We start from the raw sequence: 72,089 nt of genomic DNA on the forward strand, positions 1-72,089 counted from the left end.
TGAAAGATTTCCAGATGGGGCAGTCTCTGGGTGGCCTTTCTTTCAGTCTCTGTTCCACATTTTGCCTCTGTATGTTCTTCCATGGGTATTTTGTTCCCCCTTCTAAGAAGGACCGAAGCATTCACACTTTGGTCTTCCTTCTTGAGCTTCATTTGGTCTGTGAATTATATCTTGGGTAATCCAAGCTTCTCGGGTAATATCCACTTATCAGTGGGTGCATTCCATGTATGTTCTTTTGTGATTGGGTTACCTCAGATAGGATGATATTTTCTAGTTCCATCCATTTAGAATTGCATGAAATCGTTCTTTCTAATAGCTGAATAATGCTCCATTGTGTAAATGTACCACAGTTTCTGTATCCATTCCTCTGTTGAGGAACATCTGTGTTCTTTCCAGCTTCTGGCTATTATAAATAAGTCTGCTATGAACATAGTGAAGCATGTGTCATTATTATATGTTGGAACATCTTCTGGGTATATACCCAGGACTTGGGTCCTCAGGTAGTACTATGCCCCATTTTCTGAGGAACCACTAAACTGATTTCCAGAGTGGTTGTACCAATTTGCAATTCCACCAGTTGAAAGTTTTAACATAAGTATTGAGGAATTGTTGTAGACCAGTACCCTATATTTGCTACTTCAGTCTCTATGAGTTCACGTGAGCTCTGTTCAGTTGATTTAGAGGGCCCTGTTCTCTTTGTTTTCTCCATGCCATGGATATACTTTAATGCCATTCCCTAAACTCTGCAGGGAGAGAGTTGATGTAATCCATTTAGATCTGTGTGTTCTAAGCTCTCTCTCTCTCTCTCTCTCTCTCTCTCTCTCTCTCTCTCTCTCTCTCTCTCTCTCTCTCTCTCTTTCTCTCTCCATAATATCTGGCTGTGGGACTGTATTTCTTCCCACCTTCTGAAAGAAGAAGCTTCTGAGATGATCTCTGTATATGAGTATAACAACCTATTGTTACAAGTCATTTTTTTTTCTGTTTTCTGGTTTTCTTTTTTTTTTTCTTCATTCTTTTTTTTTATTCGATATAATTTATTTACATTTCAAATGATTTCCCCTTTTCTAGCCCCCCCCCACTCCCCGAAAGTCCCGTAAGCCCCCTTCTCTTCCCCTGTCCTCCCTCCCACCCCTTCCCAGTTCCCCGTTCTGGTTTTGCCAAATACTGTTTCACTGAGTCTTTCCAGAACCAGGGACCACTCCTGCTTTCTTCTTGTATCTCATTTGATGTGTGGATTATGTTTTGGGTATTCCAGTTTTCTAGGTTAATAACCACTTATTAGTGAGTGCATACCATGATTCACCTTTTGAGTCTGGGTTACCTCACTTAGTATGATGTTTTCTAGCTCCATCCATTTGCCTAAGAATTTCATGAATTCATTGTTTCTAATGGCTGAAGAGTACTCCATTGTGTAGATATACCACATTTTTTGCATCCACTCTTCTGTTGAGGGATACCTGGGTTCTTTCCAGCATCTGGCAATTATAAATAGGGCTGCTATGAACATAGTAGAGCATGTATCCTTATTACATGGTGGGGAATCCTCTGGGTATATGCCCAGGAGTGGTATAGCAGGATCTTCTGGAAGTGAGGTGCCCAGTTTTCGGAGGAACCGCCAGACTGATTTCCAGAGTGGTTGTACCAATTTGCAACCCCACCAGCAGTGGAGGAGTGTTCCTCTTTCTCCGCACCCTCTCCAACACCTGCTGTCTCCTGAATTTTTAATCTTAGCCATTCTGACTGGTGTAAGATGAAATCTTAGGGTTGTTTTGATTTGCATTTCCCTAATGACTAATGAAGTTGAGCATTTTTTAAGATGCTTCTCCGCCATCCGAAGTTCTTCAGGTGAGAATTCTTTGTTTAACTCTGTACCCCATTTTTTAATAGGGTTGTTCGGTTTTCTGGAGTCTAACTTCTTGAGTTCTTTATATATATTGGATATTAGCCCTCTATCTGATGTAGGATTGGTGAAGATCTTTTCCCAATTTGTTGGTTGCCGATCTCTCCTCTTGATGGTGTCCTTTGCCTTACAGAAACTCTGTAATCTTATGAGGTCCCATTTGTCAATTCTTGCTCTTAGAGCATACGCTATTGGTGTTCTGTTCAGAAACTTTCTCCCTGTACCGATGTCCTCAAGAGTCTTCCCCAGTTTCTTTTCTATTAGCTTCAGAGTGTCTGGCTTTATGTGGAGGTCCTTGATCCATTTGGATTTGAGCTTAGTACAAGGAGACAAGGATGGATCAATTCGCAATCTTCTGCATGCTGACCTCCAGTTGAACCAGCACCATTTGTTGAAAAGGCTATCTTTTTTCCATTGGATGTTTTCAGCCTCTTTGTCGAGGATCAAGTGGCCATAGGTGTGTGGGTTCATTTCTGGATCTTCAATCCTGTTCCATTGATCCTCCTGCCTGTCACTGTACCAATACCATGCAGTTTTTAACACTATTGCTCTGTAGTATTGCTTGAGGTCAGGGATACTGATTCCCCCAGATTTTCTTTTGTTGCTGAGAATAGTTTTAGCTATCCAGGGTTTTTTGTTGTTCCAGATGAATTTGATAATTGCTCTTTCTAACTCTGTGAAGAATTGAGTTGGGATTTTGATGGGTATTGCATTGAATCTGTATAGTGCTTTAGGCAAAATGGCCATTTTAACTATATTGATTCTACCGATCCATGAGCATGGGAGGTTTTCCCATTTTTTGAGGTCTTCTTCCATTTCCTTCTTCAGAGTCTTGAAGTTTTTGTCGTACAGATCTTTCGCATGTTTGGTAAGAGTCACCCCAAGATACTTTATACTGTTTGTGGCTCTTGTGAAGGGGGTCATTTCCCTAATTTCTTTCTCAGCCTGCTTATCCTTTGAGTATAGGAAGGCCACTGATTTGCTTGAGTTGATTTTATAACCTACCACTTTGCTGAAGTTGTTTATCAGCTGTAGGAGCTCTCTAGTGGAGTTCTTTGGGTCACTTAGGTAGACGATCATGTCGTCTGCAAATAATGATAGTTTGACTTCCTCCTTTCCAATTTGTATCCCTTTGACCTCCTTATGTTGTCGAATTGCCCGAGCTAGTACCTCAAGTACAATATTGAAAAGATAAGGAGAAAGGGGGCAGCCTTGTCTGGTCCCTGATTTCAGTGGGATTGCTTCAAGTTTCTCTCCGTTTAGTTTGATGCTGGCTACCGGTTTGCTGTATATTGCTTTTACTATGTTTAGGTATGGGCCTTGAATTCCTGTTCTCTCCAAGACTTTAAGCATGAAAGGATGCTGAATTTTGTCAAATGCTTTTTCAGCATCCAATGAAATGACCATGTAGTTTTGTTCTTTGAGTTTGTTTATGTAGTGGATTGTATTGATGGATTTCCGTATATTGAACCAACCCTGCATTCCCGGGATAAAGCCTACTTGATCATGGTGGATGATCGTTTTGATGTGTTCTTGGATTCGGTTGGCAAGAATTTTATTGAGTATTTTTGCATCGCTGTTCATAAGGGAAATTGGTCTGAAGTTCTCTTTCTTTGTTGGATCTTTGTGTGGCTTTGGTATCAGCGTAATTGTGGCTTCGTAGAAGGAATTGGGTAGTGTTCCTTCTGTTTCTATTTTGTGGAATAGTTTGAAGAGTATTGGTGTTAACTCTTCTTTGAAGGTCTGGTAGAATTCTGCACTGAAACCATCTGGTCCTGTGCTTTTTTTGGTTGGAAGACTTTCTATGACTCCTTCTATTTCTTTAGGCTTTATGGGACTGTTCAGATGGTCTAGTTGGTCCTGATTTAATTTTGGTATTTGGTATCTGTCAAGGAAATTGTCCATTTCCTCCAGATTCTCCAGTTGTGTTGAGTACAGGCTCTTGTAGTAGGATCTGATGATTTTTTGGATTTCCTCAGTTTCCGTTGTTATGTCTCCCTTTTCATTTCTAAGTTTGTTAATTTGGATACTTTCTCTGTGCCCTTTGGTCAGTCTGGCTAAGGGTTTATCTATCTTGTTGATTTTCTCAAAGAACCAGCTCCTGGTTTTGTTGATTTTTTGTATGGTTCTCTTTGTTTCTACTTGATTGATTTCGGCCCTGAGTTTGATGATTTCCTGCCTTCTACTCCTCCTGGGTGAAATAGCTTCTTTTTGTTCTAGGGCTTTCAGGTGTGTCATTAAGTTGGTAATGTATGCTCTCTCCATTTTCTTTTTGGAGCCACTCAGGGCTATGAGTTTTCCTCTTAGCACTGCTTTCATTGTGTCCCATAGATTTGGGTATGTTGTGTTTTCATTTTCATTGTGTTCTGAAAAGTCTTTAATTTCTTTCTTTATTTCTTCCTTGACCAAGGTATCATTGAGTAGAGTATTGTTCAATTTCCACGTGTATGTGGGTTTTCTGTTGTTTCTGTTGCTATTGAAGACCACTTTTATTCCATAGTGATCGGATAGGAGGCATGGGATTAGTTATATCTTCTTATATTTGTTGAGGTCTGTCTTGTGACCAATTATATGGTCGATTTTGGAGAAGGTACCATGAGGTGCTGAAAAAAAGGTATATTCTTTTGTTTTAGGATAGAATGTTCTATATATATCAGTTAAATCTAATTGGTCCAAAGCTTCAATTAGTTTCATTGTGTCCTTGTTTAGTTTCTGTTTTCCTGATCGGTCCATTGAGGAAAGTGCAGTGTTGAAGTCACCCACAATTATTGTGTTAGGTGCAATGTGTGCTTTGAGTTTTAATAAAGTTTCTTTTATGAAAGAGGGTGCCCTTGCATTTGGAGCATAGATGTTCAGGATTGCGAGTTCTTCTTGTTGTATTTTTCCTTTGACCAGCAAGAAGTGTCCCTCAGAGTCTCTTTTGATGACTTTGGGTTGAAAGTCAATTTTATCTGATATTAAAATGGCTACTCCAGCTTGTTTCCTGAGACCATTTGCTTGTAAAATTGTCTTCCAGCCTTTTACTCTAAGGTAGTGTTTGTCTTTGACCCTGAGGTGTGTTTCCTGTAAGCAGCAAAATGTAGGGTCCTGTTTACGTATCCAGTCAGTTAGTCTGTGTCTTTTTATTGGGGCATTGAGTCCATTGATGTTAAGAGATATTATGGAATAGTGATTGTTACTTCCTATCATTTTTGACGTTATTTTTTAAATTTGATTGCTTAACTTCTTTTGGGTTTGATGAAAGGTTTCTATCTTGCTTTTTTCAGGGTGAAGTTTCCCTCCTTGTATTGGTGTTGTCCTCCTATTATCCTTTTTAGGGCTGGGTTTGTGGATAGATATTGGGTGAACTTGGTTTTGTTGTGAAATATCTTAGTTTCTCCATCTATGGTGATTGAGAGTTTTGCTGGATATAGTAGTTTTGTTTGGCATTTGTGTTCTCTTAGAGTCTGCATGAGATCTGCCCAGGACCTTCTAGCCTTCATAGTCTCAGGTGAAAAGTCTGCTGTGATTCTGATAGTTCTTCCTTTATATGTTACTTGGCCTTTTTCTCTTACTGCCTTTAATATTCTTTCTTTGTTTAGAACATTTGGTGTTTTGATTATTATGTGACGGGAAGTATTTCTGTTCTGGTCCAGTCTGTTTGGAGTTCTGTAGGCTTCTTGTATATTCATGGGCATCTCTCTCTTTAGGTTAGGGAAGTTTTCTTCCATAATTTTATTGAAGATATTTGCTGGCCCTTTAAGTTGTAAATCTTCACTCTCATCTATGCCTATAATCCTTAGGTTTGGTCTTCTCATTGTGTCCTGGATTTCCTGGATATTTTGGGTTACAAGCTTTTTGCATTTTGCATTTTCTTTAACTGTTGAGTCCATGGTTTCTATGGAATCTTCAGCATCTGAGATTCTTTCTTCTATTTCTTGTATTCTGTTGTTGATATTTGCATCTCTGTCCCCTGATTTCTTCCCAAGGCTTTCTATCTCCAAAGTTGTCTCCTTTTGAGTTTTCTTAGTTGTTTCTACTTCTGATTTTAGATCCTGGATGGTTTTGCTTAGCTCCTTCACTTGCTTGTTTGTGCTTTCCTGTAATTCTTTAAGAGATTTTTGTGTTTTTTCTTTCATGACCTCAGCCTGTTGACCAAAGTTCTCCTGTATTTCTTTAAGAGATTTTTGTGTTTCGTCTTTCATGACCTCAGCCTGTTGACCAAAGTTCTCCTGTATTTCTTTAAGTGTTTTTTGCATTTCCTCCTTGTTGGCTTTTGTATTCTCCTGGATTTCTTTCAATGATTTTTGTGTTTCCCTTGCAAAGGCTTCTAACTTTTGATCCATTTTCTCCTGAATGTCCTTCATATGTTCCTGTACCAGCATCATGACCAGTGATTTTAAATCCAAATCTTGTTTTACTGGTGTGATGGGGTATCCAGGACTTGCTGGTAGAGGAGAATTTGGTTCAGATGTTGCCATATTGCCTTGATTTCTGTTAGTGACGTTCCTGCGTTTGCCTTTTGCCATCTAGCTCTCACTGGTGTTACTTGGTCTTGTCAGTGCTGGACTCACCAGTGCAAGCTGCCCCTTCCCCGTTGGCCTCTGGTGCACAGCTTACACTCTGCACTGCCTGTAGACAGGGTGCTGTTGTCCAGGCTGTTCAGATCCCGAAGCAGGCACCTGAAGGCTCCCGCTGGGGCCTGCAGGATTTATTGGAGCACACCGACTTCTCCCAGCTGGCCGCCCGGAAGCCCCCACTAGCCTCTTGATGGACCTGGAGATGTGGCGGCCACCCAGGCTGATCTGAAGCGGAAAGAGTTGACCTGAGGGCTTCTGCCTGAGGCCTTGCCCCAGATTGTGTCTGTGGGCCAGATGGAACCCGTGTGCACCCCCAGGGAGCTCCGAAGGTGTATGTTGCTGTGACCTCCCCTGTGTTCCGCTCACTCCGCTGGGCAGCCGATTTCCCCAACCGGGCTGGCGCACACTAGGTTAGCCTTGTTGCCCGGGCCCTGAGTCCAGGCAAACGCCTGGGAGGCCAAGGTCCGAGCAAAGTTCCCCTAGGGCTATGACTGTTATTTGGGTCCGCCAGGTGACCCGGATGGCGGGCGTGCGCGTCCGCGCTCCCCGAAAGCACCGGGAGAGTCTGTTGTGCTAATAACCTCCTGGGCGGGTTGACACACAGATGGCCCACCAAACCGCCCAGTTCTTGGGGTCAGTCCTGTGCCTTTTGGGGCCTAGACCCCCATTTTGTTAGCCTCAGGCTACGCTTGTTAGCAGTCTCTGCCCTCCCGAGCACTCTGGCTCCTGTAGGCAAAATGGCGGCGCGTGCGCAGGCCAGGGCAAAAAAAAACTCCTGGCTGGGTTGGCGCCCCGATGGCCACTCGAACAGCCCAGGGCCTGGGTGCAGGCCAACGCCCGTCTGGCTCAGACCCCTGCGGTGTTGGGCCTAGGATTATGTTTGTGTACCTCAGTCTGACCGATCTCTGGAGCCCGGGATCAAGATGGAGGTGAGTCTCTCCTGACTGGCGGGAAGCCGAGTTCTGAAGTGGCTTCCGTGCAGTGAAAGGCTCCGCAGAACCGCAGCTGCTTGCTGCCCGGCTGGTCAGCGAAGGTCAGTGGTCGTGGGCGCAGGGCCTAACTGGACCCTGTGTCGCCTTGGTTCCACCGCTGATGGCCCTTCAGCTGGAGCAGCCACTGCTACCACCGCCGCCGCAGTCGCCGCCCTCACCGATGCTGGTCTCTTCTTAATCACCACTAATTTCTTAGCTCCAGCTAACCATCAATAGTCCCTGTAACACAAAGGTTTGCTTTAGTGGTTCTGGTATCTTGTTAATCACAGGTGATTCTTCAGCTAGAGCTAACCAAAACTTCAGAATCTTCACAATAAAAACATGGCCCTGATGAGAGTCTTGAATCTTCCCTCTGCAATTTCACAAGACAGGCCTCCATCTTCTACACTGTTCTCAACATTATCTTCAAGCTCCTATACAGAGCTCTTAACACCAAATAGATTGTCTAGCCCAAAGTTCCAAAGTCTTTCCACTGTCCTCCCCAAAATATGGTCTGGTTGTCACTGGAATACCTCACTATGCTGCTAACAATTTGTCATAGTTTCTATTCCTGCAGAAATATGACAAAGAAACATGTTGGGGAGGAAAGGGTTTATTCAGCTTGTACCTTCCACATTGCTGTTGATCACTGCCTTAATCAGGGTTCCTATTCCTGCATCATGACCATGAAGCAAGTTGAGGAGGAAAGGGTTTATTGAGCTTACACTTCCATGCTGCTGTTCATCACTAAAGGAAGTCAGGACTGGAAATCAAGCAGGTAAGGAAGCAGGAGCTGATGCAGAGGCCCTGGAGGGAGGATGTTTCTTTCTGGCTTGCTTACCCTGGCTTGCTCAGTCTGCCCTTTTATAGAACCCAAGAATACCAGCCCAGAGATTGTACCACCCACAAGGGGCTGTCCCACCTTGATCACTAATTGAGAAAATGCCCCACAGTTGGATCTCATGGAAGCATTTCCCCTGCTGAAACTCCATTTTCTGTGATAACTCCAGCCTGTGTCAAGTTGACACACAAAAACAGCTAGTACAATCACCAAAGAAAGTCAGGACTGGAACTCAAGCAGGTCAGGAAGCAGAAGATGATACAGAGGCCATGGAGGGATGTTTCTTACTGGCTTGCTTCCCCTGGCTTGCTCATCCTGCTCCCTTATAGAACCCCAAAACTACTAGCCCAGGGATAGCACCACCCACAAGGGGCCCTCCCCCTTGATCACTAATTGAGAAAATGCCCACAACTAGATCTCATGGAAGCACTTCCCCATCTGACGCTCCTTTCTCTGTGATAACTCCAGCCTGTGTCAAGTTGACACACAAAACCAGCCAGTACAGAGGAACTCAGAGCTATGAATTTTCCTCTTATGACTGCTTTCATTGTGTCCACAGGATTGTGTATGCTGTGGCTTCATTTTCATTTAATTCTAAAAAGTCTTTAATTTTTTTGTTTATTTCTTCCTTCCTTTATTTAAAAGTATTTAATTTATTTCTTTATTTCTTTCTTCCAAGTTATCATTGAGTAGAGTGTTGTTCACCTTCCACATGTATGTGGACTTTCTATTGTTTTTGATGTTATTGAAGACCAGCCTTAATCCTTGATGATCTGATAGGATGCATGGATTTTAATCGTCTTGTACATGTTGAGGTCTGTTTTGTGACCCATTATATGGTCAATTTTGGAGAAGGTACTATGAAGTGCTTAGAAAGAAGGTATATTCTTGTGTTTTAGGATAAACTGTTGTATATATATAAACTGTTATATATATATATATACGTATATATATATATATATACGTATATATATATATATATATAAACGATTTAGTTCATTGCTTCTGTCAGTTTCACTGTTTCTCTGTTTAGTTTCTGTTTCCATGATCTGTCCCTTGATGAGAGTGGGGTATTTAAGTCTTCCACTATTATTGTATAAGGTGCAATGTATTCTTTGGACTTCATTAAATTTCCTTTTTGAAAGTGGTTGCCCTTGCATTTGGAGCATAGATATTCAGGATTGAGAATTCTTCTTGGCATAATTTTTCTTTGAGTATTAAATGTCATTTCTTATCCTTTTTGATAACTTTAGTTTGAAAGTCAATTTTATTCAATATTAAAATGGCTACTCCAGCTTGTTTCTGGGAACAATTTTTTATTTTTTATTTTTGGGAAAATTGTTTTCCAGCCTTTTACTTTGAGGTAATGTCTGTCTTTGACACTGAGGTGGGTTTCATTTATTCAACAAAAGGTTGGGTCCTGTTTATGTATCCAGTCTGTTGACCTATGTCTTTTTATTGGGGAACTGAGTCCATTGATATTAAGAGATATTAAGGAAAAGTGATGGTTGCTTCTGGTTTTATTGCTGTTCAAGGGGGAGTTATGTTTATGTGGCTGTCTTCTTATTGATTTTGTAATAAAGGATTACTTTCTTAGTTTTTCTAGGGTGTAGTTTCCCTCCTTGTGATGTACTTTTCCATTTATTATCTTTTGAAGGGAATTTGTGGAAAGATATTGTATAAATTTGGTTTTGTCATGTAATGTCTTGGTGATGTCTTGGTTTCTCGATCAATGGTGATTGAGAGTTTTGCTGGGTATAGTAGCCTGGGCTGGCATTTGTGTTCTCTTATGGTCTATATGAGATCTTCCAAGGATCTTCTAGCTTTCATAGTCTCTGGTGAGAAGTCTGGTATAATTCTGATAAGTCTGCCTTTATATGTTACTTGACCTTTTCCCTTATTGCTTTTAGTGTTCTTTCTTTGTTTTGTGCATTTGGTGTTTTGATTATTATGTGGTGGGAGGAATTTCTTTTCTGGTCCAATCTATTTGGACTTCTGTAGGCTTCTTGTATGTCCATGGATATCTCTTTCTTTAGGTTATGGAAGTTTTCTTCTATAATATTTTGAAATTATTTACTGGCCCTTTAAGTTAGGAGTTTTCACTTCCTTCTATCCCTATAATCCTTAGGTTTGATCTACTTTTTGTGTCCTGGATTTCCTGGATGTTTTGGGACAGAAGCTTTTTGTATTTTGCATTTTCTTTGACTGTTGTATCAATGGTATCTTCTGAACCTGAGATTCTCTTTTCTATCTCTTGTATTGTATTGGTGATACTTGCTTCTATGACTCCTGATTTATTTCCTAGGTTTTCTATCTTCAGTGTTGTCTCCCTTTGTGATTTCATTATTGTTTCAACTTCCATTTTTAGATCCTGGATGGTTTATCAGTTCCCTCACCTCTTTGATTGTGTTTTCCTATAATTCTTTAAGGGATTTTTGTGTTTCTACTTTAAGGGCTTCTACCTGTTTACCTGTGTTCTGTATTTCTTTAAGGGAGTTATTTATGTTCTTTTAAAAGTCCTCTATCAGCATCATGAGATGAGATTTTATATCCAAATCTTGCTTTTCTTGTGTGTTGGGGTATCCAGGACTTAGTGTGGTGGGAGAACTGGGTTCTGATGTTGCCAGCGTAGCCTTGGTTTCTGTTGGTAGGGTTCATGCACTTGCCTTTGCCATCTGGTTATCTCTGATGTTAGCTCATCTTGCTGTCTCTGGCTGGAGCTTATCCCTCCTGTAGGTCTATAAGCCTGTCTCAGCACTCCCGGGAGATCAACTCTCCTGGCAGGCTATGCACAGAAGGCTGTGGAGCTGCCTGGCTCCTTAGTGCAATTGGCAACCAGAAGGATCCTGTTCTAGCTGCTCCACTAATCTTATGCTCTGGTGCTCCTAGCCATTCACCTCTGGACAGTTATTGGAGGGAAAGTGGAGATCTAACCTCTGCTCCCAGAACTGAAGATGTTGCTGAGAGATCACTCTCTCTTGGCAGGCTGTGCACAGAAGGCTGTTGAGCCTCTAACTCCCTGGTGCTACAAGTCTTCTAATTGCATGATTTGCTTAATGATTCAGCCTTCTGGTCCTCACATCATCAATTGGTAAACCATAATTACAGAGAGTGGGTAACTGTAGGAAGTAAAAGAGACAGAAAACATCCTTTGCTCAATATTACCAGATAAAAGGAGACCAAGTTTTCTGCTGTGGTGGTAATGATGGTGGTTTGTTTTGTTTTGCTTTGTTTTTCTTGTTTTGAAACAATTTAAAAGGAGTTTCTTAGCCTGGCACTCATGTCTTCTGTGAACACTTGTGGGAGTCTCTCTCTCTCTCTCTCTCTCTCTCTCTCTCTCTCTCTCTCTCTCTCTCTCTGGGTGTGTGTGTGTGTGTCCATTGTTGAGGCAATAATGATTGTAGCTATGTATAATGATTATGTCTCTGAATGTCCTTCTTGTCTATATTTACAGAAGTTATATTATTTGTTTCTTTCGATTGTATAGATATGATTGATCTCATGAGACACAACTTACTATAAACATTGGTACAAGCATTGTAGATAAGTTTACTATGCTATACCTATTGTACATTTACAGAGATATTTTGATTGAGGCTGAGAATGTGACTCTGGATCTTGAAAAAAATAGGATGCTGTTGTGCTCAGAATTCAGAAGGACTGCAAGGTCATCTCAATTAATGAGTTTCTAGTGTGTTCTCAGATATATAGAGAAAGAAGTGGCCAGGGACAAGTATTAAGATGAGAGAGCTGTCACAAATTAGGACATTAGAGCACCCAAAAAGAGTAATTTAAAATAAGTCCCGAGTAATATCTATATCTATCTATCTATCTATCTATCTATCTATCTATCTATCTATCTATCTATATCTATATCTACATCTACATCTACATCTACATCTACATCTACATCTACATCTATATCTATATCTATATCTATATCTATATATCACTATGTGATATATAATGTGGAAAGGGATACCATTTGAAATGTAAATGAAGCAAATATCTAATAAAAACAAATCACAAAAGTATAACAGGAGTTCAGGTAAATAGGTAATTTTGCTTGAAGACAAAGAATGAAATTATATTTACTGCTTATTTTAAATTTCTCAAAATGTATGAGAACATTTACCAATAAGGTTGAGGAATAAGAAAAGGGTCAGCTGGGCAGTGGTGATGCAAGCCTTTAATCCCAGAACTTGGGAGGCAGAAGCAGGCAGATTTCTGAGTTCGAGGCCAGCCTGAACTACAGAATGAGTTTCAGGACAGCCAGGGCTACACAGAGAAACCCTGTCTCAAAAGAACAAAAAAGGAAAAAAGAAAAAAGAAAAGAAAAGGGTCATGCCAGTCCAAGAAGGAATTATATATATATATATATCACTTGGCTGATCAAAAGATGGAAAAATGATTAGTGCTTAAAATAATTGAATACTAATTTTATAAAGAATAGAGAGAGAGTATATCAGCATAAGGCAAAGAGGTTTGGAAACTTCTGATAACTTTGACAAGTGTTTGGTTAAGTGATCACAAAAAATTCATATCGGAACTGTTCATAAGTATTAATATAAGTCAACAGTGACATCACATTACTGTTTCAGAAAGCTTTGTAACAAGCATCTTCAAAAACATTGGGTGACATCAAATAGAGTTCATATGGACAAGGAATAGGTTTTTTCCTAAAGAAAATAATGGATAATATTCACACATATACTCATTAATAACTTCTATAATAGGGCAAAGATGAAATTGCAGAACAATGAGGTAAATATTTAAGAAAAACTTGAAATTTCCAATATAGAAATGCACCAGAAAACAAGTATGGGATGCTTATAATTGGCCTAGTGACATTTCTTCTGAATAAGGAAATGCAAGTCAGGAAATTAGGGTGCAGGGCATATGCAGGGGGAGCTGGGATGGGATGGGTGTTTTTCAGAGGGGTAATGTGGAAAGGGAATACCATTTGAAATGTAAATGAAGCAAATATCAAATAAAAAATCAAATCACAAAAATACAACAGAAGTCTAGGTGAATAGGTAATTTTGCTTGTAGACAAAGTGTATTAGTTTGGGTTCTCTAGAGCCACAGAATGTATGGGTAGTTAGGGAATTTGTCGATGACTTACAGTGTATAGTCCAACTCCCCAAATATGGGCAGCAGCAGCTGTGGATGGAAGTCCAAGGATCTAACAGTTGCTCAGTCCCACGAGGCAAGCAAGCAAGGAAGAATGAGTTAATCTTCCTTCTTCCAATGTCCTTATATATCTTCAGCAGAGGGTGTAGCCCAGATTAAAGGTTGTAGGTCTCCAACAGAGGGTATGGCCCAGATTACAGGCATGTAGGTCTACAGAAGAGGGTGTGGCCAATATTAAAGGCGTGTGCCTCCATGCCTTTAATCCCAGATGATCTTGAACTTGGAGATCTCCTTGTCTTAATCTTCTGAAATTCATATCCACTATGCTTCAAGATCTCCATGCCAAGATCCAGGTCAGAAACTTATATCTCTGAGCCTCCAGATTAGGATCATAGGTGAGCCTTCTAATTCTAGATTGTAGTTTATTCCAGATATAGTCAAGTTTATAACCAGGAATAGCCACTACACAAAGAATGAGGTTATATTTCCTGCTTATTTTAAATTTCTCAAAATGTACGAGAACATTTACCAACAAGGTTGAGGAATAAGAAAAGGATCATGCCATTCCAAGAAGGAAACATGTGAAAGAATAGTTTGGAAAATAATAGACTGTGAGTTCTAGCTAAGACTTCTAGGAAGACACACTTTAGGGAAGCCACATGCAATTAGGAGGAACTTGTAAATAAGGTTGTGTGGTTCTTCTCTTAGTTTCAGATATCTGTATATAAAAGACAGCCCCCAAGGCTCCAATACAAATACTTCCCACAAGTCCTACACCCCTCAGTTTTGACAGATAACTCTTCAAATTTAAAATGTACTTTGTCTTTTCTTTCACTGCCTCTCCATCTAATAATTGATGTAAAATTCTTGGGTGTTGACTTGTTGACGTTCCTTGTTATATCACATGGGTAGGTGCAAAAGAACTTTGTTTACATGGAGGAGATAAATGTTGATCAGCATTTTATAAAAGTTGGAATAAAATGGAGCATGAAACCAAAGGCCTCTTACTATCTGCTGATCAGGCTAAATTCATCTCCTCCCAGCTTTGTGTGAACTTAACTTTCTTTTAAAACACACTTACCTTCAAATTATTTTGTTAACACAACAAGTTCAATCTAGCATCATTGCCTAATTTTTTTTGCTCTTACATTTACCCAAAATGCACTGTCCCTATAATCTATTCTCTCTCTACTTCAACCAAAATTCTGTACAAAAAGAATCTTCCCACATAAGTCTTTGATACAATTAAATAAGAAATCCTTATCAAACCCATATCCTCTGTCCTACTTTAATTCCTATTCACTTCATTTTAATATTCAAGATTGGTATTGTGTTTTTAATAAAAATTCAATGTCTCCTACAGAAATGTAACACTTATTTTCAAAGTTCTTTTTCTTCACTTCCTTCACATTCACAAACAATTTCATAGAAAAAAAACTTCATATGTTCTTTTCTTTGTTTGATACAGAGTGTTACTAGTGACTAAACTAGAATAAAATCTAAAATTTACTCATTGTCTCTGATTCCATTGACTGGGTAGACTGTTACAGTTTGTAATTACCACGGCAGTTTTTATCAGTGTTATGTTTGTGAAATGAAGAAGGGCAAGAGACTTCTATTTCATTTACTGAAGATCATCTTCAGACCCACAGTTCCTGAGAATAGTATGTGCTTCATAAGTATTTTTGGAATGTATGAAGGAATAAGTAAAAGAAAATATACACAGGGAAATATTACATTTTTCAGTTTAGAGGTAATAGGAAAACTGGATTAGAATAAGTTCCCTAACCTGTAAATAGGTGGCCTGACTCTAAGCAAGCTAGGAAAATACTGCCCTCTCATGGTCCAATGAAGACTCAATTAAGAAAGGCAGAGTGCAACCACTACATTATTATGTAAATTTGATCCAAAGGGATCGGTACTCAACAATAACTAAGCAACCAAACATTAGTAATAGAGGCTTTTTAGGCATGGGGATCCAATCCCCTTTGCAATATATCAAGTAATAAGACTACACATGACAGGACAATTGTCACGGAGTCTATTGTGTACATTGTTCAGCCTCTGAGTTTTTAAATGCTTTCAGGATTAAAAATAAAGACACCTTGACCGTGGAGTTTCAATATTGAAGATGGTCCGGACAATAGAATAAATCCTGAGGCACTTGACTATTAGCACAACTCCCTGCTTGTTTGAAATAATTTTGCTGGCTTTGCACACCATCAGTGTAACTGGAGAGAATCAAATAATCAATTCTCCAAAGGTGACTTTTTTATTTTTTAAGAACGTGACACTGAGACTGGAGGTGAAGGATGAGGGCCTAAGATCTTTGTTCTTTTTGAATATTGTACTTCTTACCCAGGGGAAAGTGGTATGCTATTTCCTTATTTCACAGTCCAAAAATGTGACCTGCATTAATAGTGCTCTCAGAAGACAAGGGAAAGAAAGACAATGGTAGCAGAAGCTAATTTAGTAATCCAGCCATTTGCATTTGTATGGCACTGTTTCTCCCTAAATAACTAAGGTTTCCCAGCTAAAGAATTCTGCATAGAAAAAGGTCATCTTGCCCTTCACATCACAGGCATCTTCTCTACATCTGCCATCCCAAGGGAGATCCTGCCCTGCTGTGCCTTCTGCTCCCTGAAGATCTCCCCTCTTCTTTCCACACAGCAGTCCAGAGTAAGGACAAAGAAGTACACTGTAGAAGTTTTCAATGTGAGACAGGTTTTGCAGCTCAGGCTTGCAATCCCAGGGTCTCTAGATGCTGATGTAGGAGGAATATCAAAGTTGCATGGAGTCCAGAGTGAATTCAGCCTGGGCAATTTCACAAAACTGTTTTTCAAAATTGAAAGAGGACTAAGGATATAATCCTGTTGTAGAGCATTTTCCTAAGATGGTCCTTATGTCCAGATGCTGAAATTGTTAAACAAAATACTAGGGTCTATGGAGATGGCTGAATCAGGAAAGTGCCTCCCAAATAAACATGCAACTATGAGTTTTGGGTCAGATCCTTAGGATATACCCACATAAAACTCAAAAAATGGGGCTCACATTTGCAACTAAGAGTTCACAAACCAGGGGCAGCAGCAGCAGCAGCAGTTGCAGCAGCGGAAGGGCTATCAGCAGTGGAAACAAGGTGAAGGTCCAGGCAGGCCTTGCGCTCGCTACCACTGACATTGGCTGGCCAGCCGGGATGCAAGCAGTGGCAGATTTACAGTGCCTTTCACCCCACAGAAGCCACATCATAACTCTGCTTCCTGCCAGTCAGTTACGAGAGTCTCCCCGCCATCTTGGATCTCGGGCACCAGAGAAATCAGACAGACTGAGGTACGCAAATATAACCCAAGGCCAAGATCGCAGGGGTCTAAGACCGATGGGCTTCGGCCTGCATCCGGGGGCCATCGGTGGCCGCCATTTTGACTACGGGATGCCAGAGAGTTCTAGCAGGAAAAGTCAGCTAAGAGTCATAGCCTGAGGCTAGCATAGTGGGGGTCTAAGATGGACAGGCCTTGGACTGACCCCAGGCCCTGGCCTGCTCAGTGGGCCATTTGTGTGCTAACCCAGCCAGGAGGTTGTTAGCCTAGCAGACTCTCCCGGGACTTTTAGGGAGCATGCACACCAACATCCTAGCCACCTGACAGAACCAATTAACAGTCATAGCCTGAGGGGAAATTTGCTCAGGCCTTGGCCTGCCAGGCTTTTGCCTAGACTCAGGGCCTCAGCAGCTAGGCTAGCCTTGTGTGCACCAACCTGGTTGGGAGATAGGCTTCCCAGCAGAGTAACCAGCACTCGGAAAAGGTCCTGCAGCATAGGCCATCAGCACTCACTGAAGGAGCAAACGGGCACCACCTGGTTCACACAGACAACCTGGGGCAAGGCACACTGGGGCTGCAAGGGCACCCAAGAGGAGGGCAGTGCATTAGCAATCAGTAACAAGGGAAACCCAGCCATCCAGTATTGCAGAAATAGCCATATAGCCTCACAGGAGGCACAAATACCAGCCAGAGACAAGTCCAACTAATGCCAGAAATAACAAGATGGCAAAGGGCAAACGCAGGAACGCTACTAACAGAAACCTAGGCAATATGGCAACATCTGAACCAAACTCTCCAACATCAGCAAGTCCTGATTATACAAACACACCAGAAAAAGAAGATTTGGATTTAAAAATCACTGTTCATGATGCTGCTTGAAGAACACAGAAAGGACTTAAATGAATCTCTTAAAGAAATACAGGGGAATATGAATAAGCTAGAAATTCATATGATGGAAACACAAAAAACAGTTAAAGAAATTCAGGAGAATAAGGCTCAAGAGATAGAAGCCAATAAAGAAGAAACACAAAAGAAACATAAAGAAATGCAGGAGAAAGTGAGTCAAACAGCAGAAGTAATGAAAGAGGAAACACAAAAATCTCTTAAAGAATTACAGGAAAACACAAACAAGCAAGTGAAGGAGCTAAGCAAAACCATCCAGGATCTAAAATCAGAAGTAGAAACAACTAAGAAATCATAAAGGGAGACAACTTTGGAAATAGGAGACCTTGAGAAGAAATCAGGGGCCATAGATGCAAATATCAACAACAGAATACAAGAGATGGAAGAAAGAATCTCAGATGCCAAAGATACCATAGAAACCATTGACTCAACAGATGCAAAATGCAAAAAGCTTGTATCCCAGAACATCCAGGAAATCCAGGACACAATGAAAAGACAAAACCTAAGGATTATAGGTATAGATGAGTGTCGCGACCACCCTCGCCAGCAAGGAAGGATGCAACACCGAGGATCTTCTTCAAGCAGTTTATTCAGGAGACCTTTACAGACTTGTAGCTAATGGCTGAAGACCCCAGGGAGAGCTGGGGCAGCCCCTATATACTAACCCCAACCTAATCAATCTTTGTTGCATGGGTAGTGTGGGTAGGTCATTGTTATGTGGAAGGCACAAAACTCAGCAAGCTACTACAAATAAGGAGCTATTTTTCTCAGGGAGCACTTGCCATCAGGAAGGCGGAAGGATGAAGTCAGTGCCATCTTTAGGGCACAGCATGTCACAGCTCCCAACAGATGAGAGTGAAGATTTACAGCTGAAAGGGCCAGCAAATATCTTCAACAAAATTATGGAAGAAAACTTTCCCAACTTAAAGAGAGAGATACTCATGAATATACAAGAAGCCTACAGAACCCCAGACAGACTGGACCTGAGCAGAAATACCTCTCGTCACATAATAATCAAAACCCCATATGTACTAAACGAAGAAAGAATATTAAAGGCAGCAAGAGAAAAAGGGCAAGTAACATATAAAGGAAGACCTATCAGAATCACACCAGACTTCTCACCAGAGACCATGAAAGCTAGAAGATCCTGGGCAGATCTCATGCAGACTCTAAGAGAACACAAATGTCAGCCAAGACTACTATACCCAGCAAAACTCTCAATCACAATAGATGGAGAAAACAAGATACTCCATGACAAAACCAAATTTACACAATATCTTTCTACAAAGCCAGCTCTACAAAAAATAATAGGAGGAAAACTCCAATACAAGAAGGGAAACGACACCCAGGAAAAAGCAAGATAGTTACCTTCTTTCATCAAACCCAAAAGAAGATAAGCACTCAAATATAAAAATAACATCGAAAATGACCGGAAGTAATAATCATTATTCCTTAATATCTCTTAACATCAATGGACTCAACTCCTCAATAAAAAGACACAGACCAACAGACTGGATAAGGAAACAGAACCCTACATTTTTCTGCATACAGGAAACACAACTCAATGTCAAAGACAAAAACTACTTTAGAGCAAAAGGCTGGAAGACAATTTTACAAGCCAATGGTCTCAGGAAATGAGCCGGAGTAGCCATTCTAATATCGGATTAATTTGACTTTCAACCTAAAGTCATCAAAAGACAAATTGGAAAGGAAGAAGTCAAACTATCATTATTTGCAGATGACATGACAGTCTAACTAAGTGACCCAAAAAACTCCACTAGAGAACTCCTACAGCTGATAAACAACTTCAGCAAAGTAGCAGGTTATAAAATCAACTCAAGCAAATCAGTGGCCTTCCTATACTCAAAGTATAAGCAGGCTGAGAAAGAAATTAGGGAAATGACCCCCTTCACCATATCCACAAACAGTATAAAGTACCTTGGGGTGACTCTTACCAAACATGTGAAAGATCTGTATGACAAGAACTTCAAGACTGTGAAGAAGGAAATGGAAGAAGACCTCAAAAAATGGGAAAATCTCCCATGCTCATGGATCAGCAGGATCAATATAGTTAAAATGGCCATTTTGCCAAAAGCAATATACAGATTCAATGCAATACCCATCAAAATCCCAACTCAATTCTTCACAGAGTTAGAAAGAGCAATTTTCAAATTCATCTGGAATAACAAAAAACCCAGGATAGCTAAAACTATTCTCAGCAACAAAAGAAATTCTGGGGGAATCAGTATCCCTGACCTCAAGCAATACTACAGAGCAATAGTGTTAAAAACTGCATGGTATTGGTACAGTGACAGGCAGGCAGATCAATAGAACAGGACTGAAGATTCAGAAATGAACCCACACACCTATGGCCACTTGATCCTCGACAAAGGGGCTGAAAACATCCAATGGAAAAAAGATAGCCTTTTCAACAAATGGTGCTGGTTCAACTGGAGGTCAGCATGCAGAAGAATGCGAATTGATCCATCCTTGTCTCCTTGTACTAAGCTCAAATCCAAATGGATCAAGGACCCCCACATAAAGCCAGACACTCTGAAGGTAATAGAAAAGAAACTGGGGAAGACCCTTGAGGACATCGGTACAGGGAGAAAGTTTCTGAACAGAACACCAATAGCATATGCTCTAAGATCAAGAATTGACAAAAGGGACCTCATAAAATTACAAAGTTTCTGTACGGCAAAGGACACCATCAAAAGGACAAATCGGCAACAAACAAATTGGGAAAAGATCTTCATCAATCCTACATCAGATAGAAGGCTAATATCCAATATATATAAAGAACTCAAGAAGTTAGACTCCAGAAAACCAAACAACCCTATTAAAAATGGGGTACAGAGTTAAACAAAGAATTCTCACCTGAAGAACTTCGGATGGCAGAGAAACACCTTAAAAAATGCTCAACTTCATTAGTCATTAGGGAAATGCAAATCAAAACAACCCTGAGATTTCACCTTACACCAGTCAGAATGGCTAAGATTAAAAATTCAGGAGACAGCAGGTGTTGGTGAGGATATGGAGAAAGAGGAACACTCCTCCACTGCTGATGGGGTTGCAAATTGGTACAACCATTCTGGAAAGCAGTCTGGCGGTTCTTCCGAAACTGGGCACCTCACTTCCAGAAGATCCTGCTATACCACTCCTGGGCATATACCCAGAGGATTCCCCACAATGTAATAAGGATACATGCTCTACTATGTTTATAGAAGCCCTATTTATAATTGCCAGATGCTGGAAAGAACCCAGGTATCCCTCAACAGAAGAGTGGATGCAAAAAATGTGGTATATCTACACAATGGAGTACTATTCAGCCATTAGAAACAATGAATTCATGAAATTCTTAGGCAAATGGATGGTGCTAAAGAACATCATAGTAAGTGAGGTAACCCAGACTCAAAAGGTGAATCATGGTATGCACTCACTAATAAGTGGATATTAACCTAGAAAACTGGAATACCCAAAACATAATCCACACATCAAATGAGGTACAAGAAGAATGGAGGAGTGGCCCCTTGTTCTGAAAAGATTGAGTGAAGCAGGATAGAGCAAAATCAGAACAGGGAAGTGGGAAGGGTTGGGTGGGAAAACAGGGGGAGGGAAGGGGACTGATGGGACTTTCGGGGAGTGGGGGGGTCCAGAAAAGGGGAAATCATTTGAAATGTAAATAAATATATCAATAAATTAAAAAAAAGGTATGGAGAGATAAAAAAAAAGGAATTGACAAATGGGACCTCATAAAATTACAAAGTTTCTGTAAAGCAAAGGACACCATCAAAAGGATAAATTGGCAACCAACAAATTGGGAAAAGATCTTCACCAACCCTACATCAGATAGAGGGCTAATATCCAATATATACAAAGAAACCAAGAAGTTAGACCCCAGAAAACCAAATAACCCTATTAAAAAATGGGGTACAGAGTATTCTCACCTGACGAACTTCGGATGGCAGAGAAACATCTTCAAAAATGCTCAACTTCATTAATCATCAGGGAAATGCAAATCAAAACAACCCTGAGATTTCTTACACCAGACAGAATGGCTAAGATTAAAAACTCAGGAGACAGCAGGTATTGGCAAGGATGTGGAGAAAGAGGAACACTTCTCAACTGCTGGTGGTATTGCAAATTGGTACAACCACTCTGGAAATCAGTCTGGCTGTTCCTCAGAAAACTGGGCATGTCACTCCTGAAAGATCCTGCTATACCACTCCTGGGCATATACCCAGAGGATTCCCCACCATGTAAAAAGGATATATGCTCCACTATCTTCATAGCAGCCCTATTTATAATAGCCAGAAGCTGGAAAGAACCCAGGTATCCCTCAACAGAAGAATGGATGCAAAAAATGTGGTATATATACACAATGGAGTACTATTCAGCCATTAGAAACAATGAATTCATGAAATTCTTAGGCAAATGGATGGAGCTGGAGAACATCATACTAAGTGAGGTAACCCAGTCTCAAAAGATCAATCATGGTATGCACTCACTAATACGTGGATGTTAGCCTGGAAAACTGGAATACCCAAAACTTAATCCTCACATCAAATGAGGTACAAGAAGAACGGAGAAGTGGCCCCTGGTTCTGGAAAGGCTCAGTGTAGCAGTATAAGGCAAAACTAGAACAGGGAAGTGGGAAGGAGTGTGTGGGAGAATAGGGGGAGGGAAGGGGGCTTATGTGACTTTCGGGGAGTGGGGGACCAGAAAAGGGGAAATCATTTGAAATGTAAATAAAAAATATATCGAATGAAATAATAAAAAAAGAAAAAAAAAGAAAAGAAAGAAAAAGAAAGAGTTCAGCAACTGGTTATAAGCTGACTACTCAATGTTTTCTAGACTCAGTGTTGCAAATAATAATATAGTGGAAAATAATATAACATACCTATTGACAAACATCTGGCCTCCATATACATAGCCACAATATGTTATGTATTCACTGCGTCCCTGGCTCCCTGGGAGGGGCACTCACAAAGATGAATGTACAAGTAAATTTTAATCATAGGTTAGATATCTGCTGTGTGATTTTTTTTCAGGAGTGGATCCTGGGGATTTTGGTGTATTTATTTATTATTTATTTAATTATTTAGTGTATATGAAAACACTCAAGCTGTCTTCAAACACACCAAAGGATGGTATCAGCTTCCATTACAGATAACCGTGAGCCATCATGTTGCTGGGTTATAAACTCTGAAACTCTGGAAGAATACTTGGTGCTCTTAACTGATGAGCTATCTATCTAGGGCAAATAAATCTTTCTACCTGTTGCGTGATATTCATTTTCCTTGCTTGAGTTGATTTTTTTTTTAAATTTGAATGTTAATTGTAACATCACACATAACATTCAGAAATAATTTACACAGACTTTTGTTGAACTCCTTTGTTACCAGCGCACACACATCATCACCAGAGCCTGCAGAGGGTGTTGTTCTAAGAAACACTGTGAAGTTATAGTCCCATATTTTTCTGAAAGGATTATAAACTCTCCTGTCCACAAATCATTCCAAACTAAAGCCCTCTTAAGACAAAATTCTTCCCTTCATACATACACATATAAAATTATAAAATTGTATTCTTTCAAGTGTTTTAGGCGCACAAAAGCATGTTTTGAAAATATAGAAGAATTCCTATAAAAGAATCGTTAGGAAAGTATAGAAAATCCTTTACAAATTTCACTCCCACGACAATACTAAGAGTAACTTTTTAGAGCTTTACCATAGACACCTGATAATTAAGGAGCTGGCACTGAACATTGGGTGCTGTGATAAAAACAAACACTGTCAACAAAAGTATCTTAAGGAAGTGTTTGTGTTTTGGCAGGCAATTACAATTACGTATCCACACAGGCACAATGGCTAAGGAGTGAAGGCAGCAGGGAGGCAGAGCAGGAAGCTGAGAGATCGCATCTTCAGCCACTTAGAGAAGGCAGAGAAAGCAGCAAGTAGAAAGGAAGCAAGCTTTTACAATAATCAAAGGTCATCCCAGGGAAGGACTTCCTCTGGAAGAAGGGCTTTTCTTACAAGAGTGTCCATAACCTACTGATACAGTGCCACCAGCTGAGGTCCAAGGGTTCAAATAACTGAGCATATGAAGAACATTTCTCATTGAAGCCATCACAGGGATGAGGACATAGGTCAGCAGTTAAGAACACTGGCTGTTCTTATATTGGATCTAGATTTGGTTTCAAGAAACCACAGAGTAACTCACAACCATGTACAATTCCAGTTCCAGGGTATCCAACACCCTCGTCTGACATCCATGAGCATTGTCAGATTCTGTATACATACCCACATGCAGGCAAAAACACTGATGCACATTTAAAAGGTTAAAAAAAAATTAAGACACAATTATTTGCCTAGCCGTGGTGGCACATGCCTTTAATCCCAGCACTTGAGAGGCAGAGGCAGGTGAATTTCTGAGTTCGAGTCTAGCTTGGTCTACAGAGTGAGTTCCAGGACAGCCAGGGATACATAACTAAGATCACTCATTCTAGGCACTAAACAATTATGTGTTTGGTATATTTTGCTAACTGGATTCAGATAATGTGCACATCATTACAGAATATTTTAGAACAGTTTTTCCTATCCTCCGAATACACTGTGAAGCAAACAGTCATCCCTCCCTTCCCTGAAGATTATTCATCTTATTTTCATCTCACAGTTTCACTTTAAATCGGGTGCACATAGACGACTGATTCTGTTCTGCAGCCTTTACTGATGCTCATCTTTCTCCTGGCGATATGTGTTAAATGCATATGCCACTATTAATGTTCAAAAATATCCCCTTTTGTAATAAAAGTAAAAGAGCTAGTTCACCTAGTCATTAAATGGATGGTGACTTCATTTCTTCAGTATTCAATAGAACCACTATAAATATCTGCATACAGTTTAGTGTGGGTATATTTTTAAACTTGGAAGATAGCACCTGGCAAGAGCATACTAAATTTGTAAGAAACTGACCAACTGTCTATAACAGTACTGCAACTGTTCCTGAGTCTTTTATCCACACAGCATTTTTCCTCTGTTCTTCCAACAGATGTGTAAGTTCTTATGACTATTGTAACGTGTAAGATTTTAGCAGTATGTGGTGTGAAACACCTTCTAATCCACTTGTTTGTTTTACCCATGTTTACGAAATGTCCAGCCCATGTGCTACATTTTTAATTGTTTGTACATATGCTGTGAGTCATTTTCTCAGACATGCATTTTATAAATGTATTTTTTAAAAAGTCTGTGCACCTCAATTTTTTTCAGCATATTTTGCAAATTAGGACTCTTAATTTCAGTAAAGTTCATCTCCCTGTTTTTTATCTTTACTTCTGTTGCTGTGTTGTTATACCTTGAGTCCTGTCTAGAGACAAAGTAACCTAGAATTTCTTTATTGTTTTAAAAGCTATGTGTATGTACTTAGCCTTTGTGCATATTTGTGCCCATAAGTTCAGGGACCCTGAAGTTACAGGTGATTATATGTTATCTGCTATGGAGGCTGAGAATCTAAACTTATTTCTTACAAAAGCAGTATGTTCTCTTATATCCTCAGTCATCCTTTCAACATTAGCTTTTGTCCTGTTGTAGTTTAGAATTATTTTGTCAAATTCTTTATCTCTGATTCATTTATAACAAATTTTAAGAGATATCCCATCTCTAATGAGGTTTTTCCCTCAGTCCCTTCATTTTCGACTTTTTTCTTTTTCTCCTTTCTTCTCTCTATTCCCTTAAGTACTTCCTCCTCACAAATGTTCAATTATTCCAGCACTGTTCATATAAATACTATTCTCTTGCAAATGTGTTGCTACTGCTCCTTTGTTGGTGTTCTGCTGTCATGGTTCTATTTCTGGTATCTCAATTGCATTCCTCAAATCTACCTCTGTCTTTAAACTAATATTTCAATTTCCTGATTATTTTAGTGTTATGTCAGTTACTCTCCATCACACAATTCTGTTTTCCTCTTGGAATTTGTAGGCTACTCAGAGTCCTCTGCATTCCTATATGGTGTGGACTCTTGGTGTCAATATCCAGAAAAATGTATTGATACAACTTTGCTTGGGATTATGTTCACTTTGGAGATCAACTTTAGAGGAACTGGCATCTTAACATCATCAAGTCTTCCTAGCCATGGATGTAGAGTGTCTGCAGAATTTATGTAAATCTTTTTTGATTTTTGTCAGCATATCTTTTGATTTTAATCAAGCATGTTGGATGTTCTAACCAGGATCTTTTTCTTCAGTTCTCCCATTACAACTAGAGATTGATTTATTCCCAGGTGACACAGTCTCCAAAGCTTGAGATTCAGTGTGATGTATAAATATGTTGGCTTTACTAAAAAGGAGATATTTCTCAAGGATGAGTTTAAATCAAGTGAAGACCATAAAAAAATCAAACACCTTTGAGTTGCAAGGCATGAGATCATGTTCCTGAACTAAAACTTCTGTAATCTGGGACCCGATACTAGATACTTGTCTCTTAATGTATATCCTGCAGATGCACACATTCTTAACTCCATATTGTTTGATGAGGATTAAATGGCATCATACATTCAATTGCTTAGTGAATAATATATGACACTAAAATATTTTTGTACAAGTTATATTTGTTATCAATTATATCTTAGAATACATAATATATTGATAAATAAAGCAAACATAAGCACACCATATCTTGGAAATCATTTTAATCTCAATATGGATGTAGAAATTTTTCTCATAAGTGCCTAAGACAAGCCTTAAGACAGCAAGCAACAAAGACCAAGAGTCTCTGAACCAAATCTGTAGTTATTGAAATAACATTGATTCTAAAACCATGCACATCACAGTCAAACTATTTCTACTATTCATAAAACTATTTACTTTCTTGTCACCAATGGTTTCTATAGTATGTAAGTTTTAGTCCTATCACTAAACCATGACACCTACAAGATTACCTGTTTTCTTTACATTCATCTTGTTTTAATTGCTAGCAAAAATGTTTTGCCTTAGAAATAAACACCAAAACGCTGACCCCATCTGCTATTCTCACAGTTTTAACTTGAGCTACTATCATTTCAAAAACTACCTCCTCTTGTTACTGTTATTAAACAGAGAAAATTCCATAAGAGATAGTCAGATATTTTGCCTTGTCATCTACCACTTTTATTGCATAGATTTGCATATTTTCTACATCTGAATAATTGATAGCCAGTCTCCTAGCTGCTCTCTATAGCCAAAACACAGTTCAAACTTGCCCTCAGTTTGGCACGGATGCTCTGACATCCCAGGATATCTATCAGTACCAAGAAAATAATAGTGATTGTCCTCTGTAAACAGAGGGCGCTAGATTCTGATGGTCCATTGTAGAAACTATATTTGGACTGCTGTCAGTGATCCTAATACTGGTGAACAACTACAGTGGAAAGATTAAATACAAATTTTTGATACATGAGATGTAACATCAACATAAAGTTTGTATAACTTTTAGCTATTTCCTTGATATTGAAGGCAATGAATTAGTTATTGTTCACGCTTAAATTATTTGATTTTCCTATAGGGGCAATTTATCTTCTTTCTGGTTGTAAAATGATGGTGATGAGGATGAATGAAAGACAATATTAAATTAGTTAATATTTATTTTTCTTTCCAGCAATCATGGAGTTGTTTTATTAAATAAAGTTCAGGCTCATAGACCAGATGTGGTGCCACATGTCTTTAATTCCAGCACTTAGGAGGCAGAGGCAGGCAGTACTCTGGGAGTTTGAGGCCAGCAAAGGGCGTTCCAAGACAACTAGGGCTGTTATGCAAAAAAATCTGTCTAAAACAAACAATCAAAAACAACAACAACAAAAATAAATAAGAAAAAACAAAACAAACAAAGCAAAGCCAAAACAACAAAATAAAAACTAAGGTCCACATTAAAAAAATAAAATGATTGTTCTGTCTTTTTTCAGGTTCTTCTCTGACTCCTCTTGATGTCACTTTTGAATATGCAAATCACATAGATCGTGAATACAGTTTTTGTGGGAAAATGAAAGTACAATAGGCTCCACAGGAAGATATTAAGTGATAAGGAAATATTCTCATAGAAGTACAACCACTAAACTACTTTTATGAATACAAAACAACTTCTTTAATAAGAAAAAGATATTGAATACTATTTATTTACTGTGGAAAAGAACATAAAATTTCAATATAGCATATAAAAAATTTATTTTATTCTCCATATATAATGAGGAAAGAACTATGGAATCAGTGAATTTCTACAATTTGTGTGTATGTGTGTGTATATAATGTGTGTGTGTTTGTGTGTGTGTATGTGTGTATACATACATACATACATATATACATATATGTGGTTCTTCTGGTGCATAATCTTGACTTCCAATTTCCTATACCAAGATTTGGTTGGATTACATATTATGCATGGCTAAAATGCTACAAAATTCTCTGATTTGTTCCTAATGCATATTGTTTTTAGGAGTTTTCTTATAATACATGTACTTATGGCTAAGTACAGTTTGGTAAAAATAAGTTGAGTTATAAACCGAAGTCAGTGATTTAACTAAATCCAATTACATTGATAACTCATGATAGTTTAAACTATAGTCATTTTCACATAACACATAAATTCCTCTAGCGAAATGGCTCCCAGAGCTCTGAGTGAACCTATATATAATGTGTTATCAAAATAGAAAAGGATGTGATTCAGTTTTAGGGTCATGAATCTACTGAGTTGAAATTTGGCAAACATTGTGTCTCTGTGTTTGTGTGTCTAAGTGTTCATGTGTCTTTGTATATGTGTTTTTCAAATCTTTCTTGGGCATTAGAAATATGGGGCAGAGACATGCATGTAGGTTACTGTCAGGATACATTTTTAATATATTCAGTGTTCTGGGCTCAATCCTTCTCAGTGTGAAAAATGTCATAATAATTATACCAAACCTAGAACCTGTAGGAAATTACAGTAATGAGAAGCCCAGACCAATAAAAGCCAGGATTCCTGGCATATCTGGAAAACTAAGAAGCACCTTGTATTTTCTTATGCTTTAGGGCAAAACCATATTTCTTCCTTTGCCTAAATATAGTGAGCATAAAAATTCTTTTACATATCATTTTAATTGGCACACCATTTAGATTCAAATCAGCACAAACATGCATTCCTCTCTCTCCTGCCCCCTCTCTATCTTTATCTATTACACACACACACACACACACACACACACACACACACATACACACAAAAATACCACCACTCACTCACATACCATGTATAGATACATATATTTTCTTTAAATATTTTTAATCATGCTGATAATATTATATTGGTAAACATTTTAATAATTCTGTTAATACTATTTCTAACTAAAATTCTTTTAAACTTTGAGTATTTTCATCCATAGACTTTATATTGATCTTCAGATAAGCATTTAAGCTAAATATTAAATATTATTCTCAATACAAACATCAAAGCAATGTAACATGATTACTACTTTGGTATATATCAATCAGGTTAAATAGTATATTTCCTCATCTTTTTTTTTTTTTTTGCCAAAATTGAATCACTTGAAATTTTTACCAAAAAATCCTTTTATCTCTCAATACAGTCCTACTATTTCAAATAATTCTGGATTTTTTTATTGAATCTATGAATAGTGATTTTCCTTCTTTATGATGGTGATGAGCTATTCTATTAACCAGAAGATTCTTCTAAATAGAAGATCCTTCAGTTCTAATGCTACCTTAATTTAGATAGTTAAGCATAGTTTTACATGTATTAATTCTAGACTACTTTTAAGTGTGTGTTTTCATCAATATATGTATATGACTAACTCATTGAAATATCTATATCTCTGATATATAGATTTATGAAAATGAGCTATAGCAATATCATATTTGCATAGATTTTAAAGAAACAATCTTAACCAAATAAGCATAGCAGCTGAATTAAACTTTCAACATAATTCACACACACTTTCATAAATCAATGTATTTCAAAGCAAATTTTAGAGGAGCAAAAGTGGTGTTTAGCTTTTATTCCACTTGATCTCTTGCTATTTAATTCATTCAGATCATTCCTCATATTTTTAGGAATAAATTTGTTCTCTATAATTGAAACTCAGTGGAAGTTTTCACAGCTAATCTTCTTGCTATTTTCTTCATGAATACTTCACAGATTTCTGCTTATTTAGATCTAAATGCTATCAGATTTAAGAGTATAATTTTCTAAAATACATCATACTATTGGATCAAAAAATATTTATTTAAAGGGTGTCAACACAATGGCTCATGAGAAAAAGCTTGCCTGATAACCTGAGTTCTACTTCCCAGAGTCATAGAGTAAAAAGAAAGAACTGATTTCTTCCTGTTGCCTTTTCACTCCCACTAACATGCTGTGATATGCTGTACCTGTGAGTGCAAGTGTATATACACATGCTGAAAAATGTAACAAAATAACAGAAACCTTTACCTCAAGAAAAAAAGGCTCAAACTTTTAATGGATATAATTAATTACAAATAAAAGAACACACACTTGTAAGGTCATTCATAGAATTAAAGATAAGCACCATTTTTAGAATAAAAATACATTTAATAAAAGCAATAACAGTAAATTAAAGAAATCAATTTGAAACACACACACAAAAAGCAATAACAGTAAACAAACAGCCAATCTTAAATTAACTAGAGATATACTTGAAACAATCCAACTAAAATCAAGGACAAGATAAGGATTCCCACTATCCTCGTATCAATTCGATATAGTACTCAAAGTTCTAGCTAGAACAATAAGACAACAAAAAGACATCAAGGGAATATAAATTGGCAAAGAAGAAATAAAGGTATCATTATTTGCAGATGATATGATAGAATACATAAGCAACCCCAAAAACTCTACCATAGAACTTCTCTAGCTGATAAACAACTTCAGCAAAGTGGGTGGATACAAAATTAACTCAAAAGAATCAGTAGCCTTCCTTTATACAAATGATAATCAGACTGAGAATGAAATTATGGAAACAACTCCTTTCACGAAAGCCACAAATAATATAAAATATCTTGGGGTAACTAACCAAACAAATGAAAGATCTGTACAACAACTACTTAAAGTCTCTCAAGAAAGAAATAGCAGATCTCAGAAAATGGAGAGATCTCCTATGTTCATGATTTGGCAGATATGAGATAGTAAAAATGGCCATCCTACCAAAAGCAATCTACAGATTCAATGCAATCTCAATCAAAATCCCAACACAATTTTTCAAAGATGTGGAAAGAGCAGGTTCTCAAATTCATCAGGAAAGGCAAAAAATCCAGAATGTGGAAACTATACTTAACACTAAAGAATGGCTGGGGAAATCACCATCCCTGACCTCAAGCTTTACTACAGAGCAATAGTGATAAAAACTGCAGAGTATTGGTAAAGAGATACACATGTGGATTAATGGAATAGAATTGAAGAACCAGAAATAAAACCACACACTTATGAACACTTGATCTTTGACAAAGACTATATATATATATATTAGAATAAAAGAAAGTATCTCCAATAAATGGTACTGGTCCAACTGGTTGTCTGTACATAGAAAAATGAAAAATAGACAAATAGACAATGCAATCTCAATCAAAATCCCAACACAATTTTTCAAAGATGTGGAAAGAGCAGGTTCTCAAATTCATCAGGAAAGGCAAAAAATCCAGAATGTGGAAACTATACTTAACACTAAAGAATGGCTGGGGAAATCACCATCCCTGACCTCAAGCTTTGTCACCTTGCACAAAGCTCAAGTACAGTGGATCAAGGACCTCAACATAAAACCAAATACACTGAATCTAATGGAAGAGAAAGTAGGAAAGAGCCTTGAACTCATTGGCACAGAGAGAAATTTCCTAAACTGAACTCCAATGGCTCACTGGCTCATGCTCTAAGATCAAGAATTGAAAAATGGGACTTCATGAGATTGGAAAGTTTCTGTAAGGCAAAAGACAAATCAGCAGCCTAGAGATTAGGAAAAAATCTTCACTAACCCCATATCAGATAGAGGGCTAATATCCAAAATTTATGAAGAACTCAGGAAGCTAACCACCAAAAATACAAACAACCCAATCTAAAAATGGAGTATAGAACTAAACCAAGAATTCACAACAGAGGAATCTCAAATGGCTGAGAAACTCCTAAAGAAATGTTCAAAGTCTTTAGTGATCACTGAAATGCAAATCAAATGACCCTGCACCAATCAGAATGGCTAAAATCAAAACTTCAGGTGACAACACCTGTTGGTGAGATTGTGGAGAAAGAGGAACACTCATTCATTGCTGGTGGGATTGCAAACTGGTACAACCACTCTGGAAATCAACCTGGAGGTTCCTCAGAAAATTGGAAATAGATCTTCCTGAAGAACCAGCAATACCACTCTTGGGAATATACACAAAAAGATGTCCTACCATGCCACAAGGGCATGTGCTCCATTATGTTCACAGAGACCTTGTTTGTGATATCCAGAAGCTCGAAACAACACAGTTGTCCCAGGGTAGAAGAATGGATACAGAAAATGAGGTTCATTTACACAATGGAATACTACTCAGCTATTAAGGATGGGGACATCCTAAATTTTGCAAGCAAATGGAACTAGAAAATATCAACTTAGACACAAAAGGGCATGCACAGTATGTGCTCACTAAAATGTACCAAATACCCACGATCCAGCCCACAGAACTCAAAAAGGTCAACAAGCTAAAGGGCCCAAGTGAGGATGCCTCAGTCTCACTTGGGAGGGAGAAGAAACCAACCATAAAGGGGGAGAGAGGGACATTGGGGGGTAAAAGAAATCTGGGGTGGAGAAGGAAACAAGATCAGGTTGGGTGGGAGAAAAGGACTGGAATTTCTGAGGGCCAACAGAAAGAAGGGAAAGAGGCAATTTCTGGAGGGAAGAGGTTGGGAGACCCTCCAGAATATACCAGAGACCTGATAGGTCTTCCTTTATATGTTACTTGGCCTTTTTCTCTTACTGCCTTTAATATTCTCTGTTTGTTTAGTACATTTGGTGTTTTGATTATTATGTGACAGGAAGTATTTCTGTTCTGGTCCAGTCTGTTTGGAGTTCTGTAGGCTTCTTGTATATTCATGGGCATCTCTCTCTTTAGGTTAGGGAAGTTTTCTTCCATAATTTTATTGAAGATATTTGCTGGCCCTTTAAGCTGTAAATCTTCACTCTCATCTATGCCTATAATCCTTAGGTTTGGTCTTCTCATTGTATCCTGGATTTCCTGGATATTTTGGGTTACAAGCTTTTTGCTTTTTGCATTTTCTTTAACTGTTGAGTCCATGGTTTCTATGGTATCTTCAGCGTCTGAGATTCTTTCTTCTATCTCTTGTATTCTGTTGTTGATATTTGCATCTATGTCCACTGATTTCTTCCCAAGGCTTTCTATCTCCAAAGTTGTCTCCCTTTGAGTTTTCTTAGTTGTTTCTACTTCTGATTTTAGATCCTGGATTGTTTTGCTTAGCTCCTTCACTTGCTTGTTTGTGCTTTCCTGTAATTCTTTAAGAGATTTTTGTGTTTCCTCTTTCATGACCGCAGCCTGTTGACCAAAGTTCTCCTGTATTTCTTTAAGTGATTTTTGTGTTTCCTCATTATTGGCTTTTGTATTCTCCTGGATTTCTTTCAATGATTTTTGTGTTTCCCTTGCAAGGGCTTCTAACTTTTGATCCATTTTCTCCTGAATTTCTTTAAGTATGTCCTTCATGTGTTCCTGTACCAGCATCATGACCAGTGATTTTAAATCCAAATCTTGTTTTACTGGTGTGATGGGGTATCCAGGACATGCTGGTAGAGGAGAATTGGGTTCAGATGTTGCCATATTGCCTTGATTTCTGTTAGTGATGTTCCTGCGTCTGCCTTTTGCCATCTAGTTCTCACTGGTGTTAGTTGGTGTTGTCAATGCTGGACTCACCAGTGCAAGCTGCCCCTTCCCAGGTGGCCTCTGGTGCACAGCTTACCTCCTGCACTGCCTGGAGACAGGGTGTTGTTGTCCAGGCTGTTCAGACCCGGAAGCAGACACCTGAAGGCTCCTGCTGGGGCCCGCTGGATTCACTGGAGCACAAGGACTTCTCCCTGCTGGCCGCCTGGAAGTCCCACTTGCCTCTTTCAGGACTTGGAGATGTGGTGTTGCTGCTCAGGCTGATCTGGATCCAGAAGCGGAGAGGTCCGAGGGCTACCACCAGAGGCATCCGGACTGAAGCCTAAGCTCTGTGCCACAGGGAAGGAGCTGTGCTGTGAGCTCCCAGACTGCCTCTGGGCGCACACCAGGTCCCCCCCCCCCCCCCCCCCCGCACTTCCTGGAGACCGAGTGCTGTGGCCCAGGCTGTTCAGATCCTAAAGCAAGCGCCGGAAGGCTCCTGCTGGGGCCCACTGGATTCACTGGAGCACACCGACCTCTCCCGCTGGCCGCCCAGAAGCCCCACCTGCCTCTTTCAGGACCTGGAGATGTGGCACTGCTGCTCAGGCCGATCTGGATCCGGAAGCGGAGAGGTCCAAGGGCTACCGCCAGAGGCCTCAGGACTGAAGCCTGTATTTAAGGATGTTTATTCTTTCTGCTACTCCATTTTTGAGTTACTTGTCCTTTTGTCAACTACTCACACATGATTTAGAAATACTTTCTACTAATGCCTGTTTTTCTTCATAGTGGATTGTTTTCTTGATTCTGCAGGGAATTTTAGTGGGTTTTTTTGCTTCTGTTTATTTTGCTTTCGTTTTTTGTTTGTTTGTTTACATCCCACTCACCTATATTTGCTTTTGTTTACTGTACTTTTGTATTCATGAGATTATTTCCTTGATCAATGTCATGAAGATTTCTATATGTTTTTCTGTAGTATGTTTGCATTTTCGAGTCTTAAATGTTTACTTTTAGTCATTTGAATTCATTTAAAATTTTTTTTTCTGTTAATGAATAGCCAATTTCCCCAATATCTTCTCCTAAAGACTTTTTCTTTCCCCATTATGTGTTTATGTCACCTTTGATGAAATTAAATTGATTTTTAAATTAGATTTATTTCTGAGTTTACTTTAGGGTATAGGACATTCTGTAGCTAGTAATATGTTCTATCAGTAGGTTGAAATATATCTTTACTCTTAAGTTCATTACAATAAAAACCCAAAGGCCAAGAAGTAAAAATTGATATACCCATCACGAGTTATTTGTGCATATGTACACATATGCATACAAATGGACACTTATATAATAATAATATATTTGTTATTATATATATATACATATATAAATACATATATATATATATATATATACACAAAATTTCTATTAAGGAAGGAGCTACTGTTGGTGAAAACTTGAATAACACTGAACAAAAATTTGTCATGTGAATGATCTAAGAAGAACCAATGGTAATGGTAAATTCTCTCTTTTGAATGTGGAATGTAAGGTCACTTGCATAGATGCTGAGAATATAGAGAGCTACCAGAAGCCAAGAGATGGAAGAAGGGTAAAGGAACATAGAGATGACCAGAAGGTCAGTGACACTGGGAAGGACATAGTGCCATTGATGCAGTCATTGCTCTAGTCAAAAGCAAGGTTATCACATTCATTATATATTACGCTTTTTAAAATGGAAAACAATCAATTTTTTAAAAATTTTAAAACTAAGATTTTAGTGAGGTGATTTTGATTAAAATCCCAAATATCTCAAATCAATTAGCTTGACTGAACTTTTCTGTACTGTTTTGATGGATCATAAAATTACAGTATATCCCCAAATGGACACACATATCATTTAGAAACTAAAAATCTAGATATAGAATGACATTCGCAATTATAGTTTCTCATACAACATCACAAACTCACAACATCAGGAGTATTAACTACTTTCTGTCCTTCTTACAGTTTTCCTGTTCAGTATCTTTCCTGGCATATATTATCTCATGACTACCATGTTTTCTTGAAACTTTTTTTTTAATATTTTTATTTTCTATATTCTTTGTTTACATTCCAAATGATTTCCCCTTTCCCGGATCCCCCCTCCCCATATGTCCCATAAACCTTCTCTCCATCCCTTCTCCAATCACCTCCCTCCTTTTTCTCTGTCCTTATATTCCCTTCCCACGCTAGATCAATCCTTTCCAGGATCACCGAGTGGTTTCTTGTCCTACAGTGAACCATTTCAAAAGACTTAAAATGTTTGAATAGTAGAGAAGAAACAGACAGCTTTGTTATTGCTTTATAAAGAACAACTGAGCTATCCCATGTGAGGCCAGAGTTATTGGCGTTTAGTCACATATGTCAAAATCAAAGCTGTTTTCAACGCATCTGTTTTCTATCTGGTAATATAAACCATAACTTCAAGCTGGCCATTTACTCTTCATATCTTGATTTACATGAATGCAGAAATTCATACTAACATTCAATGCAAAGAAAAAAATCAAGTTCTACTGCATATAGCCATAAATAATTTGGAAAACCAGGTCACTCATATCTGCATCCTTTTAGTGTCATTGAAGCAGTCATTCACATGAATTATTTGTCAATTAAATGTTTACAATATCATGATGGGAGTGATAGCTTAGTTGTAACAGCAGTTGCTGTGACAATATGAGAGTATGTGTTTGGAACAGCATATCTCCCACAAAACCCTTGAACAGAATATATATGTAGCCACAGAACACCTGTGGAAAGACGAGATTCTAAAATATAAGAGTCACCAGGAACCCTTAAACCAGCTATGCTAGAGTATGGAGTGATGAGCAGAACATGTAATTCCAAATAAAGTTGAAGGTAAGGACTAACACCCAAGGTTGTCCTCTGGCCTTCACACATATGCTATGGTGTATCCATGGAGACACACACACACACACACACACATACACACACACACACACCGATTACACACACATGCACCAATTTTAAAAATAATAGTAATAAAACGTAAAGAGAGAAGTATCTTGCCGAAGCTGTGACTTCCCTGTTATCCATTGGCTGTTTATCAGCCTCATTGCTCATTCTTTGTTGGTGCTGCCTTTGTTACCTGACCTGGTATCTCAGTTCATGCATCAGTTTATGTTGCTGTCATTCTCTCTTAATCTAATTCATGTTGACACTGCTCTAAGCAATCTTCTCTAGGAGGCAAGTTTACAGGGGGAATGCACACCTTCCATCCAATTATATTACACTGCCAAGATGAGCTGGCTCATACTCGGTCTCCTCAAGTCCCTCACTTCAGCATATTTACTCAGTTCATTATATTTCTCGTCTATTTAATGAACTCACAAAAAAATTCCCTGGAGACTGATCAAGAGACAGTTTGAATGATTCTTTATTTTTAACATAAGTCTCTATGTACGTGCTTGGGAGCGATGCCTCTTACACACACACACACACACACACACACACACACACACACACACGCACGCAAATAGCTTAGAGATTAAATGTTAGCCAATTATGTATATTTAATCTCTTAATGTTTAAATACTTTATTTGTATTTTCTGAGACAGGGCTTCATTTACCAAAGGCTCATTTTATTTCACTAGGTAGCCGAGGATGACCTTCTTTCTTATTCTTTCCAAGCTCCAGGATTACAGGCATAAACCCCTATTTTCCATTTCTATGGTGCTGAGGATTGAAATCAAGGTTTCCTACATGTTTAGAAAGTACTGTTCCAGTTGATACAGTAGGCACAATACGTGCATGCCTCCATGGCTTCTTAATTTATGAGCCTAAATAACATTTATTACTCAACAAATTTCATCCTGACACCCTCAGTAGAGGAATCAATAATTTATACAAATTAAGTTTTAGACGGAATATAATTACACTTTGAAATTGGTGATTTTGGACAGGTTATATGGATTAAGTTCATATACTGGGCTCATCTATACATATAGAATGGTGACTGGATGTAAAACTGTTACAAATTTTTTCTGTTCCAATGAAAAATTGGGATAAATAGTGTTATATCTAGAAGATTACATCTGAGACAGATTGTGATGGATGTAAAATAATATCTTCATCAGATAAAGACACAAAAGGCATCATAAATAGGGAGATGTTTCAGCAAATTGACTGTAGAACTTCATGACTTACCAAAAAAAGTTAATGTGCATGCTTGGCATTGTGAATGAAGAGTTTTTGACAGGAGTTTTTAACAGTAAAAATCATGGTGAAGAGTTTGTTTGCCCCCATTAAAAATTCTATACTTCATTTAGTTTGTGACAGTTCAATGAAACAATTTTGTTAAATAGAGGAACAGAATACAAATCACACTGATGTGTACAGTGGAATCTCTTAGAGTATTTGAACAATTAGGTAGTAAAAAGAACAAACCAGGATAGTATTTTTTCATTATATAATACAGTAGGCACCATAACAAACTAATTAAATAGAAGAAAGACTTAGTTGGCTTATGGTCTCCAGGTTTCAGACCATGAGGGACTGATTGAATTAAGTAGAGTGAGTCAAAACATCGGGACAATGGGAGCATGTTCAGAGAATGTTGATCATTTTATGGTGCCTGGGAAATGCATGGAAGCCCGGGGCGGGGGTGTGGGGGGAGAAGAAAGAAGGGCAAAGGGAGACAAAGTGGGAGGAGAGAGGGCAAAAGCTTTGTGACAACATGCTCAATCTAAAGTTAGCTCCCAAATAATCTAAGTCCACTGACTTGGCCATAGTTCCTGACTGCTCATATACCTGTTAATTTATCAATAACTTATCCCATTGGTGAAATTAGCACTTTAATGATCCGATCACCTCTGAATAGCATGACTGGGTATGTAAATGACATGCTTCCCATAAACCATGGCACAGAGGCAGATTTTTAAAGAAGTGGTTTAAACCCTAAGATTTCATCTTACACCAGTCAGAATGGCTAAGATTAAAAATTCAGGAGACAGCAGGTGTTGGAGAGGGTGCTGAGAAAGAGGAACACTCCTCCACTGCTGATGGGGTTGCAAATTGGTACAACCACTCTGGAAAGCAGTCTGGCGGTTCCTCCGAAAACTGGGCACCTCACTTCCAGAAGATCCTGCTATACCACTCCTGGGCATATACCCAGAGGATTCCCCACCATGTAATAAAAATTCATGCTCTACTATGTTCATAGCAGCCCTATTTATAATTGCCAGATGCTGGAAAGAACCCAGGTATCCCTCAATAGAAGAGTGGATGCAAAAAATGTAGTATATCTACACAACGGAGTACTATTCAGCCATTAGAAACAATGAATTCATGAAATTCTTAGGCAAATGGATGGAGCTAGAGAACATCATACTAAGTGAGGTAACCCAGACTCAAAAGGTGAATCATGGTATGCACTCACTAATAAGTGGTTATTAACCTAGAAAACTGGAATACCCAAAACATAATCCACACATCAAATGAGGTACAAGAAGAACAGAGGAGTGGCCCCTGGTTCTGGAAAGACTCAATGAAACAGTATTCGGCAAAACCAGAACAGGGAAGTGGGAAGGGGTGGGTGGGAGGACAGGGGAAGAGAAGGGGGATTACGGGACTTTCGGGGAGTGGGGGGCTAGAAAAGGGGAAATCATTTGAAATGTAAATAAATTATATCGAATAAAAAATTAATAAAAAAAGAAGTTGTTTAAAATGTATGAAAATATAGTTCTATAGAATAAGAGAGAATAATGTATGTATGGAGACTTGAAGAGTATGATTCAGTAGCTTGGTCATGTGTTTTTCTTTTGTTTTTAAGAAGATTACAACTCATTAGTTTATTTAGCTGGAGTTTTTGACGTACTAAGGACAGAAATCCTAAGAATCCTGAGAATATTCTGGGTGAGAAGTCCAAGATCTGAACCACTTCTATAGTCTAAATGACAATAAAATCAGCTTGGCCCAATGGTCAGGAAAGTGTTAACAGGGTAGTGATGGAAAGAAACAATGGTGAGAACTGTATTGTATACAAAGTAATTAGAGCCGCCTTGTTTCAGAGTCCACTAAGCAGAAACATAGAGCTGACAACACTATAGGACAACCCCTGTGAAAGACATATTGTTTTTCCCCTAGTAGAAATGACAAAACTACTAAATAATAATAATAGCATTAGTAATAATAATAATAATAATAATAATCACTTATTCTCTTAGAATGGAAACACTAATGAAAGAAGTTTTGGAGACCAGTCAAGAACAAAACAAAACAAAACAAAACAAACAAAACAAAAACCAAGCGAAACCAAACCAAGCAGAAACAAAACAAAACAAAACAAAAAAACCCTTACTTTTTGAAAGACAAGGGTGGACATGTGATTCTCTTTAGTGTTTATATGAAAGAAGACAGGAGTGCCTATCAATAGAGAAGGACTGTCCTGAGGACAAGGAGCCATTATTGTGATGTGCATATGAACATGTTTGTACTCAGAGCTGGGATTACAAGTGTACACCACCTGGGCCATGTTGTAGTTATTTCTAATGCGAAACAATGTCCTTCTTTCTTTTTTGCATCCAGTTATTTGATAAAATCCTATGCCAACATCGTGTCACTGTTATTGCTGTAGGTTATATTAGCATTTGTGTTTTAACAGCCATATTGAGCAAAGTGTCCTTAATCCAATTAATTACTTGTTTATAAGTAAACCTCTCATCTTTTTGTCCTCTCTCAACCTGCTCTGTGTGGTACTTTGTTTTGTTTTGCTTTGTTTTGTTTATTCTGTAGCTTTGCCTGCTTTGGTTCAAACTTTTAAAAATTTTTCTTATTCTACTACATAGACTTCTTGACTATGCATGACTTCATCATGGACCCTAGATATTACAAAATACAGTCTTCCTTATAGGCTTTAGTACATGTTTATTTCATTTTTTCTTTCTTCAGTCTTTTTTTTTATTCAATATAATTTTTTATTTACATTTCAAATGATTTCCCCTTTTCTAACCCCCCACTCCCCGAAAGTCCCATAAGCCCCGTTCTCTTCCCCTGTCCTCCCACCCACCCCTTCCCACTTCCCCGTTCTGGTTTTGCCGAATACTGCTTCACTGAGTCTTTCCAGAACAAGAGGCCACTCCTCCTTTCTTCTTGTACTTCATTTGATGTGTGGGTTATGTTTTGGGTATTCCAGTTTTCTAGGTTAATATCCACTTATTAGTGAGTGCATACCATGATTCACCTTTTGAGTCTGGGTTACCTCACTTAGTATGATGTTCTCTAGCTCCATCCATTTGCCTAAGAATTTCATGAATTCATTGTTTCTAATGGCTGAATAGTACTCCATTGTGTAGATATATCACATTTTTTGCATCCACTCTTCTGTTGAGGGATACCTGGGTTCTTTCCAGCATCTGGAAATTATAAATAGGGCTTCTATGAACATAGTAGAGCATGTATCCTTATTACATGCTGGGGAATCCTCTGGGTATATGCCCAGGAGTGGTATAGCAGGATCTTCTGGCAGTGAGGTGCCCAGTTTTCGGAGGAACCGCCAGACTGATTTCCAGAGTGGTTGTACCAATTTGCAACCCCACCAGCAGTGGAGGAGTGTTCCTCTTTCTCTACACCCTCTTCAACACCTGCTGTCTCCTGAATTTTTAATCTTAGCCATTTTGACTGGTGTAAGGTGAAATCTCAGGGTTGTTTTGATTTGCATTTCCCTAATGACTAATGAAGTTGAGCATTTTTTAAGATGCTTCTCTGCCATCCGAAGTTCTTCAGGTGAGAATTCTTTGTTTAACTCTGTACCCCATTTTTTAATAGGGTTGTTTGATTTTCTGGAGTCTAACTTCTTGAGTTCTTTATATATATTGGATATTAGCCCTCTATGTGATGTAGGATTGGTGAAGATCTTTTCCCAATTTGTTGGTTGCCGATTTGTCTTCTTGATGGTGTCCTTTGCCTTACAGAAACTTTGTAATTGTATGAGGTCCCATTTGTCAATTCTTGATCTTAGAGCATATGCTATTGGTGTTCTGTTCATAATGTGATTAAACTGCATATTAAGTCTATAGATACATTTGAATAAAGTTCAATTAAAAATTTTTATATCAAATAATGGTTAAAATCTGATTTTGTTTTCTACACTAACTCTTTCTATTAGTTTCTATTTGCCTATAGGTAAAATACAAATGATAAATAAATTACAGAGGAGTTGAATAGACTCATATATGTATAGATAGGTAGATAGATAGATACATAGATACATAGATACATAGATACATAGCATACAAGTAGAAGATACATAGAGAAGATCAAAAATAAACAGACAGTCAGACAGATAGGCAGGCAGGCAGAAATACAGACAGAACACAGAAATACAAGAAAGAAATGTGTCCCTATGTGCAAGTATTGGGGTCACAGGGCAAAAAGCCTGATCCTGAAATATCTTCATTTTTTTCAGAATGGTAAATCATTCCCATGAGCTGTGTATATTTGAGTACAGTCTTTGGACAGTTACCATATTGGATGTAAATGATTCAATAGAGATAAATAATAGAAATGTTCTGGGAATCAAGTGATCTAGAGGAAGGGCCACTCTTGTTCTGTTTCATTTCTGTTAATGTGATAAAATACCATGACAAAAGCAACATATTTTTGTCCATCAGGCTTATAATTCCATGTTACAGTCCATCACTGTGAGGAAGTGAGAGTAAAACTCAAAACACCATGGCACATGGCATCCATAGTCAAAGCAGAGAGAAAAAGAATTGTATAAGAGAAAAACAAGGCTCCACCTTGAGAATGTGGCTCCACCTGCTTTTTGGAATATTGCATTTTTAAAAGATAAGGATACAAGAATAATACCTATGTATACATATTCATATACTCTCATTCAATTATAAAATAATATTTTATAAAAGGCAGAACAATGGCCATCTTGGATAAGTTCTGTCTTGAATGAATACAGAAATGTCCCTGACTGCACAATGCCGATGTTTGTACCTCAAGGAGAGAGTAGCTATTTGAGTCCTTGAGAGGCCTTGCTGCTGCCCCTTCCACTCCAACCTAAAGCAGATTTCCCTGAACAAACAAGAAATGGGGAGGGGCTTATAATGATAAAAGTAATTGTAGGTAATGGTAAACATAACATTTACATTAATATGTTTAAACAGGAATATAAAGGAGTTGATACTCTTTCAATGTTAGAGAGATTATTTTAGTTTTATAATATGTAAATATAAAATTAAGGTGAAAAGAATACTTTAGACAAAATATACAGAACTAGAACTCTTATTCATGCCATACAAGTTTGTAACTATTTGGTTCATTTTGTATATATTCTAATTCTAAAATTTCTAACTTATGAAAGACCACACTCTTCATTTGTGTTCTGAATAGAAATTACCTAGACTACTCTATTAAAATATTGAGAAGTGTATTTTAACTGCTGACATTTCATTTTGTAAACAAAATATAGAAAATAACTTTGAAAATTAGTTTCAGAAAAAATGCAATTTCACATAAGCAACTACACAATAATATAAAATAACTACAATGAAATACTTTTTGGACCTGTATGGAAAGCAATTTGAAATCTCAAGTAAGTTTGTATATATCTCTAATGTACACTGAATTTGATTGAAATATTATTACATATCATACTGTAATCCAGGAAAATGAGAAGCAACAATTCTGCACTCTCTTGCTATAACTGGGTGGGGATTTCTTGGTAGTATAAGCCAATATCCTAGAGCAGGCATATGTGTGCAGCGTGTATGCAAACCGTGGGTGCTGATTCAGTTGATGCCTCATGAAAGCAGACAATGTGAAGATATATTTTTCCAGCTCCATGAGCCATAAAGTATAAAGGATGCAAAATCCAGTCATTCATATTGTGACTATTATTTCACGTTACTCTGTGCTGCTGGTTGTGTCTCATGTGAAGGGTATTGTTTTCATTCATTTCTTTGTTCTTAGCCATGGTAGCTCAGTGATATATTGTATGTTTTCAGTGAGAGAACATTTTGCCACATGGATGAATAGATGGTAGGTAAATTAATCAATGCATCAATCAAATTGTTGAATAGTTATAAAAACATGGGCTAGTCTGAGGTCACCAGCACATATAGAAGACTGCTTGGTCTGGTCTCAGTGGGAGAAGATGCACCTAGTCCTTGAGAGACTTGAGGCTCTAGGGAAGGGGAAGACCCCAGGGGGTGATAGAGATAGGGAGCACCTTCTCAGAGGCAATGGGGAGCAAGAATGGGATGAAGAAAGGAGGCACAGGGAAGGAGTTAATGGCTGGAATGTAAATAAATAAAATAATTAATAATAAAAACTTTCCTGTAAAAAAAGAAACCAAAAATAAAAAACAATGAGTTCTTAAAAGTAGTTTTGATTTTCTGCTTAAATTGCCTATGATCAATCTAAATGTGTTAAAGAATATAAGGGCTGTGTCCAATATATTGATAAATGCACATATTCTCCCAAAATTCTTAATAATATGTTTTATGCATCAGCCCAGTTGTTAGCCTCATATATTCTGTCTGAAATATGAAATAACATCTACTATAAAAACCAACATCTTTTAAGGTATGTAGAAGGCTTATGTTATAATTATGTTGATAGAGTGCTTGCTTAGCATGGACAAAGCTCTTGGCTAATCTCTGAGCTTCCATTCTCCAGGTGTAATGGTTTGTACCTGTATTCCAAATTCTTGGGGCAAGGAACTAGAAGGATTAAGAGATCAAGGCCTGTGATGTTTGTGTTTAGTTCAATGCTGGCAAGACACCAAGTCCTAACCCCACCACTGTTCTCAAAATAAAATAAAATTGAAATAAATAAATCGCTTGAAATTCTCTTTATTTTTTAATTCCATTATATGTTTTTGCAGCTAGTAATTTCTTCCCAGGTATAGGCAACTCTCTTTGTCTCAATCAGAGTGATCTCAGAACTCAACCCAGATTTTGCTGATGTGCCTCATTTTCAATATTGAGTCATTTACTTTTTGGCAGAGGTACTTTGCTTAGCTCCAAGTAATTTAGAAAGCTAGAAGAAACTCCAGTTGGGAGTCAGGGAGAGCTTCATCAGGTGCCAAGTATTCTTTTCCTATCAAATGATGAAGTTGGAAAATGAGAGTGAATTTGCAGATTCTTGCTAGCAGGAACAATTGTGATTCAAAAGACCAAGCCTCAATTCTTTCCAGGGAGGCACATAAAATTCCCTTTACAATTTCATTCCTTAGAGTGGGGCTTCACTCAGGAGTCATTGAGATAGGATGTGAGAGTCAGTGCAATGACTTAATTTTTTTGTAATAGTATATGAAATATCCAATACTCAGTTGACTGCTAGGTATATCCATAGCCATATTCTCAAATTCTCTATATATCTTTAAATGCTTCCCATAATTATCTGTGGCTTAATTGTTAGCAATTGAATTTTACTAAATGCTGCATAAATTTGGAAAATAACTAATTACCAATACATATTCATCAGTGTGATTTTATTTAAAAGCAAATGAAAAGCATCAGATAATGATTTGTAGAAACACAGAATTAAAAACCATGATTTAAATATTAAGAACAAACAGACCTGAGAGAGAGAGAGAGAGAGAGAGAGAGAGAGAGAGAGTTATTATTTCAACTATAATTTTACTGCTGAGCAGTAATGCTGTTTGGGTTGTAATTTAAAAAGCTATGAGTAAATTGTGGTTTTAAATTGCTCTGGACACTAGATAATTAATGGTAGAATTCAATACAATCATTGGAGAGTACGTTATTTTAGAGAGACAAATCTAATATGTTACTATGTCGTCAGAATAGTCGTCATAAGCAATTTTTTTATTCGATATATTTTTTATTTACATTTCAAATGATTTCCCCTTTTCTAGCCCCCACTCCCTGAAAGCCCCATAAGCCCCCTTCTCTCCCCCTGTCCTCCCACCCACCCCTTCCCACTTCCCTGTTCTGGTTTTGCCCTATACTGCTTCACTGAGTCTTTCCAGAACAAGGGGCCACTCCTCCTTTCTTCTTGTACCTCATTTGATGTATGGATTATGTTTGGGGTATTCCAGTTTTCTAGGTTAATATCCACTTATTAGTGAGTGCATACCATGAGTCACCTTTTGAGTCTGGGTTACCTCACTTAGTATGATGTTTTCTAGCTCCATCCATTTGCCTAAGAATTTCATGAATTCATTGTTTCTAATGGCTGAATAGTACTCCATTGTGTAGATAAACCACATTTTTTACATCCACTCTTCTGTTGAGGGATATCTGGGTTCTTTCCAGCATCTGGCAATTATAAATAGGGCTTCTATGAACATAGTAGAGCATGTATCCTTATTACATGGTGGGGAATCCTCTGGGTATATGCCCAGGAGTGGTATAGCAGGATCTTCTGGAAGAGAGGTGCCCAGTTTTCGGAGGAACCGCCAGACTGATTTCCAGAGTGGTTATACCAATTTGCAACCCCACCAGCAGTGGAGGAGTGTTCCTTTTTCTCCACACCCTCTCCAACACCTGCTGTCTCCTGAATTTTTAATCTTAGCCATTCTGACTGGTGTAAGGTGAAATCTCAGGGTTGTTTTGATTTGCATTTCCCTAATGACTAATGAAGTTGAGCATTTTTTAAGATGCTTCTCCGCCATCCGAAGTTCTTCAGGTGAGAATTCTTTGTTTAACTCTGTACCCCATTTTTTAATAGGGTTGTTTGGTTTTCTGGAGTCATAAGCAATTTTATTATAAGACAGTGGTGTTAAATAACGATAAAGGTAGAATGTGGTTATGAATACTGTATTTATTGGTAGCTTTAACCTAGACTCTATGGCTACTAAAGCTGGTCCTAAACTGTGATCCTTAGTCAAAAATTAATTTTAGAGAATAATAAGCTGGTAAGCAAATATCAAGTAGTAAGAATAGAGCAGGTAAGCTTTTTACAATGTCTGTTACTTAGCCATGTTTTGAAGAATAGTTACTAATTAGCTAAAAAGCATAAGGACATAGCCTTTAATTCTCATTAGCTGTCAGACAACCCCTGTTCTATCCTACATATATGTTATTATGAATGCCTTATGTGGCATCAATGCGAGAGGAGCCCCTTGATCCTGTGGAGACTTGATCTTCCAGCATAGGGTTATGCCAGAGCACTGAGGTGGGATGGGGTGGATGGGGGAGGGAGCACCCTCATAGAAGTAGGGGGGACAATGGAAAGTGATAGGTAGTTTAACTGGGAAGGGGGATAACATTTGAAATGTAAATAAATAAAGTAATCAATAAAAAATCTGTAACTATGTGAGTTATATTTGAGAGTCTGAAGTCAAGTAAAAAAGCAGACAAACAAAACTTTCTTGTTCATGTCTCATAAAAGATGTTCTAAGGATGGTTATATTTCTTTATAAGGCTGAATTTCTGCTTCTATGAGAAAACTTAAATAAGTTTCATAGTTTATTGTGATCAAAAATTTTCACAAAAGCAACTTGAGAAAGGGTTTATTTGTCTTACAGTTCTGTAAGATTACTTTGCATGATGGTGAGAAAGTCATACCAGCAGCAGGAAAAGTGTGGTGACAAGAACAAGAGGCTTGCTGGTCATTAGGTATTGACATCAATGACTTAGAGAAGGAACAGAGTGTGAGTCTCAGACATAAATTTTCAATGTTCACATGCAATGACCCACTTCTTGTAGTGAAATTAACTATTATAGAATTCATCACATTTCCAAAATTCTTACCAAATGGTGATCAAATCTTCACACATGAGTCTATGGAGAGAGGACTTCATGTTTAACCACAACTATGAAGACCTCTTTGATAATGTACAGACCGGCATTTATTATTTAAAATAACAATATGATATATTTATTTTCATGGTTTTATTGTCTTCTGGGTATGAGTTTCCTGTGTGCATTGTTTCTGCTACTTCTTAGTAGCACATCATAAAACAAATTAAAAACAGGAAACAACAACAAGAATCTAGGATTTGGTTTTGGGAATAGAAGAATAGCCTGGGTTGTTTTTCCTAGATACGTTTTTTGCCTCAACTGTTTTCATTATTACTGTAAAAAGCCTAGTAAGAAACAAGAATAAAAGAATTTAGAGATTGCATACTTATGGAGCTCCTATACCAGGTTGTTTTAACCAAGGTTGTCTATGACTTTATTTATTCAGTGTACAAGCAAGCATTGTGAAGACATGAAGGAGTTATAGGCTTACCATTTTATTAATGAATTCAATTAATTATTAGAACATATATATTTGCACATTGGAGCTTTTAGTGATGCTTCATTTTCATGAAATCATTATGGTCTTTGCAAAGAACTTCTCACTTTGTCTAGCTGCAGGCTAGCTGTGACCATCAATGTGAGGAAAGTATAAAGTGGATGAGCTGCTTGACTCTTTGATGACCAACAATAGATTGTCTGAAATTTGTCAGTTTCAAAGTTAAACACTTTTACAGATCACTGCTTTATTGATTCTGGTTAAGTTTCCATTGTTTCTCTTGAATAATTTTTTTCTGTAGTTAAGAGGGCGCACATGACCTGAGAAGTAAAGATGAAACAATGGGAGGGGGCTTTAATTAGGAAGGATGAGGAAGATAAGTACAGAAGTTGGAGAGAGTACAGTTGCCTGAAAACATCCTGGAAGAATCACACAATTAACAATCTACCTAAGTCTGCATAGAATATACTCAGATAATTTAAATTTCCTGTCTAGATGACTATTGCCTCCCAGAGTCATAGACTATCTAACAAAAATCCCAACATCAGACATGAGAAACTCATGCTTGAGTTTAGTCAGTGTTGTCACCCAAACATGACTGAAGTTGCCCTAACCATCCCAAGTGGTAGAATTAAGTCCCTATTGCTGAGGACACCACACACTTCAGACATAAGGGTTGAAGACCCTGAGCTAGATCATCTCTGAAAGACCACTCCCCAAGGATTACCTTCAATGGCCAAATGGCACCATGCACACTTTCAAAACAGAGAAGCAAACAATAGTTTTACTAAGCTATGAGCCAGAACAGACCAGAATGACATAATAACCATAAGGCTGTAATAGTGTCATATATACCTTAGTAGTAGCCAGCAGCTTTCTTATTATCCCTTACTCCTGCTAAACAAGAGAGAAGGCATGCCTTTTACCTAGCCATGCTTTTGAGGAGAATCCACAATTTCTACTTTGCTAACTACACAGTCCCTAGATGCATTCTAAATATTTATACTAATATTCACAGGTAAGTGTGCTTCATGCCCATCATCAAGAATACTTCATTCTGCAACAGAGACTTTTACAGAAAATTATAATCAATCAAACTGCAAAGTTGGAGAACACAGTCCTAATTGACACCTCTACAACCTAACTCTTGCATCTAAAACTAAGAAATCACCATAGTAATAGGGAGTGGTAAAAGAGGTTTCTTTGAGATTATACCTCATAGATATGTCAGAGGCTATAGCCATAAGTCTCACTAACATAGCTGCCTAAGTGGGACTTAAACAATGATAGCAATGCCAATAGACATATAGTAAGGGAAAGGTCATAATGCTTCAATCCTAAATGAAAGACTACAGGAAATGAAGGGATGCTGGGAGTTGAAGAAATAGTCCTCCCTAGGAAATAAACACTGAAATTAGTTATCCAGTACCAAATAGAAATCACAGATAATATATAAATTCAAGTAACATATGAATTGACTAGAATATGTGTGTGTGTACGTATGTGTGTGTTTGTGAGTGTATGTGTGTATGTATATGTATGTAGTATAGTATATGTATATATATGTATATATGCACATAAATATTTAACAACAGTTGGATAAAGATATCTTGAATTTGAAATAGAATGTGGAAATGTGCATCGAAGAATTGAAAGGAAGAAAGGAAGGAGAATTGATATAATTACATTATCATCTCAAAGTATTATAATAAAATAAATTATGTTTAATGATTAAAATAGTAACTGACATCTTAGACTTGTCATATAGGTAGGGTATTGGTCTCAGAATGCTGCCAAAGTAAATTTCAGAGTAGTTAATAGTGTTTAATAGCCTGAACAGTTTACCAACTCTTCTATTTGATGGGGCCTCCTAATCCTATGTCTTACCTGGTGTGTATTCTTTCCTTTAGTGATGAATGTATATACAGGCATTGCTATAAAAGTTATCACCTTACTGATCAGTCTAGGTATTTTGGCATTGAAAGGTTGCTTAGTGTACTTTTAGAAAGGTAATTAATCTCTATTCCCAAGGGGGAAAATGTGTTTAGAATCTATTAAGTATCTTGTAGAATAACTTGTAAACTCAATATGAGCTTGTATTAGTAATTTTACTCATCGCAGGATTATACTCCCAAAACACAGCAACATATGGGAAGAAGGACTTGTTTTTGACTTATATTTAAGTAGATGCAGTCCTCCATGGAAGGGAAGACATGACAGTGCTCATAGCAGAAGGAAAATACAGCTAGGATTCCTTACATCTGTGCAAAAGATGAGGTAGAAAAAAGAATATCATTGCAAAGGGAACACTATCCCCATGTTATTCAGTCCAAGATGCCTTTGGAATGAGTCTTCTCTCATTAGTTAATCCTCCCTGAAAACAATGCTGTGTATACTTCCAGTGTTGTGTTTTCTATGTGATTTTAATTCCAGTAGGACTGACAATTAACCACTCTTAGACCATAAGAGAAAATGATGACTTCAAATCCTCATCTCAGTGTTGGTGACAAATATTACCCTAAACCCACATGGTTATTTCAATGAGTAAATAAGATGTAGATAATCCAAGTTCTTAGTGTTGGAAATATAGAGATTTTTTTTATCTCCATATCATTGTAATGAAGTACCAGATCTTATGCCATCATGTTATCAGCGAATAAACAAAAATTTATGATGCTCAAGTCTCTTATATTAAGTAGAAAACATCTTGTCTTTGTCCTCTTTTATACTGTAACTGATCTATCTCCACATTACTTATAACACTCAATAGTTGCTATACATATTGCTTGGGTAAAAATGCAAAGACTAGTAAGTACATGTTGTCTGGACAAAGATATCTCCTTCTATTAATATTTTTCATCTGTAATCAATTGAATCTTCAAATATAGAATGCAGAAACATGAAGAAACTAAATGCACATAGACATTTGTGTTACATACTTTTCACTATAATATTTTCCCACATCCCAGATAAAGCATTTGATACTGATCCAGCTGCAAAGATAACCAGAGTCACAGGGAACTCGTATTATAGAGTTTAGACTTAAGCCTCATCTGTTGACTAACATTACTAGTTTGAACCATATACACGGTGTGTATGAGGTTTTCCTAGGAGAGATACATTCATCCCTAATGTAATAGAGACATATTATAATTTTAATAACCAAGCAGCAGAAACTATTTTCCATTTCAGTGAAGTAAAACCATAGGTTTTTGGAACAAATGTTAAGAAAAATCAAGACTTGTAAGATAAAATGTCCAACATGTCAAGTCACTACAAGTTAAATAAATAGAAATGCACTAGACAGAACTATAATAAGCGTGATTGGCTTCATCATTGAATAGAGCAGAAGTCTTACCACTTAGAAATGTGCAGTCCTCATCCAGATTTTCATCGAGCACCATACATCCACATTTAAATGTGTAAACACTGATTTTTAAAAACAAGGATTTGTTTCAAAATAGTTTGTATTACTATGAAAACAATAACATAGGCTGAAGGTGACAACAGGGCCACTGGTACATGATCTTCACAAAACATACCACAGGATGCTCAGTCATGAATGTCTGGTAAACACAAAGAAATGACCAGCCTCTCTTACAAGGTTTCCCATCTATGCAAGAAATTCCACTGAAAACAACAGCCCTCAGGGAGTGCACACCTTGCAGTTAAACTGGGAAATAGAAAATGCGCACAGGTCTACTGGGGTAAAAACTTTAGAGAAAAGCCATGAAGGAAAGATGCAGAAACTTTTTATCATCCTTCTCACCACACTTAGAAGAATAACTATCCTTACCTTGGGAACTGGATTGTTTTCTCATTGTTTTTCATGAAATATAATACAGTAATAAATATTTCTACAGCAACAATCTTGACACATTTTGTGATCCTGGTTATTTTATTGTATTTTCGTTGTTTGCAGTCTCCTATTTATCGTTCTTTGTTTGTATGGTTTTGTTGTTATACTTGTTTTTTTTTTCAGCAAAAGAAAATAAAGTCACATTCATTTAACCTCAAAATGAAAATCAAGTTAATCACATAATCTCTATCAGAATGCATAATACCATGTCCTGCAATGAATCTAAAACAATGAACATAAACTTCCTCAGAATACATCCTAGTAAATTAACAAAAATAAATATCTATGAATACTCTTTTCCCTTTTTCCATTTTATTTTTATTTATTTATTTACTTATTTATTAATATTTTTATTTTCTATATTCTTTATTTACATTCTAAATGATTTCCCCTTTCCTGGATCCCCCCTCCCCATATGTCCCATAAAACTTCTTCTCTCCATCCATTCTCCTATTACTTCCCTCCTTTTCTTCTCTGTCCTTATATTCCCCTCCAATGCTAGATCAATACTTTCCAGGATCAGGACCTTCTCCATACTTCTTCATGGGAGTCATTTGTTATGCGATTTGTGCCTTGGGTATTCAGGGCTTCTGGGCTAATTAATATCCACTTATCAGAGATTGCATTCCATGTGTATTCTTTTGTGACTGGTACGGGGGAAAAGTTCCTGAACAGATCACCTTATGCTCTAAGATCAAGAACTGACAAATGGGACATCATAAAATTACAAAGTTTCTGTAAGGCAAAGGACACTGTTAAAAGGACAAAAGGGCAACCATCAAATTGGGAAAGGATATTCACCAACCCTACATCTGATAGAGGGCTAATATCCAATATATACAAAGAACTCAAGAAGTTGGACCCCAGGGAATCAAATAACCCTATTAAAAATGGGGTACAGATGTAAACAAAGAATTTTCACTTGAAGAAATTCGGATGGCCGAGAGGCACCGTAAGAAGTGGTCAATTAGGGAAATGCAAATCAAAACTTTTTCCATTTTATTAATTAATTAATTAATTAATTCTTCTTATTCTTTAAATCTTATTTTTTTTACAGTCCATTGTTATCCTCAAACCAAGTCTACCCTCTGTTCCTCATTCAGTAACTCCTTCCCTGTGTCCAAGAGGATTTCACCACACCCGTCCCCACCCATCTTTTCCCTGTTTTTTAAAGGAAATGAAATGATCATAGGGCACGGTGGAAAACATTCTCATCAGAGTATGAAACATTCATTTTCTCACAATAGCAATAAAAAGCATAGCTGTAATGATGAATTGCATTCAATTTATGTTCCTATGTCATCTTCTATCCTAATGTCTTCAAATGTCAGAAGAAATTATTCCATGCTTTTATAAAAATTTGTATTTATTTATTGATTGATTCACTAAGCATTTATGAAATATAATTTCTTCTCTATTAGATATTTTCTTTACTTACATTTCAAATGTTATCCCCTTATTTCCTGGTTTCCCTCCAGAAAGCCTCCTATCCCCTCCCCCATCTCCCTGCTCACCAATGCACCCACTCCAATGGAGATATCCACCTCTCAGGTATTCTGATGAATGGATCAGCTATTGGTCTACAAAGATAATGTGTTGTTTTCGGCACTTCCTCCTGTATTTTTTGGCCATTTGCTACTCATTGCAATAGGCACAGAGCCTGCTATGAAGGGAGATGGAAGAAAAGCACTACAGACATGGAGAGGCGATAATAGAGGGAGACATTTTAGCTACAGGCGAGGATTTGAAACCAAGGATGTGGTGTTCACACTCAGCTCACCGAAGGCTGACAGAGGCATCTACATGGAAGCCAATGCTTTGTGAACAACTAGATCAGTCTTAATTAAAAAAACAAACAAACAACCCCCCCAAAAAAAACCAAACAAACAAAACAGTAACACTGTTTTCTAGTCTTTAAAAGAGGTAATAGAAGTGCTCTGAGCTCTTTGCAATGCCCAAGCTCTGAACACAACAGCATTCTGCTATCCTTCAAAGTGTGATGAAGAATTTCGTGTAATACCCCAGCAAGGTCAATGGAGTTACTGATAGCCCATGGTGGAGATTTTGCATTTCTCCAGAGTGTAAGGATAAATGATAAATTTTGCAGTGCATCCAAAGAAAGGATGAAGGTCTCTTTCTAGCTATTTAACTGGTAACTGAATGACAATTTTAAAAATTGTCCCCTCAAATGCCATCACTGGCATGCTTTTAAAGTTAAAAAAAAGTCACAAGTTCTGCAGATCTCTAAAGTCACATTAAAATAGAAGTATCACATGAATTATAACAGCTTTGACTTACTGCAGTAAATAGCGTCCATCTTTAAAAGCACTGTAAATGACCCTTTATCAACACCTTTTTTTCCTTGTGACTAATTTGCAGTATTGGTCATTTTAGCATTTATGTCCCTTATAAATATTGTCCTCACCTTGGGTCTAATTCTGTTGTAGAGCACTTCTTGGAATCGAGTTGCTCAAAACTATACAGGCACTGCCAGTAGAATCAAGGGAAATTGAAATCGTCAAATGACCACATTTTATTCTTCTAACTAAGTGTCTTAAGCACAGTGCTTTTCCCTGAGACTCTTTCAAAGACTGTTCAAAATCAAGTCAGGTAGTTAAATGTTTGGCATTATTTCATGTACCCTAAAAATAATCTTGTGCAAGTCCTGAATCTAGAATTCTTTCTCTTAATGAATACTTCAGCACTAAGTATTGAAAAGCAATTTATTTTTATGAAACTCTAAGTATCAAGGCTCAGAAGCCATTATTTAATATGATGAACCTGTGACTTGCCAAATTGCCTTGAAGCATTGTACTGAAATACTCTTTTACTTGTATTTTCTTTATTGCTGCTTTGTCTGCTGCTACTTCCTATAAAAAAAATAATCTTAAAGCAAGAAAACCGGTGTGTGTGTGTGTGTGTGTGTGTGTGTGTGCGCGTGTGTTTTCCTATTGAATATCTTTCTATACATTTGTGATACATTCAAATAATTCTACAAATATACCTTAAATGAATATTAGTGAAATGAAAAAAACATAAAGATTATTTAACTTAAAGTATTTGCAAAACTAATTTGCTGATATTATGAACCTTTAGATTTTTCATTAACAGTTGCAGATAAAATTCTAAAGGCATGTTCATCTTGTAGGTAGTAGATGTGAATATACTTTTGAAGCAAGGTTACACAACACCCTGTGCTCATGGGACATAAAACAGAGAAAAGAGAACACACTTTATTTTCAGGAGAGAGATATCTATCACTCTGGAATTTACATGGAAGTATTTTTCCTACTGTTGAGCTCTCCTAGTATAAGAAGGGACTATATACGATAGTGGGCAGGTAAATTCTTCAATAATTATACCTAATTGTGAGTCCCTGGAGTTTTATTTAAGCCCTGTCTAGCAATATAGGATAAACAGTGCAGTAATGGCATTACTACTACTGGAGTAACTAACACTTTCTAATTCAATTCATTCCAGGTACCATAAATTGAATCAACATATCAATTAATTTATAAATGTATATAGTTTAAAAATTGTTGTACTTCCCTGTCTAACTTAACTCTCAGAAAACTTTAAAACAACTCAGAGAGATATTAAAATTGACATTTTCATCAATTGCAACAACTGTAAGTATACACACACACATACACACACACACACACACACACACACACACACACACATACACACACACCCCACACACATATCCCAGTGTTACGTTAGTGCTTGTGTGAATGGCATGTACCTAGAAGCACAAACTTCATTAATTCATTTGAAGCAGCAATTAATATATAGTTTTTTGTTGTTGTTGTTGTTTTTTTTTTATTTACCATTTGCTATATATTTATTTTTCTGAGTTTTTGAGAGAAAGTTTCACGGTTTATTCTACATTGACCTTAAATACTCTGTGCAGCAGGGTTAGATCTGGGACTTGCCTCAATCCTCCTACATCAATCTCACAAGTTGCTGGGATTATAGGGATTTTCATCATGTCTGTTCATTTCATTTAAAGTATAACCTTGGAATCAGCATAAAGTATATACATTCTCCATATTTAGCAAAGAACACTCAGCATTCTACAACTGAGCTGTAGCCTCAGCCCTTCAATATTTCTTTGAATTCATTTTTCCTCACCTATAAATCATTTGTTAGTGCTATGTATATACTTATAAGGATTTAGATATCTTTCATGTTTGCTATTCTTTTGCTCTATGTTCTTATATTTTATAGAACTTCTGAAATAATCACCATCTGCATTTTACAGTTGATCTGTTTGGCCCCTCATGGTTCAGGCTAATATACAGGCCAATAATTGTTCAGTGTATGATTGAACAGCTTATTGTTTTAGAAGAAATAATTCTGTGGGTGTAAGCATATACATTGAGCTCGGTTTTCCCACCATATTCAGTAAAAGAAATGTCATCAGCATTTCTTATAAGATGTTCTACCATTTATTTAAATTTTAAGAGTGTCCACCAACAGAATGTGTGCATCTGTGCAGAGGTCAGGGGCAGATATCCTTTTTAAAAATCTCATAGTTTGGACATTAACTAGAACACTGATAAGAGACATTTGATAGCAAGAGGATATAAAATCTGCTTTAAATGACAAGGAACAAGAAGGTAGATTGGATTCTTTCTCCTAAAAACCATTGCCATCTATGAAGCTTACTTCATAGCATGTACAACTTTCTGGTTTATTCTGCTTAGCCTTTTATGGCTGAGACCTCTTTCCTGCCAGTCAGTACAACTATTTAAATAACAGAAATTAGAAGAAAATAAATTGGAGATCAAACTATTGACAAGATAGGAATGCTGTAGATGTTAATCCTTGACTGAGATCAGAGAAGTCAGTCTTTAAATTATATTCATATAAAGCATGTCACTAAGTATTTCAATACACAATCTGATTTATAAATTTTCTCTTGATTTTCTTCCTGGCCCAAGTTCATTTTCCATTGAACATGGAATTGACAGAATGTTAGGAAACATTCAAGACAGTAAAAAACAGTTTATGATATACTTTGTCCATCACTGTCTAATTCAAACAACTTGTCATGGATATACTGTTAAGTTAGAAAGATGGAGTTATGTTCCATTTGGTTTTATATTCTTGATTTATTCTAATGCTTATCAAATGAGAGCATACTTTCATGTGCATAAAGTTATGTCAGTCAAATATTTTATATTTGAAACTGAAACTATTGTTACACATTAATGATTGATTTATAGGAATCTTTGGATGGTTTAATTTTTATGTGTTCATGAATTTACTACCTCAAAAAATCACCCTCCTGTTTCCTAATATAACATCTATCTATCTACATTCCTATCTATCTGCCTATATAAATACCTATCTACCTATCTCTCTATCCACCTGTAAATCTAACATCTATCTGGACTGGGTAGATGACTAAAATGACTATGCACTAAATTTTTTCACAAGAACCCATATTTAAAAAAATAACACTGTTGTGGCTCATTATTTCAATGCTAGTGTTTGGGTACCAGTGATTGGGATATTTAACATTCCATAGGATCATACTCCCCAGAACAAGCTAGAAAGAATGACTCTCCTGAAAAAGACATGCCCACAGGTTTAAGGGATTGACATAATTATGCCAGTCTTAGCTAAACATTGTTTTTTTTTTATTCCTATAAAATTTGTATGTTATCAGAGTATAATAGTTTCAAACCAAACTCCCTATGACACAGGCATTCTAGCCAACTTGTACAATTGACAATCCAACGCATCCACTCTGAATAATACATAAAGTAAGAAAAGCCTTTGGTCCTTCTCATTCAGGGTCTACATTCCTTATTGTCATGGAAATAGTTATAGGCTATGATTGTTTATTGCCCTTCTGAACCCCAAGAAGATTTTTAAGACCATAGATCTTAGGGGTGAATTAAAACAGAAAAAGAGTAAAAGAGGAAATTCCAAAGATTAACATAGGAGAGGAACCAACACAGAAAAAACTGGCCACCCTTATTCCACCTAAACTTTATTCATCTAAAAGACAATGTTTGGAAATCTTGTGTTATATTATTTCAGAAGAGGATGGTCTTCTTAATAACTCATAAATATTCACCAAGAGTCTCACTTTTATCCTGTTTACCTCTTGCTCTTGCAGATGTTATGCATGGGACCCCTAAAGCTCTGACTCTGTCTCCTACTTAATAAACTCTCTAACTAAAACAAAAAAGCAACAACAGAGTTGTGTGGTGCTTGAGAAATTATATGTGATGTCTTCTTTCCTACACACATGTAAACAGACACATAAAATCACACACTCAAAACTATACACACATACATACCAACACCAATACCAGCATCACCAGAACCAGCAGGACAACCTGTGCTACCAGAACTACCAGTAGCAGCACCAATACTAGCACCAAACCAAATAAAATGCAATATTCCTTTAAATGTCTACCCTGTCATCCATTCAAGGCCTCTCTCTGTGTTTCATCTCTCCAAGCTTTACTAATCTTAGCTTCTACATTGAGTAATTGTCATGCAATTAGCAAACTTTGTAGGGCTTATATTGGTTTCTAATTCAAAAATGAAGACAAATCCAGATGGGACACTTTAAAATAGAACAGGTTGTAAAAATATTTTTAAAAAATCTTCATATGATTCAGATGTTGGTCATCAGGAATTGAGAAATATGGTTACAGAAGAATATATAATTCATCCTTGCAATATCTGCAAAAATAATATTTCAAATTTTTATATCCTGGTCTGCCAGATGATTGCCCAATAAAGAAACATGGCCAGAGAAAATTTCGAATGGATTTTCCACAGATACAATATTACAAGCACAAGCATACATTTCTTGTGTAATAACAATAACTATCATAATGTTTTTATCTCAGAGGTGTATTTTCTATTGATTTCAGTTATTAAAGAAAACTAATCAAAGAATAATAGATTTTTAAAGTTTTTTATTTTTTTAAGTGTGTGTGTGTGTGTGTGTGTGTGTGTGTGTGTGTGTATAGAACAGACTAGTACATTGAATCTTTGGAAGTAGAGTTGCAGGCTATGGTGAGCAGCTCAGAGTTTATTCAGGAACTGAATTCTATTTCTCTGCAAGAGCAGCACATGATGTGTTGAACTTCTGAGGCATCTCCCCAATCACAGAATAAAAGACTGGATAGATTATTACTCTGTGGTCAATCAGTTGAAACTAAGCAATTTTTAAATAAATAATCTTCAAACAGCAATCTGCATTTGCATTAGTATTCTGGGTTATATGTTTTAATTCTGTAGCAAATGTGTCATGTACCTTTAGGAAGAATGTGAATGAGGCATTGAAGAAAAATACAATATTGATTATCCATTGCATATTTCACCTCTGGTGAATACCACATCTTGTATTTAGTTATTTGTGGGAAAGATAACAACAACAACAATAAACACACAAACAAACAAAGACTGAACTCTTAATTTTCAATTGTTTATACTTTTCAACAATGGTATATAGATAACCAATGATATATTCATTAATATTGTAATAGTAAAAAAATGAAATGTTCCTGATGGCATTAGCAATGTGGAAAACAGTGGAGATATGAAACCAGTAATTACTGGCCACTAAGAGAGTATTGCAGAGTCTCCTAGAGTCTCCATAACCAGTTAAAGGAGGAACATTATCAAGCTAAAGCAACCTACGGTGCAGTGTTACACACCCAGATTTAATTTCCTCACATTAATTCAAGTACACATTTCAGCATAGCTTTTGTGTTAGAAATTAAAAGATAAAGATATGCAAACTCCAGCAGCATCCTGAAGGGGCTCACTGTGCAGTGGTGAAACCTAACAAAGAGAGCACAGGTTTATCAGGTGTTGGGATAGAAGACCAATAAAACAAATGTTGATCTTGTTTTCAAAACCCTTAAGCTCTCTGCAATGGTTGAGAAGGAAACATAACACAGACTATTCTTCTGTGAATACTACACTAACAAAGACATTGACCTTGTGTCTGAGAGTGGAATACCAATGGTGGCTGGCTTTCTGCCTTGGTACAGGTACTCATTGCATGAGAAGTGCTTCAGTTCAGGATGGTGGTGTCCTCTGTAATATGTAGCACTCTCCAGTAAGCTTTCTGGGACACTGTTCCCTGCTGACATGGGAAAAGGGTCTGTCACCCTGCTCACTGTCCATTTATTTTTATTTTTATTTTCTATATTCTTTGTTTACATTCCAAATGATTTCCCCTTTCCCGGATCCCCCCCTCCCCATATGTCCCATAAACCTTCATTTTATAGAAGCCAATCACATAGTTTTTTATGGTAATGACGTTTTTTTCCTTTTCAGGGCAAAGGCAGTACCAAGTGCTTTTAGTTGAATTTGATCTCTCTAGGACCCAGAATGTGTATAAAAGGCAGAAAAAAGTATGGATGGCACCCCCCCCCAAAATTACTTGGTGTCTCCAGTAAACAATGTAACACTCCTAAGTCCAAATATCGTTCTAAAATGACTTTCCTTATTAACAGGCCATAGTTTCAGCTTTCAAACAGACTAGAATCAAACCCACTATACTAGCTTTTCAGACATTCTGATACATTTCAGCCTTTAGGTAAAGGCTGGAAGCTTTGGTGATCAATGGTTATCATTCATCTTTCTGACAAACTGGATGAACTATCTAATGCAAATTGGCTTTATTGTTGTTTTAAACATTATATAGATACAATATTCTCATACATGTATTGACCTAATCCACTCCATGCTCTTCCTTCTCTAAGTCCTCTTGTATTATTTCATTACCTATCATTTTATAATTATTACTGTTATACATGTACATGTATGTATGTGTGTGAATTGTATATACATATGAATCAACGAGTCCATTTAGTGTTTCCCATACTTTTAAGTGCTTTTGTTTGTTTTAAAAATTAATTATTTTAATTATTTCTATTCCAAATGTTGCCTCTCCTGGTCTCTTGCCCCTAGAGTTCTTTACTCCATACCTCATCCCCTTCATCTCTGAGATGATGTTCTGAATGTCCCCAGGCATCCACGTTCACTGGAGCATCAAATTTCTACAGGCTCACTGTATCCTCTCCCATTGAGGTTAGACAAGGAACTCCTCTGCTACATGTGTGCTGGGGGTCTCTAGCCTGCCAGTGTATGCTCTTTGGTTGGTGGGTTTTTTTGTACATTTTGAGATAGCATTTTCCTTATATTGATGTTGGCTTAAAATCACTACTATTCTGTCTTTCCAAAGAAAAGTACTGTTATCAACACAGTTCTCTTTTTTTCTTGTATATTTTCCAGGAGATGATCTTTTTTGTGTTGACAAACAGAAAGAATCATGACTATACTCATGGAACATCTTAGCAAGCAACATACCTACAAAATGTGTCAGAGCTGGCACAATTAATTCATTTGATCAGGACAACAAAGGAAAGACTGCTTATACCATCCTTCTAACCTATGGCTTTCAATATTTCTTGTCTCAGTTTCTCAAGTTTGCATGACTGTAGCAAATGTTATTAGTTGCCATTTTGTTGTCACATCTCTTTAGTAGAATAGTAGTACTTGGTATTCCATTGGGTCTATTCCTGGTCTATCTAGTTTCAGGTTCTTGGCCACCCAATAAGCATTGGTTATGGGTTCATTAAGATGGAATGGACCTCAAATCAAACCAGATGTTGGTTGGTTATTTCCACATTTTTTTTGCCACTATTGCACTGGTATATCTTGCAGGCAGGATCACTCGTAGCTTGAAAGATTTGTTGCTGGATTGTTCTCCTTTAGTTGTGTACAGAATACCATTTAGTATCATGAATACTAGTCCATAGGAATAAAGGCTCTATGTAGGCACTAGCTTGGCTTTTCCATATCCAGTGAGTTACGTAGGTGCTGACTTCTGACATAGGAACTACCAATAGCATTGGCAATAGCCTTCGTTATTCTGTTTCCCATATGATGCCTTTGTCCAAAAACCTGATTAGAAGCAATGAATTCTGGTCCTGAAAGTTTTATTTTGTAGTGAGAGATATCTACATGGAATTCTATCTTTCCCTCTTCCCCTGCAATTTTGCAATTTCATTTGGGTCATCTTTATATGTGTAAGTATTATAGGAAGCTTCTATTTTATTAAGTTTCCATATTATTCCTCAAATGGCCACTAATTTTAGCTTTCAGCTGTTTTCCCTGCATTCCTTCCTTTATATCCTTCTCCATTCCTCCTTCGAGTTTGATTCTCCAATTCCAGTCTCCTTCAGATTTCATTTTTATCTATCTATTTATCTATCTGTCTGTCTGTCTGTCTGTCCATCTATCCTATTCTATTTCCCTGTTAAAAGAAGATCTAACCTTCTCCCTTGGCTCCATACTCTCTGCACTCTGCAGTTATATAACTGTAGCTTGATTATCAATGACTAAACACCTATCACCCATATGTAAGTGAATATATACTGTATATGTATTTCTGGGTATGAGCTATGACATAGAATGGATTTTTTTTAGTTCCATAATTTTAACTGTGAATTTCATTTTTTAATGGCTGAGTGATATTACATTATATAAGCATAACATTTTCTTTATTCATTCATTTTTTGATAGATGTCTGGGTTGTTTCCAATTTCTGACTATTTTGGATAGAGTAGCAATGAACACTGTTAAGAAAATGTCTCTGTAGTAATATGGATATAATTGTATATACTAAGATATAAATGTCGTATCATTTTGTTTGAAAGAAAATGGAAGGACAGTCAATTTATCCCTGGTACCACTGGGAATTTCAATCTAAGGTTTCTTTTATAATATAATGTAATGAAACAGATATACATTTCAACAATTGTTCACTAAATGAATTTTTAATGTGGTAAAATTAATTTGAGTAAATTTGTACAAGTAAATAACAGCCAACCAGAAAAAAATTAGTTTGGTTTTTAATAATTAATCTAGGACAGAAGTCAACCAATTAACTAGCTTCTAGAATTCCAACTGATGCTTCATTTTCTACAAACTCAGAAGTGCCTCACATTTATGACAGAACAAAATGACAATTAACTGGGAAAATGAACTTATTTCATATGTATGACATAGTCTTATGAATTCATCTATTCTATAAATATGTAAGGAGGACAAGATGATACCATTTTTAGCATAGCAATTAGCAACTTTTAAATCTATGAAACTTATAGAATATTATAATTAATAAGATTTTATTTAATTATCACACAACTCTGGGAGGTAAATATAACCTAAATAAAAAACAAACCTTATGGAGATATTAATTTTGTATCTATTACATATATACATCTGAGATCTTTGAAGTTATTTGCTTATGTAACTCCCATACAAGTAAGCAAGTATGTGCACCAGGGAGTCAGGAAACTCCACAGCCTTCTGTGCATATCCCACTAGGAGACAGAGATCGCCCAGCAGTGCTTTCACTTTTGAGCTCAGAGGAGTAAGGACACAAGTTTACAGGTCCACAGGAGGAACAAACTCCAGCCAGAGACAACAGTACCAACTAGCACCAGAGATAACGAGATGGTGAAAGGCAAGCACAAGAACCCTACCAACAGAAACCAAGGCCCCATGGCAATATCAGAACCTAGTTCTACCATAGCAAGTCCCAGAAGGCTGTGGAGTTTCTCTGTGTCTGTCTCATCCTAGGAATCAAAGAAAAAATTGTATGAGAGGACAAAAGAAAAGAATACACACAGATAGACACACAAGGACATTTCCTGGGAAAACAAAAATAAAATGAAAAGGCTGTCTCAGTCTTTGGTCTTCTTCCCTGCATATTGATGTCCCACAGCTGGTTCAGTGTCAGGAACCATAATGGGACAAGCTAATATACTAGCAGGTGATCATTCATAAATGGTCTGCTTTGGATTATTATATAATCTTTGACAGGAAAGCCCTCACTTAGGCAGGGCTATGAGGGACTAATTTTAGGGAAGATTCTGCTATTAATATTCTTTTCCTGTTATTATTAAACATATATAATAATGAATAAGTAATAGCACACCCCTTTGGAACAGATCTCTGCAGATCCATGAAGATGTACTGTTTTGTAGTGATGCTATGTAGACAGATGACTTAGTTTTTAATGATTGCTCTTTTATAGTGGGACTGCTATTAGGTCCTTTTCTGATAGTCAAAACTGTAGTGAGAACTCTGCCAGTCTCACAAGTGTCACCAGTTAATTGCTCTTAGATGGTAACCAGACTTTCTCCTACTCAAAGCACATTCCAAGAGGTTGTAAAACAATCAAAGTTCATAAAAAGGGAACTAATGATTTATTATAGGTGCTAGGAGAGAAGATAAAATATTGAGTGGTTTATCTATACAAAACTTTACTAATAACTTAGTTATGGTTTTAAATTTTCAATGAACCCGTAGAGCAGATACAGGTGATAAATATTTAGCTAGACAACTACTCCTAAATATATGCATGTAAGAATTCTCTGTTGTAAATTTCTATTTCAATTTATGGTTTGATTTTTGTGTGAACTTGTGATGAACTTTGTAACGTGTGATCATGTATTCTGAAAGATGTATAAGTACTGAGGACAAAAAGATGTAAAGAAATTAGAGTAGAAAATTTTCCCTTTCCCCATTTAGAGTAGAATTTTTCCCTTTCCCCTCTTAGAAGAATTTTTCCCTTTCTCCACTTAGGATCAATCTGCTTTTCCCTCTTAGATAGCTTCCATAGGAAACTTTTTACAACCTAGTAATAAACTGTAACCACTTCTCTAAGTGTCCCATTTTCTTCCTGTGGACTTCTGACTAGCAGGCTGAAAGTTAGAGCCCAGCAGTTCCTGCTGAGGTAGAACAAAGACCACGTTGCTTAATCCTCCACTGTTAGGCTGCAAGTGTTAAACACCTAAGCCAGCAGTCTTTCACACTCAGAAAGAGCAAGAAAGTTTCTAGTTTCTTAAGTTTTAGAAGTTATCATCAGCATTTGAGTACAGTTAGAGAGCTAGAAAGCCCTGAGACGTTCAGACTTTAAAGCCATCACCAGAGTCCTGCTCTGTGACTCCACCCCACTATCTCCAGCCAGGAGGCTCCTGGCAGTTCAGAATTCCAATGAGAACTCATAAGTTTTTTTTTTTTTTTTTTTTTTTTTTTTTGTTTTTGTTTTTGTTTTTTTTCGAGTTTCTCTGTATAGCCCTGGCTGTCCTGGAACTCACTCTGTAGACTAGGCTGGCCTTGAACTCAGAAATCCACCTGCCTCTGCCTCCCAAGTGCTGGGATTACAAGCGTGCGCCACCACCGCCCGAGAACTCATAAGTTATCCTGTTTCTACTAGGAGGTCAGAAGTACCCTACATCGAACCTGACTGGGTGACAAAATGTGCTTCTGCTATGTCCTTCTAAACCTCCAAATTAAACCAGAAACAGAAACACAGAGATGGACAAGACCAAAGACAACCTGACACCTAGACTTACCCATCCCAAAAAACTCTCCTCTATTGGGTTAGGGGTCTCTAGTGAATCCTGGACAAGCTCCCAAATAGAAGGGTCTATGAGTCACCAAAGAATTGTACTCTGGACTCTAGTAATACAAAAAATGCAAAGAAGTCTAGAAATCTAGGGTCTACCCTAGAATTAATTGCATTAAGGGAATTCTGGAGAAGGGTAGGTGACCTCTATCTTTATCTTTTGGCTCTCTCTCTAGGGACATTCTAGAACCATTGCTGTTGCTTGGAGGGTGGGGTTGGGGCTGGAAACTCTTGCTAGGGAAGTCTGGAAACTGTTGCTGACCTATTGCCCTTGCCTCAAGACAGCTTTCTGAGGCCTGGATATGCCTGGACTTTCCCTGTTCTTGGAAACAGAGCTTTAGGCCTAGTCTCCTAAAATGCCAATTTGAAGCTTGTCATGGAGTCAGCCTAGCCTGTCTCAACTTCTAAAGCAGCTACTTATTTATTTTCTCTGGTTATGATTTCTTCTAGTTTTTCTTTTGTTGTTGTTCAAATTATGCCAGACTTCTGAGACAAAGACCGAGTTTGCAGAGTCCTCTACCACTCTGACTCTTCACACATGATACATTTTTTGCAACTGAGTAAACAGAGAACCCAAAATTCATTCTTTAGCACTATTCATGTCAAATGAGGAATGGCTTGGAGACTCTAGAATTTAAACTTTGAAGCACATGTGATGCCTATTCACACTGATCATTTTATTGACATTTGAAAATGAAACCATAGAAAATTATAAGATAGGCCAAGCTTTGAGTATAAAATTTATAATCAAGAAGAGGGTAGTGAATAAGATGTGATCATGATGTATTTAGCATGGATTTCCTAGATATCAGAAACAGGGACAAAGAACTAGAAAGAGTAAATTTATGGGGGACAAAAATGATAGATTTATAATAAAATCAAAAGAAGTCAATTAAATATAAGGTTACAAATACAGTATCATCTTCATTGGCATTTGATCTAAAATTTGTAGTAGCAAATTTTACAAAATATACTTTTGTTTATTTAATAAAGGGACAGAGCAAGCTATAAAGTTAAATTTCACCCCTCAGTATTCAAAGAGCCTCAGCAGAGATATTGCTCCAACACTTCTGGGTTGCAAATGTTTTTGTACTAAGTAGGTTTCCACTGGAGAGCAGTGTCATGACAATAAGAAAGCCTGGGGAGAGAGGGAAGAAACATGCAGTACAGGATCAAAGAGAGGCTGTCAGCTCTGAGTGAAAGAAGACACTATTGATGATCTCTGGCTGCTGTTAAGATTCTAACAGAGAGAGTCTGAAAGGATGAAAAGGGAAACATTCAAATGGTAATCCTTTTATATCTTACAACCCTCGATGGAGAGAATGTAAGCTATATTTATGTACCTACATCTTTAAATAGATAGATAGATAGATAGATAGATAGATAGATAGATAGATAGATAGAGACAGAGAGACAGAGAGACGGAGACATAGAGACATACATAGAGACATAGAGACAAAGAGACATACATAGACACATAGAGACATAGATAGAGACAGAAAGAGACAGAGAGAGACAGACACACACATACACACACACACACACACAGAGAGAGAGAGAGAGAGAGAGAGAGAGAGAGAGAGAGAGAGAGAGAAGGAGAGAGAGATGCAAGTGGAATGGTGATAGTGGCCAATTCAGATATATGTATACTTTTATAAAAATTATACCCAGAAGAAAAAGTGATTGAAGTTGATGGGACTGATTAAAAATTTGAGGAATTTTTTTATTGAAGAAATAAACTGATGAAGACATTGGAATTTAGAAATGATTATTATGAAATAAACAAGCATATTATCAAAAGGGGAAAAAATCTTCCTGAGGCATGTAGACTCTATTTGGGATGAGACTGCCTTGGAGGGTAAAGTCTTTGTTGGTGATGTCACAAAATAGTCATTTGATGGAAATGAAAAATAGACAAAGGAAGGCCGATCTGACCTTTGAACCAACTTCAATTGTGGGTGTTAACCACAGCTGGCACTTGCTTATCAATTTTAGAGTCTCTTAGCAGGCACAATTCTCCCGTCTGATTAAATGCTGATAGGATTTGTAAATTGGTATACTCTCTATAACAATATATATTGTAAAGTAAAAGCTAGTTACTGTGCTAGGAACCTCAGGCATGCTAGGAGAGCACATATCTCTCTGAACTACATCCCAGCTCAATGAACCACATTTTGAGTATTGTATTTAGAGCCTTATCACAAACTCATAGTTGACATCAATTTTCTTCTGTATTACCCTGAAGATGTTTTATAAGTTTATGAGTTATTTTTGGTTAAATATAGGTTGAATTGTTCTAGTTATTGTATTTTTCTTGGCCTGATTTTTAAAACAGATGTTCCTGCCTCACTGCATCCCATTTGTCCCTTTAATAAACACCAGTTGACGACATTTGTAAGGGGCTTTCTGAACTCACTGCCCTGTTAAAATAGTTTCTGTGTGTCTTCTTTCTTCTTTAAAAACTGTCAGATAATCTTGATTGATGTAGTTGCAAAGAAATACTAACATTGGTTGAATCATGAGGTTATGTATGTATAGTATAGTCTGTTTTTCTACCATCTTAACTTATTTTTTTATTCCTTTTTTGTACTCTTTTTAACTTTAAAGCACAAATCACTCTGAATTTTTCTTCTTTGGGTAGAGATAAATTGTAAAATAAAGCTTCTCTAACTCTATTTCATTTAAGTCTCCGTTTTTCTCCTTTTCCTCATCTTCCACCTTCTTGTTCTACTCCTTTTTCCTTCTCTTCCTCCTCCATCCTCCTTCTCCTCTTTCCTCGTCCTCCTCCTCTTCTTCTTCCTGAAGCAATTGATGAAAATAACTGAATTCTATTTCTACTTTCTAGTATACATTTCCCCATGTCTCAGAAATGAACTAAATGTCTAAAATTGAATTAAATTCAAGGAATCACACAACAATAACTAGATTTATGCAATCAAAATTTGACTCACCGGAATGCACACAGACTTAAACAATAATGAATCAGAGGAAAAAGAAAGGAAAAAAACAAATGATAATGTTTGTGTCTGACAAAAGCATAACAATAAAGGGCAATGGCATTTTCTATAACATAACCCTAAGTCATAAGTTTTGAAATACTGTGAATGCATTTTTAGCACATCTCTCATTAATATGAATCTCTAAAATAACCATTTCATAGCTTTAGTTAGAGACTCATCATGTATTGTCCAGACTATAAGGCACTTCCTTTATTAAGTAAATTTGACATTATCTTTGTACTGGATATTTATTACAGTTTCACTAAAGTTTTTAAAGTAAACTGATTATTGTTTTGTTTTGTTTAATGTCTGCAATAAATGTCAATTCAAGAGTATATGAGACAACAGAAATTGTACTTGATGGATATTTCTTTTAAAGAACACAAATTTTGGCAGGTAGGGTAAGAGAGTTGATTTTAGAGGAGTTTTAGGTAAGGGAGAATGTGATCAAAATGTATTGTAATTATCAAAGAATTAAAATAAATACAGGCAACAAAGACTACAGAAAATGGGTTAAATTGTCTTACCGAAGGAAGAACAAATCAGTTATTTATCATATATTAAATGGCGAACTTTGAAAAAATACCTATAAGTAGCACTATACAGAATAAACACATATTTATATTATCTATATTTTATCTATCTATCTATCTATCTATCTATCTATCTATCTATCTATCTATCTATCTATCTATCTGACTATAAAGACCAAAAGAGAGAAACAAAGCTTATTCTTTAGGGTTTGGAGCAATGGAGGCAAGAGAGGCAAGGGAGAAATGTAATTTTACTATAATATGAAAAATAATAAAAAAGGATTGGAAAATAAATATCATGTTTGAAATACATTTTTCCTGCTATATATAATGTCATATTACCCTGGACTAAAATATATTTTTCCCTGGCTCTTTCTAATACTCTTTCCAAATACACAAATCTAGCAATGACTCTTTCAGTCCACCACTCACACACAAAAAACAAATAATGTATTCATGACGATCTAAGTATGATCATGTTGCTATTCGTCTGATGCTTCCCTTGTACCTGTTTACTCTGGAAAAGAATAATTTGTAGAATATATTCAAAGGACCTTTTTCTTTCATAAGGGATACCAGGCTGTACTCACAAATGAAACATCTGCTAAATCTGATTTTGCTAAATTCAAAAACAACAGTGATGAATTTCAACATTATTATATAGGTCAGCATAAGTCTATAACACAAGTATAAGGACTCTTGATACTTGAAATTATTCAGGGATGGAATAGTTGGATTTTCTCAAGTTCTAAATTATATGAACCTTAAAAGATGTAATTGAATTGTTAAGAAAATATTGAACTTAAGTAGAAGAGAAAAGGAAAACCACAGCAACATGGTCCAAAATAAAGTATTTTAACATCATGAATTTGAAAACCCAATGATTAATTGGTGATAAGAATCAGATCAGTGGTAATCTAGAGTCATAATGCATGAATAAGATAGCAGCAGGGAAGACTACAAAATCATGAGTGAATATTCTGGTGAGAAAAAATTTTCATGCTATGTTTTGATTTACGAAACTTAGTTTATGATCCTATTTGAAGTCACTCAATATGTATTTGTGGTATTGAATTTAAACAGTATTGCAATTTAGTTGCCTTAAGAAGCATATATATTATATTATAAATTTAATATAGAAATTCATATAATATACATATAAATTTAATGTGTAATATATATCACATAGATACATAGACAAAGACAGAGAGACAGACATGAGGCAGAGACAGATGGACAGAGAGACAGAGATTTCAAAAAGTAGATCACTCTAAACCATCTTTTAAGAAAAAATCAAACTCATAAGGATATAGAAATTTTGTATCAATAAAATCAACACAAACACATCTATGATATTAAAACAAACACTACAGTACTGAAGAAATCAAAGACAATACAAACAACCCCAAGCCAACACCAAGCAGTTTACAAATGGCAACCCAAATGAAATAGAAAAATTAATTGTTCAGCCTGTCATAACTTTGCAAATTTGAACCACAAAGAAAAGTTATTAATCACAATCTACCTTGGCTAAAAATTAAACTAGAATGTAAAATGAAAAGAATTTCATAATTTGCAATTTAGGAGAAAATTTGTTCAAATATATAAATGAATATTTATTTATTTATTTATTGAAACTTTGCAAATTTGAACCACAAAGAAAAGTTATTAGTCACAATCTACCTTGGCTAAAAATTAAACTAGAATGTAAAATGAAAAGAATTTCATAATTTGCCATTTAGGAGAAAATTTGTTCAAATATATAAATGAATATTTATTTATTTATTTATTTATTTATTTATTGAAACAGAATTTGTTGTAGTCCATGTTGGCCTCATAACTGCTCTGAATCTGAGGAATCCATTGATCTTCTAATACTTATGGATTCATTTCCTAAATTCTGGGATTGCAGATATAAAAGACCATACTAAAATAGTTGTTTGCAACAGTAACATTATCTAATGAAGATGAATAAAATAATATATAATTAAGAAGCAGATAGCAACAGAAATGTACACTTTTATAGAGCATTAAAAATTAAAATATGTCCATCAGTAGCAAAACAGAATATGGATTGTTATGGGCTGAGAAATTGTATTCCACCAACGTTTATGTGCATAAAGCTTGACCCCACTGTGATGTTATATCGAAGTGGAATCTTTGAGAAGTAATGTGGGCTATATAAGCTAATTGCAGGTCTCATATGATGAGATTAAAGGCAGGAAGAAGATACTAAGGAGGAAGAGAAAGAAAATGCAGACTAGACATGTAAAAAGAGGAAGAAGGCTTCCACATAAGCATCGGTAGAGAGCCTTCATTGAAACCATGGCAATTAGCAACTGTCTTTTTTTTTTTAATTCGGTATATTTTTTATTTACATTTCGAAGGATTTCCCCTTTCCTAGCCCCCCCACTCCCAAAGAGTCCCGTAAGCCCCCTTCTCTCCCACTGTCCTCCCACCCACCCCTTCCCACTTCCCCATTCTGGTTTTGCTGAATACTGCTTCATTGAGACTTTCCAGAACAAGGGGCCACTCTTCCTTTCTTCTTGTACCTCATTTGATGTGTAGATTATGTTTTGGGTAATCCAGGTTTCTAGGTTAATATCCACTTATTAGTGAGTGCATACCATGATTCATCTTTTTTGAGTCTGGGTTACCTCACTTAGTATGATGTTCTCTAGCTCCATCCATTTGCCTAAGAATTTCATGAATTCATTGTTTCTAATGGCTGAATAGTACTCCATTGTGTAGATATACCACATTTTTTTCATCCACTCTTCTGTTGAGGGATACCTGGGTTCTTTCCAGCATCTGGCAATTATAAATAGGGCTGCTAAGAACATAGTAGATCATGTATCCTTATTACATGGTGGGGAAACCTCTGGGTATATGCCCAGGAGTGGTATAGCAGGACCTTCTGGCAGTGAGGTGCCCAGTTTTCGGAGGAACCGCCAGACTGATTTCCAGAGTGGTTGTACCAATTTGCAACCCCACCAGCAGTGGAGGAGTGTTCCTCTTTCTCCACACCCTCTCCAACACCTGCTGTCTCCTGAATTTTTAATCTTAGCCATCCTGACTGGCGTAAGATGAAATCTTAGGGTTGTATTGATTTGCATTTCCCTAATGACTAATGAAGTTGAGCATTTTTTAAGATGCTTCTCTGCCATCCGAAGTTCTTCAGATGAGAATTCTTTGTTTAACTCTGTACCCCATTTTTTAATAGGGTTGTTTGGTTTTTCTGGAGTCTAACTTCTTGAGTTCTTTATATATATTGGATATTAGCCCTCTATCTGATGTAGGATTGGTGAAGATCTTTTCCCAATTTGTTGGTTGCCGATTTGTCCTCTTGATGGTGTCCTTTGCCTTACAGAAACTTTGTAATTTTATGAGGTCCCATTTGTCAATTCTTGCTCTTAGAGCATACGCTATTGGTGTTCTGTTCAGAAACTTTCTCCCTGTACCGATGTCCTCAAGGGTCTTCCCCAGTTTCTTTTCTATTAGCTTCAGAGTGTCTGGCTTTATG

The sequence above is a fragment of the Apodemus sylvaticus genome, chromosome 10 (genome assembly GCF_947179515.1).
Source record: "Apodemus sylvaticus chromosome 10, mApoSyl1.1, whole genome shotgun sequence".
NCBI lineage: Eukaryota > Metazoa > Chordata > Mammalia > Rodentia > Muridae > Apodemus > Apodemus sylvaticus.